The following is a 70,578-nucleotide window of genomic DNA, read 5'->3' as shown; positions in this document are numbered from 1 at the left end:
GACTCTGATACATAATCATTGCAGTTCTAGCCGTTGGTTTTGAATGGCGGACGGTCCGGTTTCTGTGAGGCGGACAGTCCGCGAAAACTCTGTTTTCACGGGATTTGAGTGTAACGGCTAGTTTGGGGCCTCCCTCTATAAATAGAAGGTGTGGCCGGCCATTTGAGGTTGCTGAGCACTTTGGGGACTTGGTGTCCATGTGTGAGAGTGCTTGAGAGCCCTCTACTCACTCTAACTTGATAGTAATCATCCGATCGAGTGATAGAGCGATTCTAGTGCGATTGCTTTGAGAGATTGGATCGAGTGGCACTAGGTGATCGTGTTGCAAGCCGGTGTACTTGTTACTCTTGGAGGTTGCCACCTCCTAGACGGCTTGGTGGCAAGAGGCTCCGTTGAAGCCCGTAAGAAGATTGTGCGGTGCTCCGGAGAAGAGATTATGAGGGGTATTGTGCTCACCCCGCGGGAGCCGCGAAGAGCAACTCTAGTTGAGCGAGACGTGAAGAGCAACAAGTGGTTCGGCCGGATCATGTGCTAGAGCTCGGTGTGAGCACTCCACGTGGGAGAGTGTGACTTGAGAGTCACCACTAGCAAGAGGATCGGCGGCAACCTTGGAGCTTGTCTCAACGGGGATTAGCTTGGTGGCAACCAAGTGAACCTCGGGATAAAAACCACCGTGTCAATCTTGTCTACTTTTCTCGGTGGTTTGCATTCTCCAAATCACAAGCCTTATATTTACATTCATCTATATCTTGTGCTTGTGTAGTTGCTCTCTAGTGATTAGTTAGCTTGTGTAGCTTGCTAATCATCTTCTTGCTTGTGTAGCTAGAAGTAGAGATCCTAGTGTAACTAGTTAGCTTGTGTAGCTTAATTAGTTGCTCTTGCTTAGATTGTGTAGCTAAGCAAGTTGAGCTCTTGGATTTGGATTGTGTATCCTTGTCCTTGAGCATCTAGTGAGCTTAGGTTTGGCTTTGCACTTTTGCTCATTAGAATTGTGTAGGAGCTCCCCCGGTTTGTGAAGTACTAGTGCTTAGGCTTGTATGACTTGGCATTAGAATTGTTAGGAGAGCTCTTACTAGTTTGGCACTCCATTTGCTTTGTATAGGACCTTTTTGGAAGTGCCTTAGAGTCATAGTTAGAGGGGTGAAGTCTTGTCTAAGCGAATAGTTTCAATTCCGCATAAGTTTCGGTTAGCCGGCGCAATTAGTTTTAGAAAGGACTATTCACCCCCCTCTAGTCCGCCATCTCGACCCTACACCCCCCGGGCCGGGGCTGCGTATGTGCTTCGTTTTGTTTCTCTTCTATTTTTCCTCTCCCGTGTTTTCTTTTTCCTTTTTTATTTATTACTATTTTTCTTCTCTACTCATTTTTTTTACCTTCTGCTACATTCTTATTCATTCCACAAATCTCCAAATCTACTTTTAACTTTTTTTCTTTCCTTTTTCTCTTATTTAATTATTTAATTTTTCTTACATTCTACAAGCAAATGTTTTAATTTATTTTATAATTTATATTATTTATTTTTATGAAATAGTGTCTGCACAAATTCATAATTAACTGTTTGGATATACATCGCCCGCTACAAAATTTGTTTCCGTCACCTGAAGTGGTATTAGTAGGCCTGCGCGGGAATTATTAGGTCCAATATCTGGCACGAGCTAGACCTACTTTAGGCAGTATAGCTTGTTGACGTTGAGCCGCAGAGACATGCGCACACGCACAGGCAACAGAGCGGTGGGCTTGCTGTATGATTTTTCTTATTTTTGTTTGTTGCGCGCTCCATTTGATCATTTACTTTTTTCCTTTACTCTTGAATCATGTGGTTATTTTTTTATTTTCTAGATAGCTCCTTATTTCTGATTTATTTCTAGTAACACTTTTAAGTTTTTTGATGTAATTTATTTAACTGATCTCTGTTTTATTTGTAGTATTTGTGTTTTATTTGTAGTATTTGTTAATATCTTTCTTTTATTTCGGTCTTGACAATACATACTCTATAATGGTTACAACATTAACTTGTTTCTTTGTTTTTTAGACTAATTTATTCACTTGTGTAGACTAATTTATTTAATTATTTTGACTCATTTGTTCGTAATATTTATAGATCGAATGGTTGTGATGTTTAATATCGTTCTACATTATTATTTGGTATGCTTATTTTTAAAAAATAATTATTTATTCGTGTTGTTAAATCTTTTATTTTCCGGATCCGAAATTAATTATTTAGAAAAAAAATATATCATGAAAGTATAGGCAAGTGTGATTTTGTTGGAGATATTCTAAACTCTATACTCAGCTCAGCGCCATTTCAGCATTCACTATGACCAGCACCTCTCTGTCACTGCAGCAATTGTATACCCTTGGAAACAGCCAACTATTCTGTGTTCTGCCCATTATTAACCAGAAAAGTTGCACCCCATTCAAACATATCTTTCACCTTATGTATCCCCCTACAAAATGGGGAATCTGTATTCCCTTTGCAGCAAGCAAAGCTGGGCCTCCTTAAATATTTGGCTTTTTAGCACCTCACAATGTACTGAATCATAAGGAAGAAGCTCAAAGCTGGACTAAATAATGTACTGAATCATCCCCATACATGATACTCCCCAGACAAGAAAAATTAAAATACCAGCTAGTGACGATAACTTTCTCTTATGTCGAAGTGAAAGCCTGTATTAACTATGCCAATGCACCATTTAGTGAGATCTTATAATTATAATATTGCAATTCAAATTTTATTTGTAATCTTAGTTTATTTGTTATAATCTTTTAGTTTCGGATTCGCATACATGCGTATAAGAGCAAGGCTAATAATTTAGCCTGCTGCTGGCTGTAAGAATCTTTGCAGCTCATCTCTTAGTCTACTTATATAATGGTTTAGCTCTTCATTATAAATACATGGCCCACTTGTCTATCTCACAAAATGTCTTGGTTTTTGTGTCGAAGCTGGCTGTAAGTTAACAACCCACTTCTCCCTCTCTCTTTTCTTCTCTCTCCTCTACCTTAGGCTAGCTGTAAGTTAGTATTAAATGTCGTGCAGTGAGAGAGAAGTACATTGAAAACATTATAGACTGACTGCTAACTTCTCGCTAGATATTCACTTTGGCTACTATTTACAAAATAAAAAACTATTTTTGCTAGCTTTAAGCTACTCTTTTGGAGGAGGGCTTAGCATTTAGTCTGCTTATAACCCACCAAAATACTTGCTCTAATGTCATGATTGTTATCTTCTCTGCATGCATGCGCATGATCATTTTTTTCCTCTTTTATAGATAGGCTGATGGCCTATTTAATTAAGGTCAAGCCATAGCTAACCGCGCCCAGGAGCGCTGGTATCGAGGAAAGCAGGTCGCCAGACCAGAACGGAATCTGCACGGCCGGCCCCCTTGGTGGCTCATCCATCGTCATCAGGCTTCATGCCGGCGAATTGGCTTGTAGTCGAATAGTTGGACAGTCAGGGGACGCTATCCACCAAGATTCAAATCATAATGTTCGCATTTTTTTCTGAGTTGTGTAATTCTAAAAAATCAAGCTTCATGCCTATCCACATATTACTCAAATTCTATATCCAAAACATATTCTCGCTTCATTACTAAAAATTATTTTTATGTTTTAGATAATTGTTGGTGCAGTAGACTACCAAAATACAATCACTAATAATAGCGTAGAAATAAAAACCCCCTACATTTAGGGGGGAGAGAGAGGTGTGTTTTGGTGATTACCAAAAACTTATAAGTAATGAGGATTGAATTGGTAATATACTGAAGCGCCTCCATCACCAAAATATTAATTTTTTTAGTATTGGGGAGAGGAATGAATAATCTGTTGGAGATACTCTCATAGTACATATAGATGTTGTCCATAAATCTCAGAAAAAAAGACTTAAAAATTATTTTTAAAAAGCATGTAGAGATGTGGCTATGGTTCAATAATAAATACAAATTTAATGGAGTTCTGCTTGCGTAAACAAGGGAGGTACAGCGCGTTTCGTGATGAAGAGACTTTCGTTAACCGAGCATCGCCATCGTCGTTGTAGAATTCTCTCCTCCAACCGCGCAAAAGAGACATCGATGAGCTCATCGAAGATGCAAAAAAAAAGAACATGAGGACAGAGGATTATTATCAGGCCGGAATGGTAAGCATCACCGCTTTCACGATCATCTCGCTGACAACACACCGCGATCGAGCTGCATTTCAGCGGGAGCGGCCATGCCTCTGGTTGCAAGCGGGGTGGGTTGCGGCCGGCCGCTCCGCTTCACGTCCGCACCAGCCGCAAGGACGCCTGCGGGCTCATGCGGCCGCCCGCACGCCGCCGCGAGTCTTTTGTGGGCTTTGTGCATCGCCGCGTGCCATCACGAGGCATGAGCTGGCTGTTATGCCGGCGAACATCAGAGCCTGTTTGCTGGGTGCAAGCTTGCTTGCACATTAAGCTCTGGAGTCTCGCGAGAAATGACAAAACTAATTTTTCTAGCAAATCGAGTGACCACGAATCTCTTCTGCCTTGTGCCGCCGGCCGCTGTGAATAAATATTGTGGTCGAGCAATGGAGTCCTGAGTCCTGACGCCAACGAGGTGCTGGATTTGGTTTGATGGCCCACGCGGTGGACATGATGCGATCGCTGCATGTGCCCTTCGTTTTGCAGACCTTCCTCTGCACCAGATCGAGCTCGCCATCCTTGCAACTCTCAACGAGATCCCATCAGGATTGCGGCTGTGATTCTGAACAAGATCCCCATCAAGCACGGTAGAGTTGTTCTTGACTGAAGCCACGTCCGAGCTCAGCTGAAGAGGGTCCACGTTCGACGACGCGTCATGAGCTCGTACGGATCGCGAAGATGTCAGTGCGCGGCGGCGAATGCGCTATGGTCTGGCGGCCGTTGTGGCACCGCTGGGTACCGCGACCAGAGCCGCGTGGCCCGCTCCAGTGATGCGGGTTTGCGGTGCAGGTTATGCGGGTTCGTGACGCTGGCTGAGATGGTGGGTTCGCGACAAAGTCCACCCCGCCTGCATCCTGAGCCATGCCGGTCTGGCCCCCGCGGCGCATAGGCACACGGCCGCCCCCCACCACCCCCTCCCCCCCGCGCAACGACGTCACCCTGACGCACGCCTGAGCTCGCAGAGGGCCATCGCCATCGCCGTCGCCTTATCTATCTACCAGCAGGGGCAACTGACAGTAGGCCGCAAAGGCCACTACCACAAAGACGATTTGTAAGAACGCTCCGAATTTTTTTAAAGAGGGACTAAAATTTGACTTATTGCTATAAATGAAGTGAAATTACTGTAGCAACAATCCGTCTCTAAAAATGTATTTTTAGCCCCCTCAACCACTCCATTTTTAGGGGTGGTGAGAGGGTGGCTGTCGGTGTTCCGTATCACTGGCTAGTAAATTTGTAAGCGCGTCGCTACTCCGGATGGTAATGCAAGAATTCGACACGAGGGTTTATACTGGTTCGGACGGAATGTCCCTACGTCCAATTCGAGCTCTCGCGCTCTTGCACTCAAAGTTTGCAGTACGGGTTACAAACGGGCGAGAGAGGGAACGGGGCTCCCAAGTCTCTAGTGGAAATGAGTGGGAATGTGTCCGTGGACATGTGTGTGGGGGTTGATTGATCGGTCCGGGTCCGATCCCCCTTTTCATGGGGTACCCCCATCCCTTTTATAGCCCAAGGGAGAACGGGGAGTCAGATACAAAAAAGATGGAAAAGTGAGAAAGGAAAAGTCTAGGGGGTCGGATGTATCTTAGCCATCCCTTCTTCTGGTTGGCCGGCCTTGGTACGGCTCCTAGTCGCCTATTCGTTCGGCGGCAATCTCCATCCCCCGTCTTCCGCTCCTGGTGATCATGACGGGTGAAGGAAAGTCATGGCATGTTGTAGCCATCGTCCCATTGCAGGGACACGTGTTGATGATCGCTTTGCTGGCGGTGCTGGCGTTGGCAGGAGGGGACGTCCTCTCCCTGTCCCTGAGGACGGTCTCCCGTCCTTAAAGCTGACTTTTGGGCGACGGAGGGCGTGCTCCGTCCCATTGGTGAGGCGTTGTCACGTCGGACTGCTGCCGCTCCTGCCCGAGCTCGTGCTTGGCAGGGGCGAGTGGTCTTGTCAGCCTACGCGGGCCTTCCCTAGACTAATGATGGTCCTTGAGTCCGCTGTATGGTCAAACCGCCTTGTGGACCCGTCCCCACCCCTTCCGCAGGGGTCGACGCGATATTTCTATGTAAGGGTCCGATGAGGCGGAAGTCCCTCCATGAGGGTCGGACAAGGCGGACACTTCCTCACAGGGGTCGGTCCGGGGGCGAGGCTCCCTTCAGGAGTCAGCTCCTAGTGGGCCGGTTGCGTCCGTCTCGGGCCGTGCTTATCTTATCCTCCTTGGGCCCGTATCACTCATTCGCAGGTTTTGGGGTACCCGTTACCTTTACTCCCGTTACTGGCTGGCTACATGAACACCGGCTGCCGGTCGCCGCCGGCCGCGCCGGAGCACAACCCGACATCGACAATCCGGTCGCGCTTGAGAATGGCCGCTAGAGCTGCCAGGCCCTGGAGAACCGCCTCCTGACCACCCGGAGCTCCATTTCAGCGACGCGGGGGCGCTGCAACAACTAGTGCGAGGCGACAACGGTGGCGCGAGAGAGCTGCAGCGATCGGTGGGTGCGAAGCGACGGCGGCGGCGCGGCAGCGTGTCACGAGGGAGCAGCATCCGCCTGGCGCAGCATCATGGGAGCAACAACTCGGAGCAGCTGTTGTGCTACTTTTTCTAATTTTTCTTATTCAATCTATAGGGGTGAGTCGTGGTGTGACCCGCTTCTAAACATAACATTTTTAGTAATGAAAATTAGGGGCGGATGCTACACTCATCTCTAAAAATTTGTTTTTACCCGGCTCTAAAAATTATATAGATTGGTCTATCCTCTCGCAGCGCGTCTCGATCGAGACCATAGATCGAGACCATAAGACTTCAAAAAATCGTCGAAAACTTGGAAACAAAAAACTAGCGAAAATTTTCGTTATATATTGCTATTTGATTATGGAGCACAACTACCGTGGATAAATGCTAGTGAGGTTGCGATCGCAGTGCAGCAGCATGTCATATCGGAGTACAAAAGCCCCAGCTTTTGCTAGCCTCCTAGCCTTGGTCCCTGCTGTTTGGTTTCTAAAATGGCATCTTAGAATGCATTTATAGTTTCGGCATGACTATTAAATGAAGTCTACTATTTGCAAAATCTCTTCAAGGATATGTGTAATTTTTCGCGACGAATCTAATAGTGGTAATTAATTCATGATTTGCTACTGTAATACTACAGTAAATAAAATTGGCTTTTGTAACTATCTTTGTTTGAAATTTTTTATAGGTTGGTCAAACTTTGTTCTAGGATCCTAGAATGCAAAACCAAACGGGGCCCAAGAGACGTGCGTGCTGCTAACTTTGACTTAACGGGTAGTCAACCAGTCAAGCTAACAGCAAGTCGCCGCCGTCCGTACACGTGACGTCGCCGGCAATATGCATGGACGACTCTCGGGTCCGCGTGACCAGGTTGCTGGGAGAGGCTTGTCACTTGTGGGTCTCCAGCCGTAAGAGAGCTGTTAGTCTGTTTGTTTAGCTGTCGCTAGTGTCTGGTGCAGATTTATTATAAAAGAAAAGTACTGTTGGTCGGTTGGTGGCAAGTGGCTCACTACCAAAAACTTAAACTTTGTCGTGTACCCGAAAAGTTTTACCATGCGCTTTCTATCGGGCACATGGCAAAAAAATGCTTTACCATGCGTTGCAAATTAAACAAAAAACACGGCAACGTTCAGACACACGGCAAAATGTTATTTTGCCGTGTGTCCTGCATTGGCACACGGCAAACTCTATTCACGTGCGCGGCGCATGCGTCGGCTTAACGGCCATTGGCCGATTGTCGGCCAACGACGGTCGTTAACCTCTATCATGTGCCCTCTTACGGCACACGGCAAATCGGGACTTTCGCCGTGTGTCCTAGCACGGGCACACGACAATGGACCATCACGTGCGCGTCACGCGTCTCGGTCGTCAGCCCGAGGGACGGCCAACGATGACCGTTAGGGTTTGCCGTGTGCCCCTTTGAGGCACACGGCAAACTTTAGTCTTTGTCGTTTGCCGTGTGGTTGTTGACGGCCATTATTTTCTATTTTGACCGTCAACTTTTCGGGAATAAAATGAGCTTTACACCATGTTCCATACATATTTTACTTATTTCTAACAAGTTCCACAAATTTTGGATGAATTGTGGTTGTAGGAACTAATGTACCAAAAATGAGGCAAAAGTGGGACAAACCCAAGCCGGCCGGCCTCACCTAGGCCGGCCGGCCGGCCTAGCACCTCCACTATGTGTGCCCCGTCTTCGGTACAGGAGCGAAGAGACATGTGTACAAAGCCTCTAAACTAAGGATTGCAAGTTGGTTCGATCAAATGGACCGAAAGGCCTAGCACATGGATGAAAAGACCCACTTGCAGCACTTACCGAAATCTTTTAGGCCGGAACACCACTATGGACTTCATACACATGTGGATCAAGATGTCGGTGAAACGGGAGGCCGAGACGTGCCAGACCCAGGCCGGCCGGCCTCCAACTGTCAGTGTTCGGGCAACGCAACGACTACCGACTTCAAGAAGCAATCTTAGACGTCTGTGCAAAGGCGGTGGCCAGGTGGCCGAAATCCCAGGCCGGCCGGCCCCACTTTGCAGCGTCTCGTGCTCATCTTCGCGTGGAAGCTACGTCAACCGGCCATCTTGCGTTCAACCAACGCCTTGGCCAAATACCGACCTCTAGCTAGTATAAATAGGCCCCCCATCCTCACTTGTGAGACACACACCAAAAGGAGCTCTCTTCTCTCATTCTTAGTTTCTAGAGTAGGTTAGGTAGTCTAGGAGTTAGAGTCGAGTCGAGCTTGTCTCGGGATTTCGGAGTCGTCATCGGAAGTCGGGTATAAGCTCTTGTATCTTTTCCTTTGATATTTATCAATATAAATTATCTTCTTTATCTTTTCGAGTCACCTTTACTTCCCGCATTTATTTACCTTTCCAAGTTATCTTGTGTGCGGAAGTAATTCTCTAGTTTAGGCTTTGTACCTACCTTGTTTATCGGGATCTTATCTTACGGGTTTTCTCGCCCGGACTAGAGTAACTCAAGTTAGTTCTCTAGGTTGAGGGGGATTTCTCTTGAACACGTCAAGAGAAATCCTAACACCGAGTACGGACGTGGTGTCTGGGCTTAGTGTTAGCTAGAAAGTGTGTTCCACCCCACGGAACTGTTGTGGTAGGCGGCAGGTGGTGACAGCTCTGTCCATCCCGTGTAGTCCACCACATTTGGGTATTTTCATAGCAGTAGTTGCATGTTGCCGTTGGACTCCCCTCTCATCTCTTTCTGAAGTCATTCCTCTTTCAGCCGCCGAAGTAAGCTCTAGGTTCCCGATAACTAGTTAGAAGCAAGGTTTAGTCTACAGAGGCTAGCTCGATAGTTTAGAAGTGTTTAGGAGTCTTTCTCGCTCGTTGTCCTCCCAGCTGCTTACCTCTCTAAGGATTATAGTCTCCTGTGTCAATCGGTCATTGTTGGCCATTATCTTATCCTATCATATCAGGCTTACCCCCACTAAGTTAGTCGGTTGATATCCCTAGTAGAGTTTGTCATTCGATTCTTTGATACTCTTTATCCATAGTGCTTCCCTGAGGAAATATACGATACCCTGGAATACTTCAAGGTGAAGTGCTACAGCGGTGATTCTGTGCGCTTGCGGAATTCATATTCTATTGAGCGTAAGAAACGCCAACAGTGATTGATAAAAAGCATACGGCAAAAATGTCTTTGCCATCGTCTGTTCGCCGTGTGAGTTTCGCCGTGGGCCACGCACATCAAAGTTTTCGTCATGCGCTTTTGTGGGTTCACCGTATGATATGCTACAGTGATGCTACAGTGATGATACAGTGATGATCTTTTAATCACGCGGTCAAAGTCCTCACTAGATTCTTCAAGGTCACTGGCGCGGGATTCTGAAGTTGATTTTGTAAACTGACTTTATTTGATACCGTAATTAATGATCAAATATTACTATTCCTAACACGGCCTAGTATGCCAAACAAGGCCCACGGCCGGCGGCGGACGTGGACCTGGCCGGTCCTCGTGCGCCCAACAATACTGCTGTGTGTTGTGCTAGCAACGTGGCAGGCTCGACGACGGGTGACGGACCACGGTAACTTGCGCTCCACTCCACTCCACTCCACTCTACTCTGCCCCGGCCCCTCCGATCCGATCCGCAGAGGCAGAGACGGCACGCGTACGCTGGCTGCCACGCCCACGCCCCCCATCCCTCGCCCCCAGAACGCGCGCCGCAAGCAAACGCTCGTCCAGCTGGATCGACGCCAGGCCAGGACAGCCGCTCCATCCCGTCCTCCTGCTTGCTTGCTTGGAGCCGAAGCCATCTCCCCCGTCTCCAGCCATCCATCATCCATCCCTCGTCCGTCCGACGGGTAACGGAAGCGCGGCAGACCCTGGCTCGACGCCGACCAAACTGCCGGGCCCATCCGTCATCGGCGATCCCATCAATCGTTCGGGCGGCGGCGTCCGTGGGGCCCGCCCTCTGACAACGCGGCTTCAATGGACCCCCACGACGACCGTTTCGAAAGCGCGAAAGCGGGGGCTGTCGCGGGATCACAAAACGACGGGCGTGCTCCATCCCACGCTCGTGACTCATCTACTTATCGCGTTCACACCTGACACCACACTTGTTCTTTTTTTTTTTTGGAACATATATAGTGCAAACTAAGGACCTCGTGCAAACCCGTGCAAACCTACTAAACAAAGTTTCAAAAAATTCTGAAAAAAATCATGAATGTGCTTCTAAGATTACATCATCTATATATAAAATTTCATGGTCAAATTCGTCTTACTCTAGAAGTTAAAAAAAGAAAAATTTGAGATGCATTTGAACCATTATTGTTGTCAGAAAATTTGTCTTTTTGTAACTTCTAGAGTAAGACGAATTTGACCATAAAATTTTATATATAAATGAGGTAAGCTGAGAAGCACATTCATGATTTTTTTCAGAATTTTTTGAAACTTTGTTTAGTAGGTTTGCACGAGTTTGCACGAGATCCTTGATTTGCACTAGATACGTTGCCTTTTTTTTGGGTGATGCACCTCGCCCCTTCTAGCAGCTCACTTTCTAATCGAGGGGCCTTTTCTTTTTCTCCTTTTAGTTTCTTGGGCAGTTTTAAAAGGCGCTTAGAATTTCTTCTCTCTACTAGCGCCGCTTTGCCCCCGAATACGCCGGCCCCACGATTGCTACGGGTGTTCACACCTACCCTTTTCACCGCGTAAAAATACATTTGCGCTGCGGCTCTCTGTACAAAATAAATAAATTACTAGTAATCCACCCGTGCTTCGTTAAGAGCATGTACAACAGTCAGCTCGCTGTGTGACAGAACCGCCAAGTTAAACGGCTTAATTAAGCGTAATGGCCATCATTTGAACGCATCAGACGCATTAGCTTAATTAAGTGTAACCTGACAGCCTGTTTCCAACCCACAGGCCGATCGAAACACACCAGAAGTCTCGCGCGACGGCGAGCACAGACGGTACGCATAATATAATTTCACAAAATAGATAATAACATAAATATTTATAAAACAGCTTTAAATTTAGAATTTACATAAAATAAATGACAGCAGCAGAAGAGAACATGACCTGAGAGAAAGAAATTTGATTGAGAACCAATAAAACAACACGATAACTATGAACACGTGAGGACGTCACATCGAGCCCACTGATGCGAATCCTGATTAGCTTCTATACCTGAAATAATAATGGTGGCAACAAACCCTGAGTATACTAATACTCAGCAAGACTTACCCGACCAGTGGATATAACTTAGCCCACATATCTAGACATGCAAGGCATTTGGCTGGTGGTTTATTTTGCAGAAAAAGCAACTAAAGTAATTCCTTACTTTCTTTATTTTAGCTCCAGGTTCTATATAAATTAACTCTCATCTAATATTTGCATAGACCTACTATAGCAATCATGGTGATGCAAGCAAAATAATTCAATGAGATCAATATTTTATATAAACATACCTAACTCACATTCTACATTTTTGCTACGGTGTGACAAAGAGACCAATGCCCTCATAACCGCGAGACACGGTGAATCGATCCGATTTAACCTTGCAAGGTGGACCTAACCAACACGGCACGTATTTGCCCCGTCGGACAATACAAACCAACCATTCCCCTCCCCGTCTCGAACTACAGGACCGCCCCACCATCATATGGTCAGCCGAGCTCAACGTGAGACCACCAAAAGTAAACATATGCAACCCCATTTCTCCGCGACTACTCGACTACCCCAGGAGGTGAGTTGGAGTCCTGTACTTTCGAAGCAAGGCAGTACTAGGCTTACCGGTTTCGACTACCTCCTACTCCCGGCATGCGGTTAGTACAGTTCAATCCCCGATCAGCACTGCCACAACGACCGGTCCTTAATCGACACAGGCGGAGCTAAGACAACCAGGAACCCTGTCCTGCTGCCATACCTAAACATCATCACTCCCCGCCCGGTCTCACAATTCCATATCACTTTCAATAACTCAGATACTATAACATAACTATACATATAACTTATATCTCGCGAGTAACTGGAAATTACTCATCTTCTAAACATCCTATATCTCGCAAGTGACAAGCAGTCACTCGACTTCTATCGATACTTATTAAGCATAGCATTTCTATCGTCCTATACATACTAGTATAATTTAGGGAAACCTAGGGATCATGCAACTAGGGTTCCAATCAACTCCTGAAACGTAATGCACAAGTAATAAATACATATATAGGTGTCATAATTTCAAATAATAGGATGTGCACCGGGGCTTGCCTGGGACGAACACTGAGTCAGCGTTAGTTAGATGATACTCGCTTGGCAAGTACCTTCCTTGGGATCATGCACATCGGGATCCATCCATCCATCTTCTAGACGTGTCCACCATTCACCGTCTTCTGTCCTGGCTTCAACGTGACATCCTTCACGTGGTTCATCTATCGTACCTAAATGAAATGCAGCAATGCATATGTATGAATGTAAAGTTTCGAGTTGTTTAGCGATTTAGGTGTTATTATTTTTTTCCTTCACGGTAAAGTTGTAGTCTAACAAATAGCAAACAATCGTATCCCATGGCAATCGTTTATAGAGTAGTTAACTACATTTCTAACTACCCATGGCATCATGATCAACGGCACAAAAGAAGTTCACTAACTGCACAAACAAGCAGTAGTTGATTCCTATAATATGCAGGTCATGGCTTGCTAATAATTAAATAACTCAGTACATAAATAACAACAACTTCAGCAAAAATTATTCTAAACAGAAGGTACAAAGATAAATCTACTCTGTAAAATCACGTCATTTCATGCATCCATTTAATCCGAACAATTCATTCATTCAGACAACTCCTAGAACAATATTGAATTATACAGGTTAGACCAGAGTATAAAAGAAGCTCAAACTTTAACAGAAGGTCTAGAAAGGGAGGAATTAGCTACTGGGAATTTTTCATGATTTTATCTACACATAATTAATTCTGAGAAAATAAACAAAACAGACATCATATTTACAAGATTCATTTTTAGCTCCTGTTCTAGTCATGAATTGGGAATCAAACTTCATGGAAAAGCTAAGCTATATAAAAAGAACACTTAGAAATATTTCCATGATTTAAAAACAACATAACTTATTTTTCATAATTAAAGTTTACTAAACCAGGATTAAATAAAAGAAATAGCTAAACAAATCTATAATTAATGAAATTTGGACAGTGATGTTTATTTAGTATTGGAAATACACAGAAAAAGTTTCATACATATATCTAAATCAGAACATCCAGAAATAAAAGAATACATTATTCTACTAGATCTAGCCAAGACCAGGGTTTCATCTAGTTATAGGTGTTAACTGGTGCTCAAAATTTTACACAACACTAATCATGGCATGTGTTAGCTACCAGCCAAAAATCACTCATAGATGTTAAGTATAACTCCTAGAATAATTATAGTCTATGAAATCTAATCTTTTTCCTAGATTAAAATATATACAGAAAATAAATATGTGCATGTAATAAAAGTTGTAGATCTTGTAACAAGGAAGTCAGATCAATTGAGTTTGCATTTTTCCGATTTTTCTACGAATTTATATCGAATTTACAAGTTCACTGCTTTGGAAAAGAAAAAGGAAAAAGAATCTCTTTTTGCGCAAAGACCCCTGAACTTCTATTTTCTTTTCAACTTGGGTCCCTGGCCGGTTTGGGAAACAGAGGAGGCGGCGGGCGGCGCAAATCCGGCGCCTGCGGTCGCCGGCGGCGAGGGGGAGCAGGGGGAGGAGCAAGAGGACGTCGAGAGGGACCTGTAGATGGTCTTGGACGGGGTTGGGGAGGCCGGCTTGGGGTTTCCCCGCGGAGCAGGGCTCCGGCGGCGGCTGTAGGCGGCGGCGGCGGCGGTGCAGCAGGCCTGGGCGGCGGCAAGCGGGTCGGGGAGCACCAACGGATGTCAAGGAAGCTCATTGCGGGGTTTGTTGGGCGCGAGGAAGGGTGGAGGAGAGAGCTCCACGGGAGACCGGCGAGCGGCGGAGCTAATGGCGGGCGGCACTGACCGTTCTCGGCAAAGGGGCGCGCGGGGCTCGGCTCTCGGGCTCAAGAGCGACGAAGAGAAGGTCAAGGACGGCTCTGAGCTTGCGGGAATGGTCTAGGCGGTCAAGAACGCGAGAACGGGCGAGGTGCAGTCGTTCGGGTCATCACGGCATCGCCGTGGCGGTTCCGCGGCCATCCTCGTCGAGCGTGCAAGGGATGACGACACGTGGCGGCACTGGCGCGGACGCGCGGCGCGCGCACGAGCGGCGCCGTGGCCAATTTGGCCTTGGCGACCCCGGCAAATATCGGGGTGTTACAGGCTGCCGTCTATATACATCCACATCAGCGATTTTGTCCTACGTGACAGTCATTAACTGAAGAAAGAGAATCTCGCCGTCGCTTCGTTTGTCTACGGCAGCGGCGCGTGCTCCGACGCGAGGCGATGGCTCTCGGGGCGCGTTGTGCGAGCTGCTGCCGCTCGTCGACGATGACGAGGATCCGTTGCGCGCAGTCCATGCGTGCGCTCTATTTTCCCTTTGGCGCCAAGGCTGCGCGCGCCCCTTCTTCCCCGTCCTCTTTCCCCTCCTCCACCCGAAATCAGTAGCGGCGGCGGCGGCAAGAGAAGAACCAGCTCCAGCATAAGAGAAGCAGGCAGCGGCTGCAGGTCGAGAGCTGCTCAAGGCGCCAAGACAACAGTCTTGCATCTCAATTGGCGCCGGACTCTCCCTGTCGTTGGCCGTGGCCGCCTGTGTTGTGTGCCGTCCTCCATGGTTTTGGTGCAGGTAGAAGAGAAGGATGAGAGGCTGCGAGTGACGATGGTGAGAAGAAAGAGAGGATAAGGCTCACGCTATTGCTGAACCTTAGCTAGACTACGTTCGTAGACCAAGGGCCCACGGTTCATGGTTCATGGTTCCTGGCTTATGGCTGCAGATCTGCAGTGCTCGTGATACAAGAGTGCATCAATTGCACCTTTTTCTTTCCCAAATATTTTGTATCAGTATATTTCATCTAATCATACTTAGTTGTCATCTAAGATTATTCATTATTTCTCATACTCACTACAAGAAAAAAGCTCTATAGATACGCTTTAATTTTGTCATAGCTATGCTTTACTTCATCTCTAATGGAGTGTAGATATGTTTTAGCAAAGCGTATCTGCAGCGTCTCCGCATGGACCGTGTCAAGATTTGTAGAGACGCTTGTTTAAACGTGTCTAGAAATGATGAGACGCTTTGTAGCTACACTAGATGTGTGTCTACACATATAAACACGTTTTAGTACATGCATTTACATTGCGCATCTACCAATGTAGACACATTATGTAATGACGTTCTATTGCGTGCTAAGAAACATAGATGTGCTTTTAGAACTGTATTTACATCCGTATCTACTTATGTAGAGACGTTGTGCTTCAGTGTTTAGAAATAGTGGTCCACGCTGATACATTGGCATATTGTGCTCGTATTAAAAATGAATATACCCTCAAACAATTTTTGACAAACATGGAGATTTGCAATAAATATTCCAGTATAGGTCCACAAAACATAAGGCCATTGCAGTCACTAGAGGCAATAAACTTGTATTACGAACAAGTGCATTTAATACAATCAAACATCCATCGAAATAAAGTATATACACAGTCATTTCAGGCTTGCATGATTTGTCAAGCAGCATAAATCTATCTAGAAACTATCCCTAGGTATGCATGAGTTTTCTTTACACAGAAAACAGTATAATAGCTGATCCACCATCTTCAGTCCATGAGATCTTTTGTCTGCAAAGTAAGAGAAAAAGGAGAGGAGATTATAACAATTTAAAGTGACGAAGAATCAAGCATAATAGGTTTTGTGGGAACAACCGAAGAATGCAATCACCAAGTTGTCATGCACGTCTTGGAGTTGAGATCTTAGGCCTTCTCACCTAAAAAATATGGAACCATTGAAATCAGTAACAAGATTTAGTAAAATTAATCAACTGGAGTGTACTTGATCAGTATGGAAATAAGCTTACACGTGATTTTGGCCAAGTAATAACATAGCCTATGGCATCTCTTACTGTGTGAATATTTTCAAATGGTCTAGGCAAATTCTCATCCCCAATGTCACTGACAACATGAACAGCAACAGCGACATATTCATTTCCAAGCATGTTTCCACCGACCACATGTGTGCTATCGGTAGCCACTAAATTTCCTTTGGCCACAGCTTTGTTTTCATGCCTCATTGACATCAAATAGACTTGCTTTTGTTCCTACCATATTGGAGACATTGCATTCTATTATTTATCTGAACATGTAACCACATTTGTTTAAAATAATAACAATGCAAATAGAATCATACGGATACTGGCCGACTATGATCCACTACTTTTTTTGTTTTGAGATCCCTGTAATAGAAATGAATCATCAACATGTAATTTTGTTGTCCGTAGGAAGCTGTACTGTCAAGTTACTTCAAGTCATGCTCTGGACATACTTGTACTAGTTTTGTTAGGTACTCACGACGTAAAGCTAAACCTGCATAGCTCTTATTTCCTGTACTACGATTCTCAATATGCACAGGCTGCAATTAATGTTCAGATCAGTTGCATGATTTAAAAAGTATTGTAAAAAGTTATTGGCATGGTCTATACTATGATAGAATATGTGCTAACATACCCTTGCAGCCATGCTCTCATGTGAAGATGAATTAGCATAACCCTTGTTGGTTTTAGTGGCTTCAATATTACTCTGAAAACATGATGGTTGCATGTTGTAATTAACCATGATAGTTTCAAAACAATTAACAAGATCTTACATTTGATAGTTGTGGATAAAATACTAAATGAATTAGACACTACATCACCTGCACAGTAGTTTTGGGAGGCTGAGCATTAGCACTGTCATTAGAATCATGCTCATCACTATCATTAGAATCAGACTGGTTATCATTGTCACGCACTCTTTCAACCTAAAAAAATAGGGCACGTCACTTAAAAAATAAAAATAAAGACAGAACATATGAAACATGGCACATAGCGCATAAATATATCTCAGTCATCTCTTCCAAAGGAAAGACATGGCACAGGTGCTTACATTATCATTTTTTGATGCCACCATTTTGGTTATCCAATCCTCTCTAGGAAACTTTTGTTTCAAGAATGCATCTATGCGGTCCACCTTATCACTCATGTGTTCCATCTGATTTTTCACTCCTTTTATTTCGGAGTGATTGACTTCATTCACAGATTGCCCGATAAAAGCTAGACCTTGAGAGACCTTTATGTGGCTCCAATACTTATCATCATAGTACCCACGTGGTTTTGATTCCTTAGCAATGACATTATCAAACACCTCATCATAATCTTCAGCTGAAATATTGCCATTGTTCTGCTCTTTCCGTTTTGCTAGTTCTTCAAAAGAGGTATCCTGTTGAACATGAGGACATTGTGCATGAGCTCCACATTTTGATATGCATGCTTTGAAAACAAAAATGCTAGAGAGCCCTAAAGAAGAGTTAATGGGGATAGTAAGACATAGCAGCAGCCAGCAGCCAAGGCAGCCTATAAATTAGATGGCTAATGCGAGTTTGCAGGACTATGGGGAGGCATGTGTGTAGTAATTGGTCAACTAATAGTTTGTGCTATCTTTAGTAATCCGTCTTGAAATGAGCATATGCAGAGGCATTAAATTACAAAATTAATTTTAGATTCAATGCAGATAATAAGAAAGGAAAAATACCATTACTATCTGCACATTGCGATTAGCATATCTGCCATCCTTTTTCATATGAGCTTTATCCCACAACTCAATCCTGTGGACCCTTCCTTTCTTTTGTTCTTCCTACAAAACATGGTAAGATGAAGTTCCAATAATTGTCAATTAGAAGACCCTCTTAAATTGTCATATAACAACAAAATTTACAAGAGAGCAAGTATCACCATCTCCTTTTTCAGCCTGGCATGGTTTTTTCTTCCAGTTGTGTGTGGATTCTTCTGTTCATTTGCGCACCGAGAGTTCTTTGCACATAATCGCTGCAAATATAGTAAACTGAATCTGTAATTTCTATATCACAGGTATTGGAACACAATATAAATGGTAGATATTGAGGCTCACCATATGTTTTTCTTCACACCATATTCCAACAAGAGCACTCCATTGATGTTCATTGACATCTTCTGGCTTATCTTTCATTATTTCATCCAGGGACCTTTCTTGTGGATTGAAGTATTGTTTCCTCAACTTAGATTTGAATGCTCTCCATCTATTGTTAACAGTTCGTAGGATCCAGTCCCTCGTAAGTTGTATTGTTTCAGCAGGATAGATAAATTTCTCCTTCAATAGAAATAGCAAACTATTAGCACGTAGCACCCATATCAAACATAAGAATCACATTGGCAATAGGGATTTACCTCAACATCTCTAATTATGCTCTTCTTATAACCACGGAATAGTTTACTATCCCATCTTTCAATGTGCAATGGTGCAAAGTTTGGTTTCATTGCCAGGTCTCCAAGGTACTGACCAAAAATAGAAGCTGATCTTTCATTTGGCACCCCATTTTCATCAGTCCCCACCATTACCTTTCCTCCACGTGACCGCAACAAATCTGAAACTCTGAAATCCCCTAGAATTTGTCGCACCTCTCCATTTGGCCCTAAAGCATGGAACATAATATGATCCATAAATGTTAAACATCAAGGAAAGATAGTTGTGTGCAACAAAATATGTCAAACTTACAGATCATCTTAATAGGCCTTGCAGGTTTCTTAGGCAACCCAGGTAAAGCATTATCAACCGCTGGAGGTCCCTGTAAATTGTCCTCGTTGACATGCTCATTGCAGGCATTATTCCCTTGCATGAGTACTGCAGCATCAAGGTTCAAGTTTCGAACTTGTAGAGGCCCTCTTGCCATAATTTCTTTGGTAAAGAAAAACAATAGGAATCAATAGTGGATTAATGATAGTAGAACTTGTGCCCTGCCAAAGGACTGTTAAACACCTTGGTTACAAAATTTCAATCATAACTAAGAACTGAAACCATATGAAATGTGTGCAACAAAAACCAATTAAATCAAGTACTTCATACACACAACATTGCCACCATTGGTCTAATACCACAGAAAATACAAAAACTAGGTTTGCAAGTTGCAGGTCTAGGTCAACTGATGCACCATTTATTATTTATAATGGTGTATATATGGAGACAAATGAGCATCCAGCACACATAACTAAATAACTTCCCGTCCCAGTCTTTCATGGCCATAATTACTTCCCAAGTGAGCTAACAGATATGATAGATACAGGAACCACGGCAGAAATTTGGCCTAGAGAGAGAGAGATGTCTCGATCTATATGGTGACACAAATATCAGAGATTAATGGTTCAACTTCAAGAGATGGGATTCATGTGGAGGTGCGGCAGAAGTAAAGGATGAGGATGCAAAAAAAAATCTGGAACAACCAACTAACTAGCCTATGATTAAGAAAACATCTGATTAATTCAATCTGAACTACGAAAGCAGACTCCTCAATCTAGGTAGGAGCACAGGTTGGGCCGAGGTGGGGATCGCTGTGCATGTGTTGTTCAGAGGTGGGGGTCACGCAGATATGGGCAGGGGATCGCCATCGCCTCGGCTCTGGGTCCCCTCTCCACGACTGCCCCAAGATCGCTCATGCGCACTGCATTCTACAAACCGTGATTGGACACATTGGGAATCTGTTCCGAAACCCTAGATTGATTTAACAGGAGAAGAGGAAAAGGAGAATCGAAATTGAGATCACCTGCGCATGGAGAAGATACAACCGGAGAAGGGAGTTCAGATCACCCTGGGCATGGAGAAGAGGAGAGAGCAGGATGCGGGAGGTGGGGTTTCGGGGAGATGGAGGGGTTCGTGGGATGAGATAAGGACTGTAAGTCAGATCCTTGTTCCCTCCCAAATTAAAAGTGGGAAGGAAAGAAAAATTGTGGCGGTAAATGAAAAAAAATATTCAGAAGAGAACTGATAGAGTGGTGGCTCGCAGGAAAAAAACAAAACACTAATGCGGCTGCTCTCCATTTACCGTGAATTCTTTATTTTGTGAAAATGTATGCTTTTTTGAAAAGCTTTCCATCCTTTTATTATATACTACTCCCTCCATCCAAAATATATTTACATTTATAGCTTTTTCTAAAATCAAACTTTTTGAACTTTGACCAAAAAATATCTCTAAAAATAAAAAAATTATATAGAAAATGTTACATATTATGATAGTTGGTTTCATAATAAATCTACTAACATAATTTTTATATTATTAATCTTTATAATTACTTTGTTGCAGTCAAAGTTGAAAAGATTTGACTTTGAAAAAGTATGAATGTAGCTATATTTTGGAACGAAGGGAGTAGTAAAATGCACGTGTGGCATGCACGTGTTTTGAAAAAGCATTGCCTGATTCTAAATTGTAACAAATCCGGTCACCTATTAGTGAACACAAAAAAGTGTACTTTACCTTAAACAGTCTGAATTTACTATAATTTTCACAGCCGCGGCCTCTTCTCAGCCGTGAGGTCAACCGTGGCAAGTGATTTCGGACACGGGGCGCGGGGACACGGGAGGCGCAAAGCACGCACAAGACGCGCGAGAGGCAAGGCCTGAGCCTGGTCGCTCTACGGTAATGGAAGAGGAAGCACCAGTGGAGTCGGAGCGCAAGCGCCGGCTGTCGTGGCGCCAGGGCGGTGGCGGGGAGAGGGGGGCGAGGTGAATATGACAAAGGATACTTGCATTATTCTCATAGTAGCAAGAAATACCACATGAGCACAAGAACTAGTTTGAATGAGCATAAGAACTAGTTTGACTAAAAACAAAAGCTAAGGGATTAGGTTGACTGATGTGAAAGTTGGAAATAATAGAGTTAAGAACTAAAATATAGGGATGGATCGGAAACGCACCTTATTTTAACTTTTTTTTTCTTTTATTAGTAAACCATCAAGCTCTCTCCTCTTACCATATCTCTTCTGTGTTATCATTGTTGCTCCAACTCATGCCATAGGAGGTCGAGTTTGTCAATGTGATACTCCTCTCGTCCCATGCTGTGGAGCCATTGTTATATAGCTGTATCATTTGATCTTTTATGTATTCTTAAATCTTGATAAATATCATTATAATAATTTTAAAAGTGCCCATAGGCCAGTATAGGTTGTTAGCTCAATGGCTAACCTCAATCGGTAATTTTCTAGAGGTCTGAGGGTCGATTCCTCCCTCAAGACCTATTTTTGTTGATTAATTTTGTTTACGCCTAGATCCAGGCAGACTTCATGTGAATGCCTCCACTCCTCCCAACTGCTACTGTTCAGCCATAATCTTTATTTGGCACAGCATACTGCCAAGCCAAATGCACATCATTCACGAACTCGAGAACAGAACATTATAGGAAACTGGCTAAGAAATGTGTCTTTGAACACTAAACAATGGATTGCTTGAAGTCGTGTGCATTACGCATCCAGAAAGTATATGCCATGATATGATAGTTTGTTCCTAGCTTCAGATTTGAGAAACAATTCACTGCCTTTTGCGCTGGTATACACATTACTGTGCAACAGAAACATATCATAGGGAGGGACATTTCATATATGACAGTACTGGTCATAAAAAAAATCTGATGGTTATGAATCATCTAATAAACATTGAGATAAGCAATGCATGCATGTCTTTAACATGCTGAAATTCTTTGCCAAATCAAAAGAAAAATGCTCAAATTATTCATTCTAGGAGCCTAAAAGGAACTGAAAGCACAGGCTCGTTTAATCTGTTCCATCTGATGATAGTTCATCACCCATGTCAAAAAGATCTCGTGGCTTTACTCTCACCACCACATTCCATCCTTTAGCTTTCGGGTCTTCAACATAGAAAACTTGCTCCACCTGTGAAGAAAATACAAATGGATCATGCTCCATCTTTTCTCCAGTATGTATTTTTCAAGAAAAATTCACAAGAGTGAATCCAAAATCATCTTTTTGTAAACCAACACGGTGATGGACATCATACCAGTCACATTTAAAAAGCACTACCTTGTATTCTCTGTACGATAATTCTATTATATCTGATAGTCTGCCATAATAGTTAACTCCATCTTCTGCAATATTCACTATGCCACTGTTTTGTGTCAAGCACCCAGCCTCACGACTCATTGTGTGGAACCTGAAACCATTGACAATATAACCACTGTACCGCACACCACATTTGCTCGGTTTTCCAGCCAATGCTCTGATCTTTTCAGTGATCCCTGAACCAGCATCAAGTATAGCATGTACATAATGAAATAATTACATTGATTCTCCTACTAAAATCATGATATTAACTTTATTTTAAGATTTACCTTTTGTTCCAACCAATCAGGAAAGTGCACATTAATCAACTTCTCTATGGTAGAAGGTGTTAAACTTGTTGAGGGCCATGTTTGATTTTCTCCTCATCCAAAAATTCTCTACAATAAGATAATAAATTATATACTAACATTTCATCAAGTTATGTGAACCTAATAAAAAACAGAATGCTATACAACTCACCTGCAAAAACATTCAAGTTCATCACAATTTCGCAAGACATATCTATGCGCCTGAACAAGAAGCTGATTGTCAAATTGGGCAACAGTGCTACCTTTTCCAATTGATTCACCTGCACTATTGAATAGGTACATGTCTTTTATCATGTCTGAAGGTTCAGGGTTTCTAGATGGTCTTGTGAAACGTGTAGTTCCTTGTATGAACCTTGAACAAAAAGTCATGCATTCTTCAGTTTTATATCCTTCAGCAATTGAACCTTCTGGGTGAGCTCTATTCTTCACAAGTGACTTTAGCCGAACAAAGAATCTAAAAACAATTAAGAAAATATGTTGTTTCTGAGGATTATTGAAGATGACAAAGCAAAAGATAAAGAAATACCACTCGAGAGGGTACATCCATCGATAGTGCACAGGGCCCCCAAGTTTTGCTTCTTCGACCAAGTGCACCATCAGATGTACCATTACAGTGAAAAATGATGGAACAAATGTTTTCTCCATTTTACAAAGTGTCAGCACGATACTTTCTTGGAGTTTGCCGAGTTCATGCACATCTAACACCTTCGAGCATAATTTCTTGAAGAAATCAGCTAATTCGATGACTATTCTCATCACATCTATGCTGGGATAACTTGATCGAAGTGGTACTGGAAGAATATCATGTAGCAAAACATGATTGTCGTGACTCTTTAGTCCACTCAATTTGCAGTCTTTCATGCTGACACACCTAGAAATGTTTGAGGCATAGCCATCTGGTGTTCTAATATTCTGTATTACTGAACAAAGCATCTCCTTTTTCTCTCTAGACATAGTAAATGGTGCATCAGGTACTGTTTGCTTTCCTTGGTCATCTACAACAGGATGAAGTTCTTGCTGAATTCCAAGTTCTACCAAATCTAGTCATGCTTGAAGACCATCCTTTGTTTTACAATGAATATCCAACAAAGTTGCAATCAAATTTTCACACACATTTCTCTCTATGTGCATTACATCTAGATTGTGTCTTAGTTTGTTGTGCTCCCAGTATGGTAGCATGAAAAATATTGACCTCTTCTTCAACCAATCTTCTAGCTTCTTTTCTTTCTTATCATGGTTCCCATTTAACTTTTTCTTACTTTGTCCTCTTTTACGCTTGCCCTGCTGATTGTTCCCGTCATGTTTTTTGGTGTTTTTGCCTTTGTTCTTTGCACAGCAGACCTTCCTCCCCAACACAAACTCTAAACCGTCATGCTTATTGCTTTTTTGCCTTTCTTTTTACCTTTCTTCTTATTAGTGCAGTCCTTCTTCCCTAGCACAAACTCTCTGCCTTGTAACATTGTCAGAACTGAAGTGCCACTCATCGTTTTAGGTGCTTCTTCAGTCTCTTGGGTCCCATCAAACTGCCCCCTTTGCCTTCGATATGTGTGATTTGGTGGCAACCATCGACGATGACCCATATAACATGTCTTTTTACTTTTATTCAGGTAAAAAGATTTTGTTGATGCACCACAAAGAGGGACATGCATATGTACCACCTGTGCTCCATCCATAGAGGTATGCTAATGCTGGAAAATCATTTAAAGTACATAACAATGCACCTCGGAGACTGAATTTCTTCCCAGAAGAGGCATCAATTGTTTCCACTCCCCCCCCCCCACAACTCTAAGAGCTCATCGATCAATGGCTGCAAGTATACATCAATATCATTCCCAGGAGAATCTGGTCCTGGAATGATCATGGACAAAATTAAAGATGTTTGCTTCATGCAAATCCAAGGTGGTAGGTTGTAAGGAATGAGCATCACTGGCCAAGTACTATGCTTTGAACTCAAATTTCTAAATGGGTTAAATCCATCACTTGCAAGACCAAGGCGTACATTTCGAGAATCTTTTTCAAAATCAGGATATCTTCTATCAAAATCCTTCCAAGCTTCCCCATCCGCTGGATGTCGCAATTTGCCATCTTTTGTACGGCCTTCATCATGCCATCGCATATCATCCGAAGTTTTGTTAGTTGCAAATAACCTTTGGATTCTTGGTATCAAAGGAAAATAACGTAACACTTTTGCTGGCTTCTTTTTCCTTTTCGGCTGTGCTGGAGATCCATTCTTCTCACCATCTTTCCATCGAGAGCTTTTACATACATGACAAGTCTCTTGCATAGCTCTATCTCCTCGAAAAAGCATACAGTCTTTTGGACAAGCATGGATTTTCACATAGTCAAGACCAAAAGCACGGATAATTTTTTTTGCTTCATTATATGTCTTAGGTAGATTTTCCTCCGGTGGAAGTGCAGCAGATAATATACCAAGCAGGGATGTAAAGGATTCTTGTGTCCAACCATGTAAGCACTTTTGGTGATATAAATGGACTAAAAATGACAACTTTGTATATGTCTCACAACCTGGGTACAACCTTGTGTGTGCATCCTTGAAGAAGCTTGCATACATATCATGTTCTGTCTTGGTAGTATTATCTTGTGCAGGACTCATCACATCCTCAGCTATATTATGTTCCATATTTGTAAAATTAGACTGAATATCATCTAATTCGGCTCCAGACATACTTGACGGTGATTCATAGCTTGCTGGTGGAAGAAATACAGCCTGTAGTAGTCCTTGCATGTCATCCAATCTTCCATGGCTATTTTCTACTGGAACACCCAAAGTAGGAATACTCCCATCGTTATCTGGCACATGAGCAAATGCAAATGATGGTGGGTCATACTCCTCTCCATGGTGATTCCATACTGTATAACCCTGAAGAATACCATCACATTTTAGGTGAGTCTCAACTTCATCACGATTTTGGGTAACTCTATTTTCACAATTGATGCAAGGGCATGCTATCTTTCTATCATGTGGAAGGTCACGGAAAGCAAATGAGAGGAACTGGTCCACTCCATCTTTGTAAGCAGGTTCCCTTCTTGGTTTAGTCATCCAGCTTCGATCCATCACCTATGATAATCTGTACTGATGAAATTAAAATAGTTAAGAAATTTGTTGCGGTATTTACTTTCATTGTATGCCAAAATAAATATAATTGAAATGAACTTATCTAAGGCACAAAATATCATACTAGCACAAGTTAGCATTATAAATCTCAGTCAATTTTAAATTTCCGATTCTTCTACCACACATATATAGCACTATAGAAACAGAATGGTTGACTTGCTTGTATAATTGGCATAGGATCAGGATAAAATAGCTTCCTACATGCTACAAAATTTTGCATAAAACCAAGTAAAATGACCTGCTTGCTAATTGCTAGCTGCAAGAAAAAATTTAACAAACTAAAAAAATCTACAATCCATAAACAAATGAACAATGGGCCATAATCGTGGAGCTAAAATTATAGAGTTGGGAAATTCTCATATCAATAGTAAAAAAACTCCAATCCAAAAGTACAAAATCGTTTATAGTATCGCTAGACTGAATTGTGAAGGAACAAGTAAGATGGTTCGTCTCTGAACTTAAGAAATTAATTGAGCAACTTTAACCAATTTGTCTACTGTCTTGTCACAAATTAGAAATGTTATACACAATATATAATTAGCTATGATATTCAGGGATGACATACACATCAATTAACTAAAAATAATACCATGCTACAGACTAGAACAAGTTTAGTTAATCCTCACCAATCAACTGCCCTTGCTTGGTGTCCTAGTGGTCCCTTTCAGCTGATCACCGTCCGTGTCCAGCTGCCCTGCCCAATCGCCCAAGCTCTTCCCCTGCAGTGCAAACCAGACCAATTAGAAATGATATACACACTACTTATATTTTCTAGACTTACTAGTTTGATCGTGAAAGACTATACGTGCAGACCAATTCATAGCATGTATACAAAAGACAAAAGAGTACAAAATTACCAATTACTTATTAAATAATGGAACCATACATGACAAAGAAGATAGACTACTAGAGCTAGTATAATATATCTTCATATGCGAAGGATGAGACTACAAACGAGAACTGAATTGAATAATTTAATAATAAAAAATCACCTTGATCCGTGCAAGGCCAATGCAGAGGAGTTGATGTGCGCGGCGCACTTCACTTGCAGGCTGCTGCGTGCCCAGCGACGATCGAGTGCGATTTCACATCCAGTGCTCTGCCACAGCCACGGCCTCATGTGAGGAGTCGATTCAGGGGCGGCCCTCCGTGCTCATGAGGGGACGAGAATGTCAGCCAGGAATAGATCCGATAGAGGAGGAAGACTCGAGGATTAGATTTTATTGTTAGCTTGCTAGAGAAAAAGATATTTTACAAAAAATAACTCAAGCAAGGCGAAACAATGTTGTATCTCAGTTGGTATGCCACGTGCCTGCAATACTACAGGTTTTGAGTTCGAAGTCAGGCAGTAGTTTTACATTTTTTTAATTTGTAAAACGACACTAATTCATTGAGCCGTTAAAGAAGCGTATCTACGTGAAAATCGATGTGGCATCTGTATCTAGCTTCTGATGCGCTATCCTAAACGTGTCAACGATATCCAAGAACGTATCTAGATAGAAGCGCTTTAGTAAATGTGTCTACACCGGTCTAAAAACGTATCTGGATTCACTGTTGGAGAAAGGCTTATTAGTGCCGGTCACAGGACGTGTTAGTGCCGGTCACAGGGACCGGCACTAAATAGCTGTGGCAGTACCGCCCAAATTAATCCGGCTCAAGTGCGCTAACCATCCCTTAAAGGTAATCCCGGCTAACACGCACTTCAAACGGAGTAATCCGGCGGGGCTGTCGGGTAAAGTCCCGAAGAATCCACCTGAGCGTCGATCGAACCCAAAGATTACATGTAACCCACATGAAGGTGAGTCCAGAGAGTACAATAATTCACAGATACATTACATTACAGAGTCTTAACTTAATTATTACAAACCAAGTTCGAAATCTCCGAAAGGTACTTGAAGTTCAAATTGAAATTAGTTCAGAGTTCATTGCAGCGGAAATGAAGCGAGTACTAAACGACGATATAAGATGTCATGATGAAGCACGTACATGACATCACTCGGCATTGTCATCGTTAGCCGGAGTCGTATCCCACTCCACCGACCAATCAGGAGGTAAAACACACGGCCAGGTCAAACTAGCTATCTGATTTTCAAACGTATCACCTGAAAATAAAGTGGAGCCACAAGCAAGGCTGAGTATTCTAATACTCAGCAAGGCTTACCCGACTAGGATATATTTAACCCTTTAACTAGACATGCAAGGCTTCTGGCTGGAGGGGTTTTGTTTTTGCCGAAAAGCAATAAAGAGTAAGTCCTTACTTTCCGATTTTAGCTTCCAAGTTCTAGTTCAATTAACCATTCTACATTAGCATCTATCCAAAAGCATACATGGTGAAAAACAATTATTTTACATCATTCAATCATAATTCTCATCATCATTGTTCCACTTCTTACTCTATGTGGCAAAAGGGTTAAGCAGTCTCAATATCCGTGAGAGACGGACGATTCGAATCGAATTTGTTAACCTGGTCAGGCAGACCTAAACACACGCATGGGGAATGCAATCACCCACGCGACTTTTCCCTTTTTCCCCCGGGCATGAAACAGGCCCACCGCCCTAGGGTGCCCTACACCCGTGTGTGACCAAAGACCAGACAGTGGGGAGTATGTTCCACGGGCGGTTCCATCAGGTACTTAAGCTTACCGATTATCATATTCTCGGCATGTGGTTAGTACGTTCAAACGCTTAACCACCACTACCACACACCGCGGCCTTATCCATTTTCACTAAACAGACGGGGTACCACAAGTACAACAACCCCGCCCGTAAACCTTATATTGCAGTGCGTAGTAAGCATTCAACTCCTATGAGCTCGCGAGTGACAGGAAATCACTCGACTTCTACCGAACCATTAGCATAGCCAACTAGCGACCTACACATACTAGTGTTCAAGTATAGGTACATAGGATCATGCAACTAAGGTTCCAAACAATTCCGCAACTTAAATGCACAAATAAATAGGAATATAAATAGTTGCATAAATTTAAAATAGGTAGGACATGCTCCGGGGCTTGTCTTCATGAGCGGAGCAGCCTTGGGCTCTTCTGAACTCTGGTTCAGGTCTTCAGTGATTTCAGTTAGGTTAACTTGAGCTTCACGCTGCTCACCCTCGGACTCCGGCACCAGCTCGTACGTACCATTGGCAAGAGTAGTCAAATCTACACGAATGCATATGTGTGAGTTGTGGTGATGGTAACAATCTTAATTTAATTCATTATAAAATTGTAAAATAATTTCTCTACATCTCCTTGGGCAATCATTTATAGAGTAAAAATCATTATATCTGACTTCACAAAGTAACTAGGGGGATTTTACCTTTTATCCCTATGCAGCAAAAGAAAGGATTTTTCTCATTTATTACTAGGTTAAGCATGTCCTTATCATAACTAAAGTTACACAGAGATTCTGGGTTTGAAATTTTTATGCAAGGTACAGGTCTGAGTAACTTGACTACTGTGAAATTTTCAGCCCATTTCATGCAGCATATTAACCACTAAAAATACATTAAACAGCCACTACTATGATTAAGATTTATTTATACAGAACAAACCCTACAAGTAAAGATGCTAAAATTTTTACTGAGCACTCCTAAACTGATGGTGAGTCTACTGAAAATTTTTCAGATTTAAAAGAGCAATACACAGGGCATGATAAATAGGACAAAATAAAGCTACAACAACCTAGTTTAAAACCTACAGACAAAAATAGAAGGTTCCAGAGCTTCATCTTTTACCAGAATGGTTGTAGACTCAAAGTTAACTCTTATAAAAATTATTAGAATTTTTCATGCGCAAGAACTATTTTTCATGATTTATTGTATCTACCCTCTCCATAAATCATTTGGACCAGTTGGATTTAACTAAAAATTGTCAAACTTTTTTTTAGACTTTGGTAACGAAAATACAAGTACTGTAAAAGTTTGAACTCATGAAACATATCATAACCACTTAGATAATTAAAACTATCTATCCTAGGCATACATCAAGATTTAAATAAACTGGTAGCTAGGCATGTCAACTGTCCACGAAACTTTTACACAAGGTTATACATCTAACATGTAACTCACTGACGAAAAATGGCTAACAGCTCATGCATGTAACTTGAGATCTAATAAAAGCTACACTTTCTTTGTATTTTAAATAAATCAAAAACTATTGAGCAAAAGAAAAAGTGAATGTAACGAAAGTCATAGATCTAGTCACAAAGAACTCAGAACAGTTGAGTTTGAATTTTTCTGATTTTTCTACGAATTTACATCGATTTTACAAGTTCACTAGAAAAACTAGAAAACATAAACACATATTTGCAAAGGGGGCCCTGGAACTTTCACAAAACCCCCTGGAAATCTAAAACTAATCGCGCAGGGGTCCTGGCCGGAGGTAGGAGACAAATGAGGCGGCGGCGGCCCGTTTCCCGGCGAGGGAGCTCGCCGGAGGTGGGGGAGATGCGGGGAAAAGGGAGAGGGGACCGAGAGCTACCCCGTGGTGGGTCGAATCGGGGTCGGGGTGGCTTGTGGAGGGCCGGCCACGGCGAACAGGGAGCGGCGGCGGCGGCGGCGGCGGCTGTAGCGGGCGGCGGCGCTCCGGCAGTCCGGGGCGGAGGCGAGCGGGTCTGGGAGCTTCACGGAGGCGAGTAGAAGCTATCTAGGGAGTCCATTGGAGGCGAGGAAGGGCGGGGAAGGGGGCTCCGCGGTGAGGTGGTGCTCGGCGGCGGCAATGGCGGGCAGCGGGCGGCGTGCGGCGTCCCTGGGCAAGGGCGAGGAGGAGAGGCTCTAGGAGAGGGAGGGGAGTGGAGCGGGGATGCGAGAACGGCTCCTGGGAAGGCAACTAGAGAGGGGGAAGCTCGGCAGGGGAGGGGCGCGGGGTGAAGGCACGGCGCCGGCCGGGCTCGCTTGTCGCTACGGCGGCGTCGCGGAGTGGCAGCAGGCTCACTCGTCGCGTCCCCGGGGCCAATGGCGTGCGTGCGGGGCTGGTTGGGCAGTGGCGTGTGGGGAGAGGGAAGGGAGGTGTCGGTGGCGCGGCCGGGCGGCGAAGCAGCAATGGCGCCGCAGGCGCGCAGGGCGATGATGGCGAGCGGGTGCCGTGGCGGGCGGCGGGCGCGCTCGAGTGGGGTGGTGATGGCGCGGCGCAGCGAGGCAGCAGCGGGGCGGCAGCAGGGCAGCGAGCACGGCAGCGGCGCAGCGAGCGCACGCGCGGGCGCGCTCAAATGCCTGCGCGCGCAGAGAGGGGAGGGTCAGCGAGGGAGAGAGAGAGAAAGGGAGTGGAGAGAGAAAAGAAAGGTCAACGGTTTGACTCAGTTCAAACTCGAAATTTTCAATTGAAACTCGAAAAAATTTGAACACGAAAGTTGTTCAAAATTAACTTTCCTACAACTTTCCTTTCAGGCAAAAATTCGTTTGAGCGATGATTTGAAAGTTTAAAATTTGAATTCAAGTTTAATGCACACACTTGTTTTTCGGGGCTAACTCCAAATTTCATGTTAGAACTTGAAAAACTTTGAACAAGAAAGTTGTTAATCTTGTCAAACTCTACAACTTTCGTTTTGGGCAAAAGTTCATTTGAGCAAAGGTGTGAGAGTTGACATTTTGGTGTATTTAACGGAATTCTGACTTTTAAGTAAACACAAAACTAGGGTTTAATGTGTCATTTGACGTTAATTGCATTTTTAAACAGTGCTAAACACCGGAGGTGTTAAAATGGCCGGCACTAACGTAACAACACGTTAGTGCCGGCTACTTTGACCGGCACTAACGTGCGCGGCCACGAGCGGTCTCAGGCATCCACTTTAGTGCCGGCTGGTATTACTGGCCGGCACTAAATGTTTTTCTCTTTTTTTTCTTTTCTTTTTGTTTTTATACATATTGCTATGCGTATTTGTATCATATTAGGACCGTATTGCAGACTAATACTAGGACCATATTAGTACCGTATTGCACAATAATATTAGAACCGTATTATTAACTTATTGCACACTAATATTAGGATCGCATCACACTAATATAATATTACATACATATAATATATGTACATACATATAGAGTTCATATATGGAACACTTAGGAGTTCAAAAGTACTTGAAATATTACAAATTATTAAGCATCAACTGTAGTAACGTATCAGCTTCCTCGTCGTCGGATCTTCTTTGGTGACGCTTGTACAGAGATCGCCATGAAATTCCCCCTTAGGATTTATGACTTCATCGAGCAGGAATCCGCACATAGCTTCTTGAATTGCCTTGACCCGAGCCATTTCAATGAGTTCTTCTTTCATCCTCCAACACTGTCATATTTTCAGATAAAAACATTAGAATAAAAAATAATGAATTAAAATAATGAGCAGATATGATTGTGCTCATGTACATTGAATGCCTCCTGTGTCATTTGCCCTTTTTCACTCGCATAGGTGTTGATCCACTCGCATACGTAGTATCCACATAAGTTGTTTTCTAGCTCCTGTCTCCAACACTATGGGCAAATGTGAGTTACAATATAAAATTTTCCTGATGTTTATTATGAATGACACTAGTAGCGAGAATATATTCATACCGGAAAATCGGTCAGCCAACGAAGAGGCTCGATTTCACCTTTCAAGCCTATGTGTTTGCGGAGGTAGCGACTCCATGCAGTATTTATCACCTCGATGAGATCTTGGTACTTTGATTTATCTTGCCTTAACGAGTCGTACACCTAGATCTTGGTACCTGTGAGAAGAATGCATCTATTTTTTACACTTTCATTTGCCTATCGACTTATTTTAGGAGCTTAAGCTATCACCAGTATATACTTCAGCAATCCTTGCCTTCAAAATGCAAGCTTTAGGTAGTGTTTAATCTTTAGATAAAATATATCCAGAAAATGTCATAAAGTATAGCAAATATTTATTTAAAAAGAAATAAATTAGGTGAGAGATATTAACATCCTATATTGCACTTCTATCATAAAGTATAACTCAAAACCTTAAGAAGGGTTAAGTGTGAGTGTACTCAAAACAGGATATTAACATCCTATATTGCACTTCTATCAAGTTAATACATAAATGGGAATGTCTGCATAAGTAGCTATATTGGTATGGCAGTGGTAATACTAATTCGATGGAAGTGCCAAGTGTTAGCCTGATAAAAAATAACTGGTCAAACTGGCCTTGCAAATATAAGGAAGCTAAGAATTTCTTAGCAGCAACTTTGCCTTGGCACACACTAAGGCATTTTCCTTAGCAGCTAGAAACCAACATGACTATCTGCAGTCTAGCACATGAACTGGCATGTTATAAACTGCAGTGATAGAAGCCAGTACTAAAGGTCTAAAATTACAGTAGCTGTATGGTACAATAAGGTAATATAAATCAATTGATAAAATTCAGAAGCAGATGGCACACTGCTGAACACATCAAAGTAAATTCAGGTTATCTTGCATCTAGAAATTTGATTGCAAGCTCAGTTAAAGCTCGAAGGCTACATCTGCCACAGATAGAAAGATAAGGAACCACCTGAATGTAATCGCAATGGAACACTTCATCAATATTTACTTGCTTCTATTTCCTCTACACTGAAAAAGAAAACTAAAAACTGCATAAACACGAATATGGGGGAAAAATAGGAATCTGAATCCTAGAGCAAAGGAATTGGTTTGACAAGAACACAGCAAAAGAATTTGTCTCGCGAGTGTTCTAAGGGTTGTGATGGCTTCCTCGGTGTCCTCCCTCTAATGGGAGATGATCGAACAGTAAGATCAGCTTCTCGGCTACCCGTACCGGTGCTAATTGCTAAGGGTTAAGCATGGCGTGCTGCCGACAGTGGGCAGCAAAAGCCTGGGCGAGGAAGCAGGGGTAGACAACGGCGCAGTGAGAGGAAGTGAAGCAAGCAAAGGACCGGAACATCGGCCTTACCAAGAGTGCACCCGTGGTGGTCGTGGCCGGTGCAGGGCGACGTCGGGGCGCGGCGCCGGGGACGAGGTCGTGGCGGCGGCGCACGGGGCCGGCGCAGGGCGGCGTCGGGGTGCCGAGGATGACGAGGTCGGGGCGCGGACTTCGAGATGAGGTTGGGGCGGCGGGGGCAGGGCGGCGTCGGGGCGGCGTCGGCACGGCGGCCGGGGGACGCGTAGGGCTGCGCGGCAGGCACGGCGTGTCGGGCCGAGGAGGTCGATGGCGACCCGCAGCGGTGCACGTGGGCGAGGGCCGGCTGGGGATCCACGCGCGGCCGGGAGCTGGGGCGGCGGCGCATGCGCGCGGGCGAGCGAGCAGGACGCGTGGCTGGGGCGACGATGTCGATCTGAAAATTGTGATTTGTGGGAGAGAAGGGAAGGGGATTTGTTGGAGAGTGTTTGGTTAGTGCCGGCTGGTATTATCAGCCGGCACTAACGTGCCCCCTGTGACATCATCGGGACAAGTTAGTGCCGGCTGGTAATCCTAGCCGGCACTAACATACGAACGTTAGTGCTGTTTAGTATTACCAACCGGCACTAATCTGTCTAAACTGGCGGGAAAGAAAATTTGGCCGCACCAAATCTCTTTTCCACAAAATTTTTAATACTAGTAAATTTATTCATAATAGGCTTAATAATTAGATTAATATAACAAAAATTGATATGTTTATTTTTAATCATATTATTAATTATATCTATACAATAATAATAGTAATTGAAGTAAATTAACTAATATGCTTCCATTATCAATTATGTGTAGCTTATAGAATTTATAGTATATTTGAGGAGTACCCAGACGGGACCTTGATACTATTCAAGCAATCGAACATATTTTGCGGGAACTCTCTTCTTTACCGGCTGCCCATCAACATCACATATATCATCTCGCCTGATCTTATACCGCAAAGCGCTGCAAACAGGACAAGCTTCCAAGTTCTCATATTCGCCTCGATACAGGATGCAGTCGTTAGGACAAGCGTGAATCTTCTGCACGTCCAATCCAAGAGGGCAAACCATCTTTTTAGCTTCGTATGTTGTTGACGGCAGTTCATTACCCTCAGGAAGCATGTTCTTTACAATCTTTAATATCTCACCAAATCCCTTATCGGTGACACCATTAGTTGCCTTCCATTTCAGCATCTCCAGCGTGGTACCCAACTTCTTCTGCTCCAGTTTGCAACTAGGGAACAACGGCCTTTTGTGATCCTCCAACATCTTCTCGAACTTTAATGCCTCCTTCACAATATCACTGTCTTTCTGTGCATCAAGCAACGCCTGACCTAGCTCGTCAGGTGGCTCCTCTTGTGCAACATTTGCTTCACCCTCGTCCATTGGTTCATCTTGAAAGCCACCTGCTTCATGAACCCATGCCCAATCTGGAAGGTTGTTATCATCATCGGCATCTTCTTCATTATCTTCCATCATAACTCCAACTTCGCCGTGCTTGGTCCAAATGGTATAGTTACTCATGAAACCATTCAAGGCCAGGTGATTCCATAGAGTATCTCTTTTCCGAAATTTCTTTTTATTTTCGCAAACACTGCATGGACAACACATTAAACCCTTTGGCGACCTATTTGCCATTACCGCCTTGAGAAAAGAATCTAAACCTTGAATCCACGCCGAGGTGCTCCGACTGTCGTGTATCCATTGCCGGTCCATCTGTAATTAATTACCGTATAAAAACAAAAATCAATTCTACATATCTCAAATTGGCATAATTGTCGCTAAAAGAACATACACAAATAAATGTCTCAACATCCAACGCAAACTATCCAAAGAAATTAGAATATGCAAACTATCGATGAAACTTATTTCTTGTGGAACTTATGTACAAATTAAAAAAAGCATGCTCATTATCCCTAAAAACAAGTTACTATTAAGTAATTCGAAAAAAATTTGTAAATGTGTCATAGGCCACCTATCTAGTAAACCTAAAGTAAATAGTAAAATAAATTGGCACAATAACATATACACATGTCACCATGAAATAATTCGAAAAAATCATTATAAATGTGTGATAGTCTAGTAAACCTTCTCTAAAAAACAACAAATAATTCTACCTTGCTCAAATTAATGAACAAATTGATAAATCATGCTCATTTTCCCTCATCCTTGAAATCCTTAAAATTTTGCATAATAACATATACACATGTCCCCGTGAAATAATTCAAAAAAATTACTCTAAATGTGTCATAGTCAAACTATCTAGTAAACCTTCTCTAAAAATTAACTAATCAATCCTACTTTGCTCAAATTAATGAACAAATTGAAAAATTATGCTCATTTTTCCTCAACCTTAAAATCACTATTTTCTTTATCTAGAAAGCATGAAACAAAGAATAAACACCGTGAAAGAAGAGTGAAAGAAGCTACTAAACTTTGGTGCACTTGGATGGATGAAATCCTCACAAATTTTAGAGAAAATGGGCAGCACTGTGAAAGAAGAGTGAAAGGAGGGGATGGTTTATACGGGGCAAGTTAGTGCCGGCTAGTGGATTTAGCCGGCACTAAACATCGACGTTTAGTGCCGGCTAGAACTACTAGCCGGCACTAACTTGCCCGTGCCAAGTTAGTGCCGGCCAGGCTCCCCAGCCGGCACTAAGATGGCTTTTGACCGTTGTGGCTGCGCTGTTGGCCGTTGGGGGATGGCACGTTAGTGCCGGCTGGGTTGCTAGCGGGCACTAACGTGCCCGCCGGGTACTGTTCAGGCACGTTAGTGCCGGCTCCTGGTTGACCGGCACTAACGTGCTGGTACCAATATCCACTTCTCCAGTAGTGATTGTAAGTCTTAAGCGCTTTATTGAAACGTGTCAACAACCATGTCTAGTAGCACAGCCATACAAAATGTAGATACGCTTCTAACAGCATAGCAATAAAAGCGTGGCTACCACCCCTTTTTGTTGCAGTGACTGTGATTTTGAAATATGAACTACTAGTTTAATGAGAACCTATTCATTTTAATATATTACATATATGTTTTTTTTCAACTGACTCATTCAAATATTTGAATATATTGAACATCCTCTCATGTAAGCACAAAAAAAGACTACAAAGATCAAAATTTACTAGATCACCATAATTTATATGTCAAGGGATGAATTAAATACCTTATAGACAACTAAATAGATGATTCATTGTACAAGTTGTCTATTTAACTGTATGTGTATACCAAATATACAGCAGCTGTTGCCCTAGCGCCAGTTAGAATAACTAATTCGTCTGCCCGTAGGTCCGCGGAGGAGTGGACTCGTGGAGACTCACGTGCGTGGCTTGGGCAGCAAGGACTCTGACCCGCCCCCAACTGTGCACGTCCAGCGAAGCGGCCGGTGACCGAGTCCACGCCTCGACGCCGGAACGAGGCTGGCTTTCTTGGCAAGCCTGCGGAGACGGACGGGAGGAAGGCGCATGCGGCGGGGAGCCTTTTCGGGCAGAGGGGATGACGATGAGCACGGGCCCACAGCTAGAAAGGACACCGGGGCCCCGCACCGCAACGGCCGCCCGCGCGGCAGCCGCAGCAAGCCGACCGCCGGCACGGCCGCATGGGATGATGGGATTGGGATGACCAGCCGCGGCAGCGCGGACTGCGGCGACGCGGTTTCCGTGGGCCCCACCCCCACCGTCTCTCAAGCTTAACGCAGCAACCGCCACGCGCACCCGGCACGCCGCCCTTCTTTTAATTTGATCTGCCCTTCCCTGCAAAGTTTGCATAAGGCCAGTCTCAGTGAAAATGTCATCAACATATTTACCAAGACTATAAACTTGAGAACTAGGGCTGGAAACGAGCTGAGCTCAAGCTCGGTTCGGCTCGGCAAGTGAACGAGCCGAGCTCGGCTCGGCTCGCTATTTTTGCGAGCCAGAAAATCAGGCTCGGCTCGGCTCGGTGGCGGCTCGCGAGCCGGCTCGCGAGCCACACTAAACAATGTGAACTAAACTCAAAATAAATTTATTTATTTATTTTTGAATGATAACAATAATTATGTGGCATATATTTCTTATGTACATACAAATTGCTATGTTATGTGTATAAATATTAATTTATACCACTAATGATGAAGAATTAATTCATCAATCATTATGAAATTATTCTTAAACTATATTGGGTCGAGCTCGCGAGCCGGCTCGCGAGCCTGAACGAGCCGGCTCGGCTCGGCTCGCTATTTTTGCGAGCCAAAAAATCTGGCTCTGCTCGGCTCGTTTGAGGCTCGCGAGCTGCTCCGAGCCGAGCCGAGCCGTTCCGAGCCCGAGCCGAGCTACGAGCCACGAGCTATTTTTCCAGCCCTATTGAGAACTGTGTTAATAGAGTGTCATAGTGATGACACTCTCCTCTCACATTTTATAGGAGTAACACTCATCTCTTCTCTCTCCTCATACTATTGGTACATCTTAGTAAATTTAATGTCCATGACACTCCTATGACACTTCCATTGAAATTGGTCTAAGTGTTGTTGCTCTTGGATTTTTTATTATTATTGTTATTAGTAGTAGTAGCATATTTGGTATGTACTACTACAACTGCTACTTCCGTAACAACTTTATATTCTATTTCCACGACGTTCATGGACCATGCACACCTGCTTTGAAAGGCCAACTAAATAATGTAGTTTATGCGCACTACTAATCTACTACGTATAGCGCGCCTCTTTGATGTACCATTTTATACTGTGGAAGCGATGCTATGATTTCATAATCTTAGCAATATTAATATCAGCATTCTTTTTATCAAGCAGTGGAAAAAATAAAAAAATGTGAACTTCTGAGTCCTACTAGCAACAATGACAAAAGTTAAAAAGTATCATATAACTAGTACAAACTCTTTTTTTCTAATAACTCATAAACTCCATAATACCTTTCAAAAAAAACATTTCAGAATACGTTTCTCATACATAGCACGACCGGTGTTAAGTACTTAAGTGGCAATGGTCATGTTTGGTTCGTGCTACGCTAGGAACTATAGTAATTTTGACCATTAATTAGAGATATTAAATAAAGACAGTTTGCAAAACTAACTCCACAACCCCTGCGCTACTTCGCGAGACGAATTTATTGCGACCTTTGAACGCACGATTAGAGGTGGTTACTGTAGTATTACTGTAGCCAATTAATAATTAATTACTGCCATTAGATTCATCGCGAAAAGTTACACTCATCCCTAAAGAGGTTTTACAAATAGACTTCATTTAGTTGCCCATGTATAAAGATTAGCACGAATCACTGTTCACGAGCACAAGTAACTAAAGAATTCATTTTCTTCTGCACCTACAAAAGAGGGGAAGGCGCTGGCTTGTGTACCGTGTACATAGCCCGTGGTGTGCCTACCATTTCCGGCTGCCGTCCCCACGCTCGCTCGTCCTATAAATCCCACCGCCGTCTCCCCCGTAACCCCTCCCACACACTTCTTCCCCACCCACTCACCTCACCCAAATCGATCCAGCCTGCGATCGATCGAGAGCTCGCGCACCCCTCATCTCCCAGCCATGGCAAACCGCTTCGCTGGCCTCGACCCCACCTGGGCCCACCTCCCGACGCCGGCGCCGACCCACGCCGCCGCCAGCCACTGCTGCTCCTTCCCCGCCGCTGCCTTCGAGAACAAGGCGCTCACCTCCGCGCTCCGCGCCTCCATGGCGCCCGCCCACGCCTACGCCTACGCCGCCGCCGCCGCCGCCTCGCCCTTCTCCTCCCCGGCCACCCCGTCCTCCTCGACGACCTCCTCCGCCTCCGAGCTCCTCTCCAGCGGCCACGACGCGCCGGCGCCGTCGTCCGGGCCCGCTGGCCGCCCGCCGGCTCGGGCCCTGAAGGGACCTAAGGCCGGCCGCGTCAGCAAGCGCAAGCCGCGGCCTTTGCGGCGCCCGCAGACCACCTACATCACCGCGGACCCGGCCAACTTCCGCCGCATGGTGCAGGAGGTCACCGGCCTCCCCGCCCGCGTCCCAGCAGGTCCTCCCTCCTCCGTCGCCCCGGAGCGCACCGCCGCCGCCGCGGCGCCCAGCTGGACGCTGGCGCCCTCGTTCGTGCTCCCGACGCTTGACACGTCCGCGTTCCTCCTCGACCGCGCCGCGCCGGCGCCGGAGGTCAAGAGCTCGAGCCGCGGGTACGCGCCGGCCGCCACGGCCCCCACCGCCGCGGCAGCAGGGAACGACGACCCGTTGGCGCTGCTGGTGCAGATGGAGGCGATGATCGACTTCCCGACCCTGGAGAGCTGGGGAATCATCTGACGGCGCGACGAGCTGGCGCGCGGAGGGAGTAAAGGCTGTGATCCGCAAAAAGTGGTAAAAAAGTTCCCATCGGATTCTGTAGAACACTGTAACATTTTTCATTTGTTTATGGTAAATATTATTTTATCATAGGCTAACTAGGCTCAAAAAATTCGTCTCGCAACATACATTAAAACTATGCAATTAGTTTTTTTATTTATCTACATTTAGTACTTCATACATGCATGAAGCAAAAGATTTGATGTGATAGGTGAATAGTGAAGTTTGGAAAGAAAGATTTTGCAACTAAACACAGCAAATCTTTTGCGGCAGTTGGTAGTTGATCATTTCGCTCTTGTCTGTCCAGAGCTTGGTAGCAACCTGTTAGGGTAGTTTTTGGCCCGTCTGATGTGAGGATCGGACGGCTGTCAGCCGGTGCCTCGATGATGTTATGCTACTAGTGTACTAGCAGACTAGCAGTAGCAACCATGGAGTTTTTGGATGCCCTGTAAAGCAAGTAGTGTTAGGCTAGTAAGCGCTGTGGTTTAGCTTCTGCATGACATGGCTGTCATGGTTCCTTCTCGACTTCTCGTTGCTTGTTCCATAGATTGTCCTAATCATTCTCGAATCGATTCTTTATGTCGCCTTGCTATTTGGGGGAGAAGAAGAATTTGGTTTGTTTCGGCAAAACGAGAAGATTATTCCCCAAAGTGAACGGTGTTTAGATTGTGCTATCAGGCTGTCGCGGTTTCAGGGACCAGGAAGGTTTCAGCAGACTAGCAGTAGTAGTAGAGACGAGATCACGAGAGACAGTCGAGGGGCATTGACTGGTGGTCCACAGCACAGCAGTGTGAACGCAACCGCGAGGCCATGGGAGGGCCGCACCAGCCACCAGGTGAGTGTGAACGCAGCGTCAGCACTCAGCAACAACCCTAGCAGAAACCGATGCCTCGACGCGTATATCAGCCAGGATGATGGGCACTGGTCTGCCTCTTTAACCATAACTCGCGTCCACGTGAGCGAAGGAACCCTTTTCTTTAAGCTACGAAAACAAGTTTGGAAAGAAATGGTCATACAGTATTCATATCCTTCGGTTAGGCTTTAGACGACAACAACAATGTCAGGGTGCTGAACCAAAACATACTCAAACGTACAGCTTGATTAACTAGATTGGTATTTCCCTCTACTATGAACAATAGTAAAGCTGCAAAGTCCATAGAGCCTTTTCTCAAAGCGTACGCGAATTACATTTATTTATTCAACATAATTACTTATTTTCATCAACGAAAGAATTAACAGTACATTTTTTTGTGTATAAAGGGTGAACGCAGACCCCACTTACCACATGGTCTTACTAGGGCCAAGCACAACTTCGTGAAAGACAGACACATCCAGAAATCAGAACTATACGTATTACAGAGGAACAACGGATCTGGACAGCAATATGTACCGAGAATTCGTGAAACACAGGAACTTCTACTACCTATCTCCTTTATGCGTCCTTTTCACTTTCTCAATCGACTCCATGGCATCCTCAAATGATTTCTGCACAGTAAAAGTACAAGCAGTGTTGACTGAGGGGTCGCGGTTGTCAGCATACGTGCTTTATATACAGCAGGATGCAGTAATTATTTTAAATAAATGATGCAGTAATTTTCAAATATTTGCATTTACCAATAAAAGATTAGGGGCACATTCCAGCCATTACAATCTTTCTCTATGGCAGTATGTAGTTATTTTCAATATTTGCATTTACCAAATAGGGGATTATTAGGGGCACATTCCAGCCATTACAATCTCTCTCTATGGCAGGATATAGCAATTTTCAATATTTGCATTTACCAATAGGGGCACAGCCATACAATCTTTCTCTATGGCAGTATGTCGTAATTTTCAATATTTGCGTTTACCAAATATGGGATTAGGGGCACATTCCAGCCATTACAATCTTTCTCTACGGCAGGATATAGCAATTTTCAATATTTGCATTTACCAATAGGGGCACGTTCTGTCACTATATTCTTTTGCACGGAGTTTGTGCAGGTGCCGCTCCTAGGTGAGCCCGGGCCGGTGCCCCGGGTGGCCAGGCGCTGGGTCCGCCACTGCAGGTAACCATGCTAATGTGTCTCAAGTAGCTAGTTACGCCTTGTGCAGGCTTTGCCTTAAGTCCACCACTCAACATATGCAAAAACGAAAAGGGCTATACCATGAGGAAATTGACGTTTGAAACCATTTTTTCTGCCTACCCATGCAACATATTATGATCTATCTGCTCATTACTGCCAAAGTGACAACATGTAGATGACACGGAAGTAAGAAACGAGACAGGAAGGGGCAGAACCCATTGGCATAACCCCAAATTACAACAATTTAAAAGTTAATGCAAAACAGTTTATTATTGGCGGTTGATATGATTCGTTCTGATTAGTCCTGAATAGTCGGGGTTCGATTGATCATACAAAGAGGATCAATGTGATTATGTGAACATTGCGAAAAAGAATGAAAAACACATACCCCAGAGTTACTCATCTTCCAAATTTCTAGAATACTCCCATCCAGAAAAGCTGCTCCAGATAGCAATACACTGCAGCAGTACAGAGTTATAAATGAGACGCTAAGGCCCCGTTCACTTCCCAAAAAGTTTTCTACAGTACCCGTCACATCGAATTTTCGAACACATGTGTCGAGTACCACGATTAGGGACACCCTAATCGGGGTACTAAGATCGCTTTAAAAACGCAAACACATGTGTCGCGGGGATTTTCAGGGGTACCCACAGCCGGGTGGCGGAGCGCACCCGCCTATTCCCAGTGAGGGAGTACTCGGGGAAGTACTAGGCGATGGGGCTAGATCTACGCTGAGATTGGGACTCAGGAACACACGATTTAGAGTGGTTCGGGCCGCCGGAGCGTAATACCCTACGTCCACTGGGAGATGTATTGTCTTGGTTGTGTGAATGAATCTATCCTCTGCTGGTCTTGGCTCTTACCCAGCCTGAGGTTTTCTAACGGCGCTCTCCCCTTTTATAGATCAAAGGGGGGGGGGCGGATACATAGAACGTTGATGCCCCGACAGGTGGGCCCAACGTGACTGTGGCTACAGTGGTAGCGAATCTTTCCTTCGATATGCGTACTGCTGCTCTTCTGACACAGGGGGTCTTCTCTTGTCCCGTCAGCGAGGCGCCCGTTGGAGTAGCGTAGCTTGCGGCGTGGCCTGCTGAGGCTATTATGTAGCGTCATAATGGGGAAGCCGAGCCGTCGTATCCGACTGTTACGGCAGACTGGCAGACGCGGCATGGGCGGCGCCATCGGCTCCACTGCCTTGGTAATACGCGATCAATAGTGCCCCCTGGTCAGTCAAACGCCTCGGCTTCCACTATATCAAAGTGGACGTCCACCTACCGCAATAAATGCGAAGGTAGGTGGACCTCAATATGGAGACCAAGGGCCTCATACACGTGTCGGCCCCGGACCACCCTGAGGCGGGGCGTCCAAACTTTCCCTTGGAGAGGGGTCCGGTTGCTATCCAGGACCCTATGAGGGGTCCGGGACCCCGCGGGGGTCCGGATTCCTTGGGAGGTCCGGAGCCCTGGCTGCTTGCGCTTGAGCGCCTGTTTTTCCTGGGACACGTGGCGTTCCCAGACCTTCCCCGGCTGTGGAACAGGTCCGGACCTTTGTCGGGAGGACAGGACTTCGGACTGCAGGGGTCCGGCTGTTTGGTTGTAGTCAAGGATGACTACAAAGGCTCTTGCCTAGTCACAGCAAGAGGGGGTACCCCAGTCCTGGGGTACCGACAGTGGCCCCCGGGCCCACCTCGGGAGAGGTCCGAACCCGCGGGTGGGGCCACCACCGTGATGTGTTCCTACGCAACTTGATTGCGTTGGTGTGCTCTTGGAGAGAGTGGGCATCCCGGACCCCTGAGGCCGGTATGCTTGTTGCCTGGTTTAGGTACTAGAGTGCTCTCCACGGGGCGACGAAGGTGTAGGCTTAGGGTACGGAACCAAGCTAAGCGGCTACACGGACTTCGGATCGCTCAGGGGGTAGCACTACTTCTCGGACCCGGCTTTTGTCGACCGTGGCGAGCGGTCTCCGCCGGAGCGGGCCACCGGAGTGGACTTGGAGCGACCGGGGCGAGCGGTCTCCGCCGGAGCGGGCCACCGGAGTGGACTTGGAGCGACCGTGGCGAGCGGTCTCCGCCGGAGCGGGCCACCGGAGTGGACTTGGAGCGACCGTGGCGAGCGGTCTCCGCCGGAGCGGGCCACCGGAGTGGACTTGGAGCGACCGTGGCGAGCGGTCTCCGCCGGAGCGGGCCACCGGAGTGGACTTGGAGCGACCGTGGCGAGCGGTCTCCGCCGGAGCGGGCCACCGGAGTGGACTTGGAGCGACCGTGGCGAGCGGTCTCCGCCGGAGCGGGCCACCGGAGTGGACTTGGAGCGACCGGGGCGAGCGGTCTCCGCCGGAGCGGGCCACCGGAGTGGACTTGGAGCGACCGTGGCGAGCGGTCTCCGCCGGAGCGGGCCACCGGAGTGGACTTGGAGCGACCGGGGCGAGCGGTCTCCGCCAGAGCGGGCCACCGGAGTGGACTTGGAGCGACCGGGGCGAGCGGTCTCCGCCGGAGCGGGCCACCGGAGTGGACTTGGAGCGACCGGGGCGAGCGGTCTCCGCCGGAGCGGGCCACCGGAGTGGACTTGGAGCGACCGGGGCGAGCGGTCTCCGCCGGAGCGGGCCACCGGAGTGGACTTGGAACGACCGGGGCGAGCGGTCTCCGCCGGAGCGGCCGTTGCTGACAATCCGATGAAGCATGTTACCGGACCTCATAGTAAGGTGCAAAGAAACCAAGCCTTATACTAGAAGAGAGCCCGGGACCTCTAAAGTCAGCAGTCCTGGATACTAGAGTACTTGTAACAGGGTAGTGAAGTACGTAAACTTAGGGTACATTACCAGGCTAAGCCACGCGGAGCTTCTCTACCCCAGGATACAAATACCACTTCTCCAGAGCAGGTCCCTAGGGGTCCGGACTGCCTTCCAGCTAGAAGGGGTGTCTTCACCTGACCACAAGCCAGCAACTCAACTTGGATTGTTAGCAACAATGGTAAAGACTCTGTTTGGGAGGAAGAAATGGTCAACCGAAAAAACAGCCATCCAGAATGAATGAATGTAACCGGGGTGGAGCCTAGATAAGGTCAAGAAAGAAAATCTCCTTTATCATTGTGGTTATCACGGTATACATCAGAGGTCGGGATTACGAGGTCGGACCTCCACCGCTCCGGACCGCTTTTGCCTGTTTGTGTGATAGGGCCAGAGGCCGGGTTTACAAGGTCGGACCTTAACCGCTCTGGACACACACATAGACACCACGCTATTACAAAGGAGAAATTCTCTTATTCCTTTCTTAGGAGTAACCTACGGCTGCATGCTATACAGCGTGTTCTTCGGAGGTGAAGGCACCTTGGACGTGCCTGAACCGCATCATCCAGGATCACCTCGGGAGCTCGGGGGGCCCCTCCTTGCCTAAGAGCTGTCACATGCTTACATGGCATGAGACAAATTCTTTGGCCTTGAATGGAAGAGGCCCCCTCCCCCTGCCGTCGCCGTTGCCGATGGAAACCAGAACCCTTGCGCAGCAGATGGACCGGTGCGACGCGTGGAGAAGTGCGGTCGTTCGCCGGCTTGTCCTTGGTGCTAGCGCCAAGGGCCCCCGCGCGAGGTGGCGGGGTCCTGCCTGCAGCAGCACCGAGCAACGCTGAGGTGGATCTCCGGTGCTGCTGCGGCAGGAGGTCTCAGTCAACTTCCTCCGGGATGGCTGTCGGCTCTAGGCTCCAAGTTGAGAGAAAGCCTTGAGCCGACGTCATGCCATCGCAGAGGGGGCGTGGCCGTTGCTTGAGAGAAAACCTTGAGTCGACGTAGGGGCGGCGGCGCGCAGCGGCGCCTCCGCTGCATGCTGCTACGCCGGCTCTGAGGTGTCGCGGTGGCGACACACAGCAGACGCCGCTGCCGTGCGCCGCCGCACCGAGGTCGTCGGAGCGCCGGTGCCATAGCATGCGGAGTGAGTGTGCCTTCCTTCATCTTCAAGTTTGCCGTTGCAGAGGGAGAACGCAGCCCAGAGGCCTGAAGATCCAGCCAACGCCTGTCTTCCCCACGGACGGCGCCAAAATGTCGCGGGGATTTTCAGGGGTACCCACAGCCGGGTGGCGGAGCGCACCCGCCTATTCCCAGTGAGGGAGTACTCGGGGAAGTACTAGGCGATGGGGCTAGATCTACGCTGAGATTGGGACTCAGGAACACACGATTTAGAGTGGTTCGGGCCGCCGGAGCGTAATACCCTACGTCCACTGGGAGATGTATTGTCTTGGTTGTGTGAATGAATCTATCCTCTGCTGGTCTTGGCTCTTACCCAGCCTGAGGTTTTCTAACGGCGCTCTCCCCTTTTATAGATCAAAGGGGGGGGGGGGCGGATACATAGAACGTTGATGCCCCGACAGGTGGGCCCAACGTGACTGTGGCTACAGTGGTAGCGAATCTTTCCTTCGATATGCGTACTGCTGCTCTTCTGACACAGGGGGTCTTCTCTTGTCCCGTCAGCGAGGCGCCCGTTGGAGTAGCGTAGCTTGCGGCGTGGCCTGCTGAGGCTATTATGTAGCGTCATAATGGGGAAGCCGAGCCGTCGTATCCGACTGTTACGGCAGACTGGCAGACGCGGCATGGGCGGCGCCATCGGCTCCACTGCCTTGGTAATACGCGATCAATAGTGCCCCCTGGTCAGTCAAACGCCTCGGCTTCCACTATATCAAAGTGGACGTCCACCTACCGCAATAAATGCGAAGGTAGGTGGACCTCAATATGGAGACCAAGGGCCTCATACACGTGTCGGCCCCGGACCACCCTGAGGCGGGGCGTCCAAACTTTCCCTTGGAGAGGGGTCCGGTTGCTATCCAGGACCCTATGAGGGGTCCGGGACCCCGCGGGGGTCCGGATTCCTTGGGAGGTCCGGAGCCCTGGCTGCTTGCGCTTGAGCGCCTGTTTTTCCTGGGACACGTGGCGGCTTCGGACCCCTACACGGTGAGGGGAGCCCGGACGGGCGTAGGAGGTCCCGGACCCCTCTGGGGGTCCGAGGCTTCGGCGGTCAGCTTGGAGCTTCCCTTCCATGGAGACACGTGGCGCCACCGGACCCATCCTCAGGCGGGGAACGGTCCGGGGCCGTTGGCCTGGTGAGGGAAAAAGCCTGGCCTGTGGGGCCTGGCTACTCCGTCTCTCCCGCGCAGCTACGGATAACTACGCGGGTCCTGCTTCCCTGCAGTAAGAGTGGGTATCCCTACTGCAGGGTACCGACAACATGCTAAGGCAACTGGGCCTATAAAGGCCCACGGACTCCGTCCGATCTGGAAGAAAGGAAAGGACTCAAAGAAGCCCAAACACATGGCCCACCGACACGGTGCGGCCCATCCACGCTCTCCTCGGACTGCGGGGTGGTTTCCGCCTCGCTCGAGGGCTCCCGTCGAGACCCCTCGACTGCGCCCTACATCTCCGCCTCGCTCGAGGGTAGCGAACCTACCCTCGAGCGGGCGAATCATCTCCGCCTCGCTCGGGGGTAGCGAACCTACCCTCGAGCGGGCGGCACATCTCCGCATCGCTCGAGGGTAGCGAACCTACCCTCGAGCGGGCGAATCATCTCCGCTTCGCTCGAGGCCACCCCTCGGCGCAAGGGACAAACAGCCCTGCAGCTCACCCGCCCGTCGTACGGAGGCTTTAAGTGCCAACCACTCCTCCACAGTGCTCAGAACAGACGGTGTCAGACCGCCATTTCCCGCGGTGGCTATGACCGGAGTCCCATCCGCCAACTCCGGTCACTGCTCCGTCATCCCGGGCGCTGTGGCGATACTATGGGACCTGCGACGCGGGACGGAGCGTGCCCCGCACTACTCCCCGCACTATTCTGCCAACTCCGGCCGTCCGGACTTTACATCAGCACACGTATGGCCCCGGGCCCACCTCCTGCTTGGGAGGAGGTCCGGTGTCGCCACGAGCCCCTCGGAGAGGGACGCCCATCACTCGCAGCCAGGAGCCCGGACCTCCCCCCTCGAGGGGTCCGGGACCTCCACGTGTCTCCCGGACCTCCTAAGTGTGCACGTCAGCACTCCGTCCAGGGGGTCCGGGACCGCCGCGTGCCCCGCCGCCGCTGGAGTACGCAAGACCCTGACCCGCAAGGTCTACGGAACGCCACATCTGGAGAACTGTACGCCCTACAGTGACGACCATTCCGCCTGCAGGGGTTGGCAGGACGCCGGCGCGATCTCCGCGAGACCAAGGACGATGGCCAGGACGATCGTCACGCCCAACGCCATGCCCCATAGTGCACTCTCTACAGTGTTTGACCACTGCACCCCCGCGATTCGGGGGAAGACGGCGACTTCCGTGTTCCCCTACTCATGTATCTCGCCTCTCCTTGTGTCTATAAAAGGAGGAGGCGGGCATCCCTTAAAAAAATCGACTCTCTAGACACCTACCGCTCAGAGCACACGCACCTGCTCCTAGCTTCCGACATCGTTATTCGCCACGCTCAAACCCCTCTTCTAGCAGAGACTTGGGAGCCTCCCTCCCTCTCTCGCCTCGCTTGTATCTCCTACTACAAGCACTCCGGGTGCAAGATAATACAGTGCCCTCGTACACCCCTTTGCTGGACGTACGGCCCCATGGCCGGAACCAGGATAAACCCGTGCGTTACTGTGTTGCCTCTTGCATCATCATCTGAGACGAGGAAACACACGGCATTTAATAGTTGGGATCCGGACCCCCGGGTCGGGACACCGACAACATGCATGAAGCATTAAATACAGTTGAAAAAAATAACTAATTACATAGTCTAACTAATTAGCACGAGATGAATCTTTTAAATCTAATTAGTTCATAATTGGACATTATTTGTCAAATAACAACGAAACGTGCTACAATAACTTTTCGCGAATTTTTCGCGAACTAAACGGGGCCTAACTATCAAGTATCAACAGCTCTAATATTTCAAATACTGAAAAATTACCGGAACTATAATACTTGGTAGACAGCAAATAAGCTACACTGAATAACACTAGTTGCAAAACTAAAAATGTGTTTTCTAGAACTTTTACCAACCATATGTGTGGCATTCATTCTCCATTTTTCTCACGAACTAACCTAACTGCGAACTTCATTGACCTAACACCAACTAAGAGTCTAAGACAATCATGCTACCTCTTTTCCGTAAACCTACAGCAATACACTAATACAGAAGATGTGCTACTTAAACATGCAACCGTAGTGAGCCACGTTTGCACGTTTAGCCCAATTCTGATTGTTCTTGGTTCAAAAACTGATCTCACCTTGTTTGGTTAGTAATCACCAATAGATGGCACTCATCAAAGGAACAAAGCAACTAAGCAAGCGAAGCTACAGACTAGCTTGCTCATTTCCCGAATCCTCTTTCGCACCGCGCTATTGACACTTTGACAGCGAATTGAACAGACGAAAATTTCGACGCCTAAATTGACTCACCTGGCGAATCCCAGATTGATAAGGAACCCTCGCCGAGTGACTGCCTTCAGCAGGAATTCCCAATCAATTGATCCCGCCGACGCGCCGGCGCCTGCTCCCGGAGGCGTCCGGCGCCACGAACCACCGCCGTGGCCGTGGCCGTAGCCGTAGCCGTAGGAAGCCGACGAGGACGACGCCCAGCCGTAGGAGGAGGTGCGCGCGTAGGATGATGTGGAACCACGAAGGCGGAGGTCGTACTCGGAGCGTCGTCGGTCATCGGAGAGGACGTGGTACGCGTCGGACGCCAGGCGGAACCGGCGCGCGGCGTCCGCGCGGGCGGCCGCGTCGGTGGAGCTGGCGTGGCGGTCGGGGTGGTCGCGGAGCGCACTGCGGCGGAACGCGGCCTTGACCTCGGCCTTGGTGGCGTCGCGCCGGAGCCCCAGCGTCTGGTAGTGGTCGCCCATCGCCCGCCTGGAGCCCAAGGCGATCGGGTTCGGTCGGTGGATCGAGGGAGGAAAGCTGGAGGACGACCGCGGGGAGACGAAAGGGATCGGCGGCGGCGTGGCCGCTCTGCCTGCCGCGCGTCTTCCGGGCCAGACCCGGCCCTTTGTAGGATTACTGGGCTAGATTTGGGCGAAGAGGGCCTACGCCTATGGTCTTGGGCCAACTATTTCGACTCCAGTTTTATAAACGGAAAAACGATTTCTTTTTTCCGAAAAAAATAGAGAACATGACTAATAAATGAATTTGAAATTTCAGAATGCCTAGTTAGGCCTGTGTTGAATCTCTTGTCAACAAGTTGAATAAGTGAACCACTTTGTAGTTTGTAAAGTATACTGCACAAGCGTACAAACTTCACGCAGTTTCTAAAACTGCAAAACATATTCACTACATCAGTTGATATGAATTCCCAGCAAAACCAGAAAGGCAGATGGACTCACATGGGTCGATAATTCAGATCATATACAACATCCATTGTTCGGAACGGTTAGGGGAACAACATCAAATTTTGACAAACACATGCAACTTCATTCACTATCTACTAGTCATCTATGGGGACACGAGCTTCCGGTGCACATGCTCATGGAGAGAGTGCTCATCACCGTCATGATGATGGAACACATATGTTAAAATTCCAACAAGGCACAGGACCGTGCCGACGAGGATCTTGTCATACCGCTCGACCCAGTGGAACTTGATTTGGCTAGCACCGTAGAATGAGAGGGCCACCAGGGATGTCATCACGGTAATGGTGCTGCAGGCAGAAACTAAATGTAAGTAAACTGAACAGTAGCAATTGGAAGGAAGATATGACAGATTGACAGGATCACAGGAAGAAACTAAATGTAAGTCGACTGAGCACGAGGCAATGAGTTGGAAGGAAGATATGCAGCATGAAGCATCTTGTTGATACTTCATGGGTCTATCATATTTAAAAAGAATCACCTAGAAGAAAATTTGAAGGAAACAAGGCATTTGATGATGCCTACATTACTTACCCACTAAAGTTATGTGCCATCAGTTTCTATTTTAAAACTATGGTTCGGAGGTGATATAAAAAATGAGTGACCCGCTAACAAAGCTGCCACTCATTTGAAGATGATAATACTAATGATACAGTCATAGTCTGGCCTCTAGATGGTAAACCTCATGTCATTTTGATTCCTAATGTATGGATCTGGTATAACGAAATGATGACTAATGAAGCAAGAAGAATCTCAATAGGAAAATCTTACAAACTGAAAGAGACAAGATCACAACTTTATACTTAGCAAAAGCAAGCATCCGCTCCACTGTCAGTGGATTTTTAGCTCAGTACATTGATCTACTTGACTTTGTTCCTTTCTGTCTCAGCATGCTCTATGCGTCGCTAAGGTGACACAGACACACAGTGGCCAGAGGTCCCAACATAGAGGGAATTTCTGTGGCTAAGCAACTTCTTTTCTCAAGTGCTCATCTAATTTAGTAGAAGGAAAAACTGTCTTGCCACGGTTCATACCTTTTATTGTTTCTACTTTATAGCGTTTAGAAACAAAAAGAAAAGAGGACTAGATAGTAGCATTTTAATTTGTAAGTACCAACAAGTAAAATATATAAAAAGAGTGGAGTCGATGAGGGTGACAACCTGACGAGGAGCACAACGATTGCAAGAATCATCATTGAGGACGAGTTTCCAACAGCAAGAAAAACTGGAAGGGTTGTTGCGCAGGGTGATAATGCAGGAACGAGGACAAGACCAGCGACTGCCATCTTTTCCATTGGATGGTTATGAGCATGGCTATGGCCACCTTTTCCTAAGGCAAACAACAGTATATAACTTCCTCCAAGAAAAATCAGCAACAGCGAGGCAAGTTTATGCACAGTTTCTTCGCCGGCTATAGTGTTTGCCATAGTAACTGCAGTTATCCCAAGTAGAGCCGTTGAAACAACATGAAGAACACCTCCAAATGCAGCTGCAGAAATAGTGACCTTTTATTAGTATGGAAATATGAAAAGAATGTGGTTGCTTGAAAAGTAACAATGTACTCGTACAAACTTACACACGAAATACAAGGAGGAATATTATGAAATTGTAAAATATCTTACTGGGATACATTGTTGTAGCACAAAACAGCGCAACCAAACAGAGAAACATAGACGTCAGGTGTAAATCCTAACTTCATCTTGTAATGCATCATTAACTCCTTAAAATGACAACTATTGTCTCAGATAATCTGCTATGAGAGAGAACTAGTTTAGTAATGCATGAGTATAAAAAAACTAGTTTAGTAATGTATTGGCTACTGCTCTAACTAGGTTTAGTAATGTATTGGCTACTGCTCTAACTAGACGAAGCTTTGTAACTTGTTTGCCCAAACTCAGTGTTGGATATAACACATGACATTACTTGCATTACTAAGAATGCCCTCGTCAGTACTAATCTACTATCCATATCAAACAATCTCGAGTCAAGCTGAGAAACATCAAAACAACTGCATTGGTCACAATCACCTCCGATGGGTGTAAACATGAAAACAAGTAAACAACTTGCCACCTAGTGCGATGACATATCAAAACTTTCACTAGTAAATTCCAATGATCCATCCAAAAAGAAGATAACACAAGCACAAGAGCAGCTGACGTTCTTCAATACAATACAGTCTGGCCACCTGACACCACAAATTCACCCAGACAATCACACAGAGTGCCCGACACCTGAATATGCTGCCATTGCACGGATAATATCGTTCGGATGTTCTGGCAACACTCAGCATGTGACACAAACTAGGCAGCATCCCGGCATCAGCACACTACCATGGCACTACAACAGCAACAATTTGTTTGCCACATGATAAACCCAATCGTACCCAACCGAAACCAACCACCGAGAGCAGCCCAGCCTGAGTAAAACCCTAACTGCACTCTCTTGCACAATCACCTGGACGCGCGCCTTCACCCACCCTTCATCAAATTAGGCCCCAGATCTGGAGGGAGGGTGAACAGTAACGAGCGGCAGCCGCAACCAGTAGGAGAAAACGAGGCACGGGGGGAGAGGGATGGAGGATGGGTACTGACTGACGAGGAGGGTGCGGGAGAGCGGCCACCGCTGCGCACGCGCGACGATGGAGAAGGGGAGCCAGTGCGTGGGGATGAAGGAGTGCAGCAGGGACACTGTGGCGATGCCCCCGATCGTGGACGCCTCCTCCGCGGTCCACCGCAGCCCGCCCAGCCCGCCGCCGTCCATCCCTCGGCCGACCCGGTCAGCTCCGCGCCGCCGCCGCCGCCGCCGGGACGCGGGCCACGACGAGCCTTACTCACCCCCCGGGCGCCGCAGCCGTGTCGGTGCGGGGTGTGGAGATCTGCGAAGCGAGCGAGGACCAGACCAGAGAGGCGGATGGGGAAAGGAGGGGAAGGAAACCGAAAGCGAATGGAGCTGCTGTTTGTATACAGACACACACCTACATCACACACACGCACACCTCACACACACCATAAGTATATAACCACACCTACAACAGATATCAAGACGTGTCCAGTCGTCGAGGCTATTATTTAGGGAAGCTATTGCACGCGTTGAGAAGCTATTATTTAGGGAACCTACTGTTCCCGGGTGCAAAATCTGCGTTGAGCGGCGCTCGAACGCGGACGGCAGGCGCTCCACCGAGCGAACCCAGCCAACCGAGCTACGGCTCATTCGCGAAAGCAAATGGAGTTGGAGTGTGAAGCGGATGAAAGCAAGCCCGGCCCCAACCACCATGGGGTTGGCTCGCGATGGGGTCGGCCGAATACAGCCCAGCCTCTCTCTATATTCGGGTCCAATTCGAGGAAGATGTATTGCAAAATCACAAAATACGAGATGCATATATATAAAAGATAAAAAGTCAACTAATTTTCGTTAATCTATTATTTTATTATTTGACCAACAAATGCAGCTTTCACATTTGCTCTCAAGATTTAGAAATTCTCACGTTAATAAAAAAATTAAAATTACCCACCATGGAGATTTGTTGGCTTCCAAAAAACAATAAATTTAGATCGATTGTTCCCCAACAGAAACTAGGCCATGGAGGCATGGCGTCATGCAGCAGACGGCATAATTAAATATAGTAGCAACAGACGACCAAGAGAATCATAAAGTAGGAAAGCTAGTAAACAACAACTGAGTTAGTTGAACTGAGCAGCGAGCATCATTACTGCAAGAGCTGGCAAGATAAGAAATATGTTACTACTACTACAGCGAATGGTAGTAGCTAAGATCGAGGAGATAGACAGTCGTGACAGGATTAGAGTTGTGCGCTTGTCATGCGACCATATTATTGCACTAGCAGCAGAGAAGCACTTTTGATTACTGAAGCAAGTAGCATGTGATGAGAAAAATTTAAGTTTATGAATAATAATTAGATAAAAATATAATATTTAAAATATCAATACTAGCTATGTAAATGCACGGGTCACCTCACTAATTTAATAGTATTATGTGAGACAATAATTCAAAATAAACCGAAGTAAGCGGAAAGCAGACAACCTGAATAGAGGGAATAAATAAACGATACGGCTGTGCAAGGGCTACAACTTAACCCTAAATGACTTTTTTTATAGAAGGAAAAGCATTAGAGCTTCCATGTAAACATATATGTGCTGAGTTCATTATTCACCGGAGGCCCCAAAAGCTTTAGGAAAGCAGTGAGCCCAACAAATTTGAGAGGACGTGGCATCTTCTCTCATCCACCAAAACGATTTAAACCGCTTCTCCTCACCAAAAGGAAAGACATCACTCAAAGGATCACTGAAAATACGTCAGTCAGAATTTAGAGAAACGAAATGTCCATGAAGGAAAAAAAAAGAATAATTCTACTCACGAGATGGATAGGTCCCTTCACAAGAAGTCCTCTGTGCAAGTGCAATGGCCGTTTGATCCCCAATAGCAGCTAGCAACAAGTTAAGAATGTCATCCTCTCATCAGGGCAGGATCGCCCATGGAGCTTCTGTTTCAGCTCTTCTTTCTGGTCGTTGTGAGAAAGAGGAAAAGATCCTTCCAGCAGTGTTGGATATTCTGCTGCTTCGCCCAATTAAGTGGTGCCGTCATCCGACCCACCTACTTGGGTTTCCTTGCCCCCCGATCGCAAGCGAACGACTTTGACAATGGAGCTAGATTTGGGAAATGTTGTCGGATAGACCTCCGCAAATGCCATTTTTTCACACAAATTTCTTGTATCATACAAGTTGTATGTATTGGTACGGAACTTTGGTGGAGACCTGACATGCTTAAAGAACAAGACAAGAGTTTCGAATTTACCAGTTTAAATCCCTGGTGTTTTATACTTCTCCCAGGTCGCCGTCTTCGGCCGCGGCGCGTCCGTGCTATCGCTCGCCTTCGTTCTCTTCGTCACTGCCGTCAAGGACGCCTACGAGGACTTCCGCCGCCACCGTTCCGACCGCCAGGAGAACAACCGCCTCGCCTCCGTGCTCGCGACGGGCACCGCGGGCGATTTCCAGCCGAAGAGATGGTAGCACATACGCGTCGGGGACGTGGTACGCGTGGCGTCCAATGAGACGCTCCCTGCCGACATGGTGCTGCTCGCCACCAGCGACCCCACTGGCGTCGCCCATGTCCAGACAGTGAATCTCGACGGGGAGACCAACCTCAAGACGAGGTATGCCAAGCAGGAGACGCAGGTGAGGTTCTCCCAGAATGGTGGTGTAGGTGGCATCCTGCACTGCGAGCGACCAAACAGGAACATCTACGGATTTCAGGCGAATTTGGATATTGATGGGAAGCGTGTATCACTCAGACCATCCAACATTGTGCTTCGTGGTTGTGAACTCAAGAACACCACGTGGGCAATAGGGGTTGTGGTATATGCTGGGAAGGAGACCAAGGTCATGCTAAATAGCTCAGGTGCGCCATCAAAGCGGAGTCGCTTGGAAACACAGTTAAATCGAGAGACTGTCATATTGTCCATTATGCTTATTGGGATGTGCACAACTGCATCTGTTCTCGCTGGGATTTGGCTGCTGAATCACAAGGGGGGCCTGGAGTTCACCCAATTCTTCAGGGAGAAGGATTACACTACTGGGAAAAACTACAATTACTATGGTGTTGGGATGCAGATATTCATTACATTCCTCATGGCAGTAATAGTGTATCAGGTCATCATTCCAATCTCATTGTATATATCAATGGAGTTGGTGCGGCTTGGACAGGCATATTTCATGGGTGCTGATAAAGACCTATATGACGAATCATCCAGGTCAAAGTTCCAGTGCAGGGCTTTTAATATAAATGAGGATTTAGGGCAGATAAGGTATGTATTCTCTGACAAGACAGGAACACTGACAGAGAACAAGATGGTGTTCCAGTGTGCATCGGTTCGCGGGGTTGATTACGGCTCTGGTAAAGATACAGATGGATACTCAGTTGTAGGTAATGATGGCTTCAATGATTCAATGTATCACACTTGTTTTGATGTTGTCATTCCCTAATAAGCGGTTTGTTTTGCTGGTTTTGGACAGTCGGTGATCAGCTGTGGACACCAAAGATGGCAGTTAAAACTGACCCTCAGCTTGTGAAGCTACTGAGGGATAGTGGTAAATATGAGGAAGCAAAGCTTGTTCTTGAATTCTTCCTTGCTCTTGCTGCCTGTAATACCATCGTGCCACTTGTGCTTGACACTAGAGATTATACACAAAAGTTGATTGACTATCAGGGTGAGTCCCCTGATGAGCAGGCACTAGCATATGCAGCAGCATCTTATGGCATTGTTCTTGTTGAGCGAACATCTGGTTACATATTGATCGATGTCCTTGGTGACAGGCAGAGGTAACAACATATCTCTAGCTATTGGCTTAAATTGGAATACTACATTAACATGTTTTCAATAACGTTTAGCAACAGATAATTATTTTGAATTGCAAAATTGCCTACTGTAATTATGTGATTAGTAGTTAATAAGGCTACCTGATCCATGATCTTCTAGAAAACAAAGAATGGATAGAATCTTCTATAACTGCTAGGTTTTATTATCAGCAAGAAACGGTGGGGCTACAGACTGCAGAATCAACTATTTGATACGGACTAGCTCAAGTTTTTATACCTTTTGTTTTCTAATTTTAAGTTCAACATCTTTTTTATTTTCAATATTGCTGTTTAGTGGCCCAAATGCTAATTTTTAGTTTTGTCTTCGTAATTTGTCTGCATGTATTGTCTTCTCTGATTGGTGAAGTCATGCTGCTAATTAGATTTAATAAACTGATCTTTTAATAATGGTATGCTTTTCCCTTTTATCTTTTGGTCTAGGTCTACTGCAACACTTGAATCATTTACTTCTGAGTTCTGAGTGTAGTGATATGAACTCCAGGATAGATGCCAGAGGTATAGTCAATTGAATTAGCTATCAGGAGAAACTTTTAAATTTCAGCTGTAGTAGGAGGTCGTGTTTTATTCGTTTAATTATAGTATGTCTTGTTGCGTTGTTGAATCGTAGTATGAAAATTCCATTTGGAAAGTATAGGGTTAATGAACTAATAGAGAGCTTTGAGTTGTTAATCTAACTTTAATTTTACCAGTTAAAATTAGAGTTATCTAGTTTTTTTATCATTCATCCTTCCATGAACATTTCAAGAGGATCTGCGCTTGGCAATTTGACAGGCATGTGCAAATTTAATGACACACACTTAAGGAATTTTCTAATCATGCAGCCCTTGAAGGCTTAAACTTTTCTTTATCTTTTGTGGTGTGTAAGTGCTCATCTATGCTGCCTGCTATGTCTAGCTATTGTTTTGTATTACAAGTTTTTCTTTCTTTTTTTGGAAGGCCTATTTTGACTCCTTTATTCTCCACTCCAGACTTCCAGTGCATCTTTTTTTGTGTGTGTGTGTGTGTTTGTCAACTAACATTTCAATAATTTAATAACATTATTGGCTTACTATACTGATGTATTCTGCTGGTATGGAATGTGCAGATTTGATATACTAGGACTTCATGAGTTTGATAGTGATCGTAAGAGAATGTCTGTCATAGTTGGCTGCCCAGATAGGACTATCAAGCTGTATGTGAAAGGTGCGGACAGTTCAATATTTGGAATTACTAACAAATCATCAGATTTGGACATTGTTCGTGCTACAGAGGCACATCTCCACAAGTATTCATCACTTGGCCTAAGAACTCTTGTTGTTGGTATGCGTGAATTGAGTCAACCTGAGTTTGAGGACTGGCAATTAGCTTATGAGAATGCCAGCACAGCAGTACTTGGAAGAGGAAGCTTACTCCGATCTGTTGCTGCGAACATAGAGTGCAATATCCACATATTGGTGTTGACGCCTTTCAGGATCAACACACGAATGCACTCGAACGTGCGGCGCGAAGAGGCAGCTCGCTGCAGCGCCTCCTGCGTAGACTGGTCAGACTGGTCCCTTGGAGCGGTCAGACCGGTCGCCGCCGGTAGATCGGTGACGAAGCCTACAAACGTTAGTCCGGGAAGACCCGTCGGGGCAGGCGCACGTAAGGTTGTTCTAGGGTCGGCAGGCCACCTAGAACGCCCTCAATCGACGTAGAGACGACGGAGGAACAATAAATAGTAGATTGGAAAAGCTAGGGCAAGAGAAAAGTAAAAAGATAAAAGTTGTATTGATTTGATCGATTGGATTCCCTAATCGGCCGTGACCCTTTATATTTATAGGGTGGGGTGGACTTATCCCGCAAAAAATCCTATTACAGATCTAAATCTACAAAGAGTTCTAGTTGTACTCGGATTCCAGGTAGACCGGTGGGTCTGACCAGTCGGTGTTGTCAGACCGGCTACATGGTTCAGACCGGTCAGACCGCTCAACAACACCGGTCAGACCGGTCTGTTCGACCAGCGCCAATTTTGGTCGTCAACAATTGGGGGCCACTGGGATTGAAGATAAGCTTCAAGTTGGAGTTCCGGAAGCAATAGAATCTCTTCGGCAAGCAGACATAAAGGTTTGGATCTTAACAGGAGATAAGCAGGAGACAGCAATTTCTATTGGCTATTCCTGTAAGCTGCTGACTAATGACATGACGCAAATTGTTATAAATAACAATTCAAAGGAGTCGTGTCAGAGAAGTCTTTTGGAAGCGCTTGCCACAACTAAGAAGCTCAGAGCTGCTTCATCAATCGGTACACTGAGTCCAATGTTAGCATCAGAAGCTTCCAACATAAATATTGCTTTGATTGTAGATGGTAACAGCCTTGTTTACATTCTAGAGACAGAGTTGCAAGAAGAGGTAATCATCTTGATATAGTTCTACCAATGAATGTTCTGGTTGTGGCTCATGCATGATTTGCCTTCTATTGGTTGTGGCAGCTTTTCAAAGTAGCGACTGAATGCAGTGTTGTCATATGTTGTCGAGTGGCCCCATTACAAAAGGCAGGGATACTCGCTCTTATCAAGAACAGGACAGATGATATGACCTTAGCAATTGGTGATGGTATTATTCCCTCTTTGCTTCTCTTATTCTTACATATTTTATTGTCTAGGAACTAAAATGTACAAATCTGACATATGAGTTTCCTTGCCTATGGCATTTAGGTGCAAATGATGTTTCAATGATTCAAATGGCTGATGTTGGGGTTGGCATCGGTGGCCAAGAAGGACGACAAGCTGTTATGGCATCAGATTTCGCTATGGGACAATTTAGATTCTTGGTTCCACTTCTATTAGTTCACGGTCACTGGAATTATCAGAGGATGTCCTACATGATCCTTTATAACTTTTACAAGAATGCTACATTTGTCTTGGTTCTTTTCTGGTAAGAGCTTTTGGTTTATTAATATAGATAAGTACTTTATGAACCTGAAAAGAGAGAGTGGGAAAAAGGCGATACTTTTATTACTATATGCAATACTTTTATTACTATATGCGATACTTTTATTACTATATCTGTTAGACAGATTTCTAAGTTGCATGGTTGAAATTGGTTGCATTAACTATTTTTCTTCTAATTGTACTCGGGCATTTGAGGAAGACTAATACTTCATGTGTGATCCCAGGTATGTACTTTATACGGCATTCACTCTGACAACTGCTATCACTGAATGGAGTAGTCTTCTGTATACTGTGCTATATACATCCCTTCCAACAATTGCTGTCGGAATTCTTGACAAGGATCTTAGTAAGTCAACCCTGCTGGTTTATCCGAAGCTATATGGATCTGGCCAGAGGGATGAGAAGTATAATGTGAATTTGTTTGTGCTCAATATGCTTGAAGCGCTCTGGCAGAGTTTGGTTGTTTTCTACTTGCCGTATTTTGCTTATAGACGAAGCACAATAGATATGTCTAGTCTGGGAGATCTGTGGGCACTTGCACCTGTGATTGTTGTAAATATGCAATTGGCCATGGACATCTTTAGGTGGAATTGGATAATACATGCGTTTGTGTGGGGAACTATTGCAGCAACCACCATTTGCCTCTTTGTCATAGACTCCACCTGTGATTGTTGTAAATATGCAATTGGCCATGGACATCTTTAGGTGGAATTGGATAATACATGCGTTTGTGTGGGGAACTATTGCAGCAACCACCATTTGCCTCTTTGTCATAGACTCCATATGGATTCTTCCAGGTTATGGGTGAGTACTTCCTCTTTAGCCTCTTATTACTGACGACTATTGCATTATCAGTTTGTATTCCCTGTAATAGTTATGCTATTGTCTTTAAATATTCAATGAGTTGGAGTTCGGAACAAAAAGATATTCATGTTCTTTTCATCATGTGAGATTGTTCACTTCTTGAAATGTGTTAGTAGAAAATCATCTGACGTGTTAGTAGAAAATCATCTGAATAAACAATACCCAGATCTTTTCATTTGTTGCTCATAACATTTCGATTTGTTGCTTTTGCACTGTAATTCTTCTAGTAAACTGAGTGCTCTGAAGTTCTTTTCTTTAAGCTGGAATGAATAAGTTTATTTGCGGTTACTTGTGAGGTACTATTATGAACTGCATATTTACCATTGCCAATCAATTATTTCTGGGCGATCTATCATATAATGGGGACTGGTCTGTTTTGGTTACTGCTGCTTGTCATTGTTGTCACAGCAATGGTCCCACATTTTGTCATCAAGGCTTTCTCAGAATACTTTAGGCCCAGCGATATTCAGATTGCCCAAGAGATGGAAAAATTCACGAATGTAAATCAGGTGAACCGCTCAGAAATTCCAATGGAAGGATTTTCATGACAATAGCAAAGGAAACTACAGTGTTCCTTTTTTCACCTTTTTTTTTTCAGCTTTTTGTGTGCATACGAGCTGATTCATTTAGCTGTAAGGTGACAGGTTTAGCCTCCAACGCGTATGTATGTAGGTGTATGTATTTCTGACATTTACAGAAAGGAAATAGAAATCGTTGACACACAGGGTTTTTTTTTCAACTGCTTGTGGCAGGAAAATTGCAAGGTAGTATGTAAGTGTGAAGCATACATGCTTTAGTAATTTAGTTTCCAAGATTTGGGGTGTAATGTAAATGTGGAACACACCATTGCTTGAAAATTTTTATTTCCAAAGTTTTTCTCTGGTGCTTTGTCCCTATATGTCGTTATTTTGGCTGTTTATTTTGGTTTCCAAATTACGTTTGTTTTGGCTGTGTTACCTGAGCGTCGTAGAGGTATTATTCGAAGCCCACGGACAACAAATTGCAGGTGATCCCAGGCTTCTAAGATTGACACGGAAGTAAATCAATATAGCTGTTTGGGGGGTGAAAAAGAATCAACGTTGCTGATTTGAAGGGGGGGAAAAATCAACATATCAAGGTTTGCATAATAGCCATCTCATGAACTTAAGAACAAAGAAGTAAAAGCATGAATTTATCATTCCTCTTAAAAACGAAAGAAAACACCAAAATATTTGAGGTAGCTCTTTATTTATCACATCTGGCTAACAAATGCAGCACAGTTTTGAAACGCCAGCAGAACCATATACAAGCTAATGGTGATTGTCCCTCTGCATGCGCTCATGAACCTAAGTTACCTCACTCCATGACCTCAACAAAGCTACACTAAAACTTTAACCGGTGCCAACTAGAAGTCTTTCTAGACATGAACTCACAGGCCTAAAGTATTTGCATAAGCACTCCTGTGGGCAGTCAGAAACTTCAGACCAATCTAAATATTCGACAGGAAAAAAAAAGGAAAACTGGCGAAGTCTTTGCCAGGTTTGAGTTGATTGTCGAAGTGCTGCGATTACCAGCACATAAGTTCAAGAAAAACACTTGAAGGAAAATTGACCATCCTCCGGTATCTTCTTTTGCTTCTGCACCTGAAATGTCTAAGGGGTATGATATCACATATGCAGGTCCTCCCCTGAAATGTCTGAGGGGCCAGAAAAAACTGCTGGATTGGCCTGCACAGACTCTGGAGATTCTGGTGTCTTTCCATTTTTCAGATTCTTCGAGTGGCAACACTTGCAAAAGAGTCTCTTATCAGGCTTGATACCTAGAGAGTCCCAGATTGAGCTCTTTGCAGCCTCCTCCGGGTCAGTGATTCTGAGAGCTTTAGGGACCCAGAATGTCTCTTCTGCCTTTTCTTCTTCCTGCGAATCAGCTTCCCTTGGATGCTTTCCTAAAGTCAAAGTCAAAGAACTGCTTCCTGAACTAGCAACACTGTTTTCAGCAAGATGTGGCATTGTAACACTGCCTTGAGCAAGATTTGGCATTGTAAAACTGCCTTGAAGATATGGCATTGAAAATTGAGGAAGACTTGGCATTGTATTTTGAGAAGGATATGGCATTGTATTTTGAGGAAGACTTGGCATTGTATTTTGAGAAGGATATGGCATTGTATTTTGAGGAAGACTTGGCATTGTATTTTGAGAAGGATATGGCATTGTATTTTGAGGAAGACTTGGCATTGTATTTTGAGAAGGATATGGCATTGTATTTTGAGGAAGACTTGGCATTGTATTTTGAGAAGGATATGGCATTGTATTTTGAGGAAGACTTGGCATTGTATTTTGAGAAGGATATGGCATTGTATTTTGAGGAAGACTTGGCATTGTATTTTGAGAAGGATATGGCATTGTAGCACTGTTTTGAGGAGGATATGGCATTGTAGTGACACTACTTGCAGGCCGTGGCACACTCCACGCTCCATTAGGCCAGCCAGGATTGCGGCCCCAGAAAGGAGGTGCTACTTGAGGCTGAGGGAAGGGAACAGCAGGTGCACGAATCCCTAGGTCTGACATCGTTGATAGCAGCAATGAAAGAGGACTGACCTCACTATGTCCCAACCCTTGAGCACCATCTGTTGAGAAGTCAGTATACGCCGTGACAGCAGCAGGGTAAGACTGAGTGAGGGGAGGAGGCACTGTCACGCCATTACGGTACCCTGAAATGTAATTGCCCACCTTTTCTGGCACTGGATTTTCTGAGGAACCAGATGCCACTGCAGGTGGTAGGCCTGATTTTTGTTCCTTATCGTCACCAGGGCCCAAGGAAACATGGGTGGTGTTCTTCTGCTCTGTAGTATCAGGTACTGGAGATGTAGACTTAGGAAGCACCACTTCTGATCCAGAAGCTGCAATTGCTTCATTTTCTTTTGCTGGACCTGGACGAACAGATTGGCTGCTAGATGTGGCAGGAACATGTCCATTAGCAGCTGTGGTATAATCATAAGGCTGGGTGGGAAAATGGCGTTTATATGGTTCCTTGTTTCTGCGCTTGCAACCTACAGGGACATTCCTCAAAGTTCCCCCGTGAGTCCAGTACCTCTTGCAGCCCCGGCAGTAGTGCCTGGGTTGGTCTGGGCTGTAATTGTTGAAGTAGCAGAACTTTGTGTTCGTACTGTCACACCGTGGACAGGGCAGGATGGCATCTGGCTTCTTGAATACCGCCTTCTCCTGGCCAGATCCATCAGAATCAGTTTTAACTTCCTCAGACTTGGAATCAGCTCCCATTTCCCCATGCTGACTATTGATAGCTTGCAAGCCATTCTTAGCTTCCTCAGACTTGGAATCAGCTTCCATTTTCTCATGCTCACTGCTGATAGCTTGCAAACCATCCTCACCTTTCCCAGACTTTGAATCAGCATCCATCTTCCCATGCTGACTGCTGACAGCTTGTAACCCGTCCTCCTTATTGTTCTGGGAACCGAATGAACTTGATCCGACGTTCAAAGTCTTGTTTGGAAGGCATGGTATGCCATCATTGCTTCTTACACCATCTGCTAACTTGGAGCTAACCTGAAACAGACAGTTTTAAGATGCATGATTAGACACGATAGCAGATGAAAATCACTACCTCAAGTGGAATTTCAGATTTATTTAGCTTTAAAGGCAGGCAGTCAAATACAAAAACGTTAGTAACAGTTATCAACCAACCATTATGTTCTATATTTATTATAACTGGAGATACAATTAATTACTGTTAAGCATATAAGTATGAAAATTTGGAGATTGTTTGGGTGGTGCCAGCACAAGAAGGTGATGCCAAATTTATGAGAAAATTCCTTATATGTAACATCCCTTCAGTGCCATTAAAATTTCATTTTCTATCCCCTGTATGACATTCTGTTACATTTCACTGTTACAGCGTGATCAAATTCTCAACCGTGAAGCACAAACCCCGCTATGGTCTCACACTTCAGTGGAGGGAAGCTTAAGTTTTTTTTTTTTTTTTTTTGCTTCCCCTTCCCTGCTGCTGATGGAGGTCGTCCTCCGGCTCTAGGCAAGGGGGAGCGCCGCAGATGGCTGTAGGCCTGTTCCGGCCTTCCGGCAGCCCGTATCCCCAGCTCCGCCTCCCGCGTCTTCGCCTGCACCGCCGTAGCTCACCCGGTCATCACTAAGGAGCAGGGCCCACGCCATCACGGTGCCAGTGGCGACGGCGGAGGCGCTGTGGCCACGGCGCCGGCTCCGCTTTCCTCGCGGGGGCTGCCGTCGCCGGCAAAAAAAATCCCACCGCTGCGACTAGTTTCCCAACCCAGTGCGCCACCGCGGCCATGGCTGCAAGCTGCGTCCGTTCTCTTTTTCTCTTCCGTCCCCTTCGGCTTCCCTCACCACTAGCCTGACACGTGGTTCTGGCCCCACCCATAAGTGATGCGAATGCTGAGAGACCAAAGTGAGAGAAACCATTTCCCCCGGGCAGCTGTCAAACTGGTGACTCATTTATTTATGTAACATTTACTGTGTAAGACTATATATCTACTTCTTCTATCTTAAATGATAAAGCAGTGCTCCTACTATTTTTTTTTAAAAACGTGACTCTTTACAACTTTGCCTTTTATTCTCTCTTCGGCCTACGTAAATAATTTAGAAGGAGAAATAAACTGAAGTGATATACTATCGTAATTAGTTAGCTGACTAAAAACACTATTGGTATCCAATTGGATCCTTAATCTCAGCAGGGAAGTGTTCGTTAGGTGTCAGTGCGTCACTGGGGTAGCAGCTACCTACGTACTCCAGCCTGGTGTGCAATGTCGCGTATAACGCGCGCCAGACACTGCTGCTTCCGGGCCTGCTCCAGCCAGGACAGCAGTCGCTCACACTCGGGCGCGCACCAGCGTGTTCGCCACGGACGATGCTACAGTGGCCAGCCACCAACTCGGTGACGCGCCGCCGCCGACCACCCTCCCGCGCGCGAGGCTTCCCCGATGGCAACGCCACCCCGCTACTAATTTTCCATGGCGTACAAAGGATCGTTATAAGTTTTGGTGATATATAGTGAATTTTCTCCAAATTTATTATAGCTGCTGCACATCATGGGCCACGTAACAGGTGGGGATTCTCTTCCCCTCTGTTGCCCCTAAAAATAAAAAGAATTCAAGACCCTGGGAACCTCCCATTGGCCCAACAACTTTCAAGTGACACGTGATTGTCAGGGTTCACCAGCACCCAGGGGCGAAGCCACATGGGCTTTCCCTGGTGCACGTGCACCATGGTAAATTTTCTTCTCTCTAGTAGTTAATTGAATTTTACCATATAAAGTCTATCAATTTCCTTCTTTGCAATGGAGAGTGCACCATGGTCAAATCTATTTTGGCTTCGCCACTGCCAGCACCGGTGCTACTGACAACAAAACAAACCGTTGTTGCGCATGTACTTGACTAAAATGCACGCTTACCTTACTTGGAAATGTGCGTGGGTGCCGGAGTTGTCAAGTGCTTGTGTGGGCGTACGGTTTGGTTAGCTGTGTTAGGTGTTAGGCTTGACATAACTTTTGGACACGTCCAATAATCTAAATCTAAATCTATTTCTAAAGCAAGTAAGGTTTGCATATAAATTTTGATTTGATCCGTTTACTTTGGTCTGTCTCGTATTATTGATAGGTAAGTTTTAATCAACCCCGTATGCGAGTCGGACTAACTCTCTCTGTCCACGACTCGATCACGTATATCCCTACAAATTAACGCACGGGCACTTGCACAGACACAATTGCCTAATATTAAAAAAAATATGTTGAAATCCAATACAAGTGTGATCTCAGACGCGAGGAAAAAAGTTAGGACCCGGTGTCCGAATAAACCTTGCAAAAAAGAGTTGTCTCTATCGCTGAAGAAGAGTTAAAGGATATGCTTTTAGCCATGCATCACATAGGTCACTGTCACAATACCAACCAGTGTTCAGAAACATGCGAACGCATGACCGGCAAACCGGACAATCAACAACAACCTAAACAATTCGCTTCATGGTTTCCAGATGTGGACCACAGTTGACTTGCCAGATCTGCGTATTTGGCACGTGTACCAGAGATGCCGCAAACCTATCATATCCAGCCGCACGTGCAGAACAGGACTGATAGCAAACCACTGGGGGGTCCCCTTCCCCTCTGGTCGCCTCATCAGAATCTAAAAAACATTCTTTACTGGCCAGCTTTAATCTATGATCTGTGGCCCCTCATAACTAGGGGAGAAACGATCAGTCCCTAGTCACACCAGAAGCTATCATAATCTACTGAAAACCACCCAGATGAACTTAATGGAACCTAAACTACTGCAGATCGACACCAGCCTCTGTACTGATGGGACCTGAATATTCCTTTCCTTTCCGCATGCCGATGCCTATAAAAAATAATAAATCTACTACAACTGGTCAACCAAAACACATCTGAAAAATAACTACTGGCCAAACAGTCAGCGATGTCCCCTGAGGAAGGGCACCGAGTCTTTCTTTATAGAAAGAAAAACGAAAGACCCAAGACGAAACAAAACCATACAGTACTGACAGTACAGTGCACACCAACACCATGGAGGATTTCGATGCACAAACCATCAACAAAAGCAGGATCTCGGAACGAAAGATCAACAACCCAAACGATTCCCTGCACCCGCAAACAGGATTCAGAAACAAAGAATCGTTTCACAACAGCCAGCCGCAGCAGCGATCGGGATCCCCGCAGGAACACACTAGCCCAACCCAGGCAACCCAGGCATTCGACAGCGCAAAAGCGGGCGAGAAAAGGCGCCCCCGATTCGGCTTCCTCGCCCTCCGTCCCCCCAGGAACGACCGGCAACGGCCGTCCTGACCCCGACCCGGTCATGGAACGATTCCAGGAGCTGAGACACACACACACAGAGAGAGAGAGAGAGAGAGAGAGAGAGAGAGAGAGAGAGAGAGAGAGAGAGAGAGAGAGAGAGAGAGAGAGAGAGAGAGAGAGAGAGTTTGGCTGCTCACCTCGGTTGCGGCCGCGGCGGGGGCGGGGGAGTCCACGACCGAGAGGCTGAGGCCGAAGAGCTGAATGGCGGCGCGCCGTTCACGGTCCTGGCACTGGCCGCCACTCGCGGCCATGGCGCGCGCGCCGATCTTGGCCCCGATCCGCGCGGTCGCCTCACCGGGAACGAGCGCCGTGGCGGTCGGGGCGGCGGTCTCGAGGCCGAGGAATGGGGGGTGGGGGAGACCTGGAAGACGGCGGTGATGATTGCGTGGGTGCGCGAGCGGAAAGGCAGCCTGCTGGTCTGGAGCGAGGCGCCCGGGCTTGGAGAATTCCGTGGCCTCTCCGACCCCTTTTGATGGCTGCAGGAGCCAGGGGGGTGGGGGTGGGGTGGGCGACCGGGGCAGCCAGTGAGAACGCACGCACGTCACGCGCCCGGGCGCGGTCGGCCCCTGCGGCGGCCTCGGCTAAGCGAGGAGCAATGGAGCGCCTCCCGATTCTACTTTCTTTCTTTCTTTTTTTTAATTTTTAGCAGCATTTTGATTTTAGTTAGTCTGTGGATGGGGTAGATTAGGAGGGGAACTAAAGGTCGCTGCCGGCCGCCGGTGGTGGAGGAGGCGGGCGGAATAGTGGAGGGGGTGTAGCGATAAGGTGAGGCATGGCGTATGAGCGCCGGCGAGGAGGGAGACGGACGGATCTCGCGGGAGGAGGAAGACGACCGGTTGTTGGGTGGCACGCTCGCTACTCCTTTTGAATTTATACGTTAGGATTTGCCTATAAACGGAAAGCGACAAGAGTTCCTAAATGGTACAGGAGTACGAATATGCGGGTTTTGTCGATTTCGTTCGACGTTAGATTCCTCTAGATTCACGTGTTGTCATTTGCTATTTTCGTATCTTGTCGGCTATCTTCTAAAGAATTATTCAATAGTACATAAGTTAGAAATTCAATCCCATCTAGTGATTTTAAAAAGACCAAATGAAATATGATGAGGAAAATTGGGCAAACACTCCTAAAATAATGTAAAAAATTATAGATTGCACGTAGATACTTATCACTTGTAAGGAAACATACAGCCAATGAATACCTTTGATGAATAGAAGTTCAAATGATAGTGTGCATGTAATTTTTGTGAATATCATTTCCAAAATCTCATTAACAAAATGAACGTTACATTCTAAACTAGAGTTATATAGCAATATACAGGCATACTACATTTTAGAGGTTCTACATGGACCAACTAAGATGATATCATATATGCTACTATTGCTATACCTTAAAAATACTAAAATTTATTGTCATATATGCAAATCCGCCTAGTGGAAAACCGCTAATGGCACCCGGAAATTCTAGGAGCGGTGAGAGGAAGTCCTGCTAACCAGCCGTTTAAAACCAAGTGACGCGATTTCTTCAGAAGGAAAAAACAAACAAGTGGCGCGAGGGTGGTCTACTCCTTGAATGCTATGGATGGCGGGCTGCAGCCGTTTCGTGTCCGTGAGCGCGTACCAGGAGTGACCGGCGACAGCCGGTCGTTCGGCCGACTCACTCGGCCCCCGTTTCCTAGGCACGCAGGATGAACTTTTCGGTGACTGGAGGAGGCGGGCCCCACCGATCGGTGTGATCGACCCGGCCCCGCGGCTCGGCCCCTCCCTGAGAATCAGAAAACTGCGCGGGTGCTTGTGCTGCTACGGGAAACCAGAATCTGTTCGCAGTACCACCAGTCCACCACTACACCTGCGGAAATTCAGAGGTCAAAATGAACGAAATTCTCCCGAATTCAACGCAGTTTAAACAAAAAAACAGTCAAATAGTAGACGATCTAAAAACATAGGGCGCGTTTAGTTCCCCCGGCAAAAATTTTTGGAGGTCAAATCAGCACTTTGACCGGATGTCGGGAGGACTTTTCGGACACTAATTAAAAAACTAATTTCAGAACTCACTTGGAAACCACGAGACGAATCTTTTGAGGCCTTTGACCACGTCATTAGCACGTGTGGGTTACTGTAGCACTTATGGTTAATCATGCACTAATTAGGCTTAAAAGATTCGTCTCGTCATGTACATCCAAACTGTGTAATTAATTTTGTTATTTAATTACATTTAGTGCTTCATACATGTGTTTAAAGGGGAGGTGAAAATTTTTGGGTGAAAATTTTTGGAACTAAACGCGCCCATAGCAAAAAAAAAAAAAAAGAGGCTAGTTTCTGGTTTGGTCGGCGTGCGCGCCGCAGGGGGGATGGACCGTCGACGACATCACGAGTCACGACAGTGACGACGGCATCTGGGTCCGTTGGGCGTTGGCCTTTCCAGGGCCCGGGCCCACAGCGTCCTTAAGAAAGCGAAGTCAAAGCCAGCGAGGGACGCGACTACGAGACAAGCCAGGGGGGCCGAAACGGAACGGGAAAGGATGCGGATCGGCGGGAAAGGCAGCGAACGGCCCGGGGAGAAAGTCGCTTTCGCCCCCGCGCGCCCGCGGTGGGCGGGCCAGCGCCGACGTGGCGCTCGTGGGGCCCGGCGCGCCACCAACCGCGGGGGCCACCCGGAGCGCAGGGCCCCACCGGGCAGCGCCCAGCGGCGAGGCCACGTCGCGGGGCGCGGGTGCGCGCCGCGCAACGGGCAGCCGGCAGTGAGCGCCCAGCGGCCAACGGAACGGGCACCTTTGGGAGGCTTGGTCTCTACGGCGGCCTCCCTGCCTGCTACACGACGCCCCACTTGGAGCATTTGGGTAGTAAAGCCGTATATGTAGAGGAAACCGAA

The 70,578-nt window shown here is 45.9% G+C and overlaps 6 protein-coding genes across 8 annotated transcripts; 2 read left to right on the top strand and 4 right to left on the bottom strand.

Annotated features, from left to right (window-relative positions):
• Positions 1-24,745: 24,745 nt before the first annotated feature.
• On the bottom strand, positions 24,746-27,259 carry LOC120674600. Its single transcript, XM_039955758.1, has 3 exons — positions 27,121-27,259; positions 26,755-26,847; positions 24,746-26,081 (listed from the first exon to the last, which is right to left on the bottom strand). The coding sequence occupies exon 3, from the start codon at positions 26,066-26,068 to the stop codon at positions 24,746-24,748; it is 1,323 nt and encodes a 440-aa protein (XP_039811692.1). The 5' UTR covers positions 26,069-26,081; positions 26,755-26,847; positions 27,121-27,259.
• Positions 27,260-39,422: 12,163 nt separating this feature from the next.
• Positions 39,423-40,879, top strand: LOC120673511 (calmodulin-binding protein 25-like). The gene has a single exon (XM_039954365.1). The coding sequence runs from the start codon at positions 39,524-39,526 to the stop codon at positions 40,259-40,261; it is 738 nt and encodes a 245-aa protein (XP_039810299.1). The 5' UTR covers positions 39,423-39,523; the 3' UTR covers positions 40,262-40,879.
• Positions 40,880-41,458: 579 nt separating this feature from the next.
• LOC120673513 (chaperone protein dnaJ 72-like) lies at positions 41,459-50,329 on the bottom strand. The gene is made up of 3 exons (XM_039954369.1): positions 49,765-50,329; positions 42,755-42,824; positions 41,459-41,785 (listed from the first exon to the last, which is right to left on the bottom strand). Exons 1-3 carry the CDS (start codon positions 50,205-50,207, stop codon positions 41,720-41,722), a joined length of 579 nt encoding a protein of 192 aa, XP_039810303.1. The 5' UTR covers positions 50,208-50,329; the 3' UTR covers positions 41,459-41,719.
• A 218-nt stretch (positions 50,330-50,547) lies between these two features.
• On the bottom strand, positions 50,548-53,684 carry LOC120673512. 2 transcript variants are annotated; one of them, XM_039954366.1, is made up of 3 exons: positions 53,299-53,684; positions 51,869-52,196; positions 50,548-50,998 (listed from the first exon to the last, which is right to left on the bottom strand). In XM_039954366.1, the coding sequence occupies exons 1-3, from the start codon at positions 53,465-53,467 to the stop codon at positions 50,794-50,796; spliced, it is 702 nt and encodes a 233-aa protein (XP_039810300.1). In that variant the 5' UTR covers positions 53,468-53,684; the 3' UTR covers positions 50,548-50,793. The 2 variants fall into 2 exon arrangements, with proteins under 2 accessions (XP_039810300.1, XP_039810301.1); XM_039954367.1 differs by lacking the exon at positions 53,299-53,684 and adding an exon at positions 52,330-52,499.
• A 1,878-nt stretch (positions 53,685-55,562) lies between these two features.
• On the top strand, positions 55,563-60,907 carry LOC120673510 (phospholipid-transporting ATPase 1-like). Of its 2 annotated transcripts, none has more exons than XM_039954363.1 (8): positions 55,563-56,647; positions 56,737-57,043; positions 58,185-58,533; positions 59,108-59,470; positions 59,551-59,674; positions 59,776-59,995; positions 60,237-60,568; positions 60,690-60,907. In XM_039954363.1, the coding sequence occupies exons 1-8, from the start codon at positions 55,792-55,794 to the stop codon at positions 60,818-60,820; spliced, it is 2,682 nt and encodes an 893-aa protein (XP_039810297.1). In that variant the 5' UTR covers positions 55,563-55,791; the 3' UTR covers positions 60,821-60,907. The 2 variants fall into 2 exon arrangements, with proteins under 2 accessions (XP_039810297.1, XP_039810298.1); XM_039954364.1 differs by having other exon boundaries at positions 60,237-60,596; positions 60,718-60,907.
• Positions 60,908-62,140: 1,233 nt separating this feature from the next.
• On the bottom strand, positions 62,141-64,412 carry LOC120673509 (cyclic dof factor 2-like). Its single transcript, XM_039954362.1, has one exon. The coding sequence runs from the start codon at positions 64,269-64,271 to the stop codon at positions 62,523-62,525; it is 1,749 nt and encodes a 582-aa protein (XP_039810296.1). The 5' UTR covers positions 64,272-64,412; the 3' UTR covers positions 62,141-62,522.
• Positions 64,413-70,578: the final 6,166 nt, after the last annotated feature.

This window comes from Panicum virgatum, chromosome 5N (assembly GCF_016808335.1).
Source record: "Panicum virgatum strain AP13 chromosome 5N, P.virgatum_v5, whole genome shotgun sequence".
NCBI classification, from domain to species: Eukaryota; Viridiplantae; Streptophyta; class Magnoliopsida; order Poales; family Poaceae; genus Panicum; species Panicum virgatum.
This window is presented reverse-complemented; position numbering and strand designations above follow the sequence as displayed.

Excerpts from the sequence above, each read along its gene's own strand:
- LOC120674600 (XM_039955758.1), bottom strand. The coding sequence starts at position 26,068 with ATGGATCGAAGCTGGATGACTAAACCAAGAAGGGAACCTGCTTACAAA.
- LOC120673511 (XM_039954365.1), top strand. The coding sequence starts at position 39,524 with ATGGCAAACCGCTTCGCTGGCCTCGACCCCACCTGGGCCCACCTCCCG.
- LOC120673513 (XM_039954369.1), bottom strand. The coding sequence starts at position 50,207 with ATGGGCGACCACTACCAGACGCTGGGGCTCCGGCGCGACGCCACCAAG. Across the intron at positions 42,825-49,764 it reads ATCAATCTGGGATTCGCCAG|TGTATTGCTATCTGGAGCAG; the intron begins GTGAGTCAATTT and ends GTACTGCTGCAG. Across the intron at positions 41,786-42,754 it reads GGAAGATGAGTAACTCTGGG|AAATCATTTGAGGATGCCAT; the intron begins GTATGTGTTTTT and ends TTTACTGTGCAG.
- LOC120673512 (XM_039954366.1), bottom strand. The coding sequence starts at position 53,467 with ATGGACGGCGGCGGGCTGGGCGGGCTGCGGTGGACCGCGGAGGAGGCG. Across the intron at positions 52,197-53,298 it reads CTCCCGCACCCTCCTCGTCA|CTGCATTTGGAGGTGTTCTT; the intron begins GTCAGTACCCAT and ends CTATTTCTGCAG. Across the intron at positions 50,999-51,868 it reads ATCGTTGTGCTCCTCGTCAG|CACCATTACCGTGATGACAT; the intron begins GTTGTCACCCTC and ends TTCTGCCTGCAG.
- LOC120673510 (XM_039954363.1), top strand. The coding sequence starts at position 55,792 with ATGGTGCTGCTCGCCACCAGCGACCCCACTGGCGTCGCCCATGTCCAG. Across the intron at positions 56,648-56,736 it reads AGATGGATACTCAGTTGTAG|TCGGTGATCAGCTGTGGACA; the intron begins GTAATGATGGCT and ends GGTTTTGGACAG. Across the intron at positions 59,675-59,775 it reads GACCTTAGCAATTGGTGATG|GTGCAAATGATGTTTCAATG; the intron begins GTATTATTCCCT and ends TATGGCATTTAG.
- LOC120673509 (XM_039954362.1), bottom strand. The coding sequence starts at position 64,271 with ATGGATGCTGATTCAAAGTCTGGGAAAGGTGAGGATGGTTTGCAAGCT.